General features: G+C 48.9%; 4 protein-coding genes across 5 annotated transcripts; 3 read left to right on the top strand and 1 right to left on the bottom strand.

The window, feature by feature from the left end:
• Positions 1–12,125: 12,125 nt before the first annotated feature.
• On the top strand, positions 12,126–19,310 carry LOC138799619 (transmembrane 4 L6 family member 4-like). Its single transcript, XM_069981103.1, has 5 exons — positions 12,126–12,424; positions 14,992–15,057; positions 16,435–16,598; positions 17,820–18,024; positions 18,993–19,310. The coding sequence occupies exons 1-4, from the start codon at positions 12,242–12,244 to the stop codon at positions 18,013–18,015; spliced, it is 609 nt and encodes a 202-aa protein (XP_069837204.1). The 5' UTR covers positions 12,126–12,241; the 3' UTR covers positions 18,016–18,024; positions 18,993–19,310.
• Positions 19,311–20,129: 819 nt separating this feature from the next.
• Positions 20,130–36,103, top strand: LOC138799530 (transmembrane protein 272-like). 2 transcript variants are annotated; one of them, XM_069980975.1, is made up of 5 exons: positions 20,130–21,316; positions 30,817–30,935; positions 31,256–31,306; positions 32,782–32,979; positions 35,756–36,103. In XM_069980975.1, exons 2-5 carry the CDS (start codon positions 30,860–30,862, stop codon positions 35,959–35,961), a joined length of 531 nt encoding a protein of 176 aa, XP_069837076.1. In that variant the 5' UTR covers positions 20,130–21,316; positions 30,817–30,859; the 3' UTR covers positions 35,962–36,103. The 2 variants fall into 2 exon arrangements, with proteins under 2 accessions (XP_069837076.1, XP_069836982.1); XM_069980881.1 differs by lacking the exon at positions 20,130–21,316 and adding an exon at positions 29,587–29,763.
• A 4,544-nt stretch (positions 36,104–40,647) lies between these two features.
• On the top strand, positions 40,648–44,159 carry LAMTOR4 (late endosomal/lysosomal adaptor, MAPK and MTOR activator 4). The gene is made up of 4 exons (XM_069980756.1): positions 40,648–40,701; positions 42,990–43,070; positions 43,163–43,277; positions 43,925–44,159. The coding sequence occupies exons 1-4, from the start codon at positions 40,699–40,701 to the stop codon at positions 44,020–44,022; spliced, it is 297 nt and encodes a 98-aa protein (XP_069836857.1). The 5' UTR covers positions 40,648–40,698; the 3' UTR covers positions 44,023–44,159.
• Positions 44,160–54,344: 10,185 nt separating this feature from the next.
• TRAPPC14 (trafficking protein particle complex subunit 14) lies at positions 54,345–67,378 on the bottom strand. The gene is made up of 11 exons (XM_069980624.1): positions 66,886–67,378; positions 65,378–65,473; positions 63,886–64,015; positions 61,436–61,522; positions 61,230–61,350; positions 59,853–60,000; positions 57,281–57,363; positions 57,035–57,204; positions 56,800–56,954; positions 55,815–56,011; positions 54,345–55,560 (listed from the first exon to the last, which is right to left on the bottom strand). Exons 1-11 carry the CDS (start codon positions 67,291–67,293, stop codon positions 55,407–55,409), a joined length of 1,749 nt encoding a protein of 582 aa, XP_069836725.1. The 5' UTR covers positions 67,294–67,378; the 3' UTR covers positions 54,345–55,406.
• Between the last annotated feature and the right edge of the window lie 3,862 nt (positions 67,379–71,240).

The raw sequence follows: 71,240 nt of genomic DNA, 5'->3' as shown, positions 1-71,240 counted from the left end.
TCCGAAACGAATGGCCATAGTAAGATCGCACCTCCAATCCCAAACAACCGAGGCACTTCCGTAGCACCGCTATGAACTGGTAGCGAGACAGAAACGTACCATCCTCGTGGACCAGCAACGGTCCCCGCTCCCCAACAGCCCCACCTCTAAACTGTCGCAAACACAGCACCGGGCAAACCCCCGATCCAGGAACTTCAAACAGTACCACTCGCCTACCCCTCCCTTCCTGATCCGTTTTGGAGCGACGTAGCCAAAACTCCACCCGGTCCCCATATAAATCCACATCCTCGGCCCGCAACCCTCCAGGCAATCGAACCGCAGGGGACACCAACTCCCCCAATCGGAGAGCCCCGAAAAAGGCCAGAGAAAAAGCCAAGCGGAACAGAGAAGCCTCAGTGTTTGAAACACAAACCTCCCCCAAAACACCCCCCAGCCGAGTCAACAGCCCAAACGACACGGGGCGCCGACCATCCTCCACTTTCCTGCCCTTCCGAAAGCCCTTAAGCGCCTGACGCACCAGGAAAGTCTTAGTGACCTCCTGCGACCCTCGCGCCTTGCACCCAAACGAAACCCCCGCCACCAGGCGATTAATCCGGGCAACTGACCACCCCTCCTCGCTACAGTGCCCCAGCAACGACAGGAAAGCTACTTCTTCACCTACATCCGGACCCATACTCAACCTCCACGATTCCCATTGTTCCCACGCCGCTTGGTACGCCACCCAGGTGCCAGGAGCCAGCGAATTCCTAATCAACTGCTGCGCTTCCCGAAAGGAAGATCCCAAAGGTCCACCGGACACCGTTCTCCCTCCGCCTCTGCCTCTGGAGCCAAATCCCGAAAACGCTGCCACTGCGAACGAGAAATGGCGTCAGCTATGCAATTCTGAACCCCCGGGACATGCACCGCCACCACCCAAGCATTCAGATCTAAGCACCTAAGGACCAAATACTGAACCAACCGCACCACTGGGGGCGAGGATGCCGATAAAGTATTGATCGCCGTCACCACTCCCAAATTATCGCAGTGGAAGCGCACCTTACGATTCCTGAACCTGTCCCCCCACATGGCCACAGCCACAATTATGGGGAACAGCTCGAGTAAGGCAAGATTTTTTACAAGCCCCGCCTCTCTCCAAGCCACTGGCCAGGACTCCGCACACCATCGCCCTTGCCAGAATATCCCGAATCCGACCCCCCCAGCAGCGTCGGTGAACAATTCAAAATCAGCTGCGTCCATCACTTGGCCCAGCATCAATGATCGCCCATTAAACGATTTCAAGAATGTAGACCAGACCTCCAAGTCGTCCCTCAACTCGGCCTTCAACCGCACAAAGTGATGGGGAGCCTTCACCCCCGCCGTGGCCTGGGCCAAGCGTCTACAAAAAATCCGCCCCATGGGCATGATCCTGCAGGCGAAGTTGAGCTTCCCCAACAACGACTGCAGATCCCGTAAGGTAACCTTTCGAGCCCCTTTAACCCGAGCCACAACCGACATAAGGTCGGCCAGCTTCTCCTCCGGCAGGCGGCATTCCATCCTACCCGTGTCCAAGACAATTCCCAAGAAACTCAGGGACGAAGTTGGTCCCTCTGTCTTATCATGAGCCAATGGAACGCCAAAGCGCTCCATCACCCGATGCAAGGAATGCAACAACATGGCGCATTGCCTCGACCCAGCCGGCCCCACACACAAAAAATCATCCAGGTAATGGATGACTGAGGTGCACCCTGTCGTGTCGCGCACCACCCACTCCAAGAATGTGCTAAACGCTTCGAAGTACGAGCACGACAGGGAGCACCCCATAGGCAGGCAACGGTCAACGTAATACTTCCCGTCCCAAAAACACCCCAACAAAGACAAACTGTCCGCATGCACAGGAAGCAGCCGAAAGGCTGATTCAATATCTGTCTTGGCCAACAGCGCGCCCGGCCCAAAGACCTTGACCTACCGCACCGCCTCATCGAAAGACGTGTAGTGCACCGAACACAGGTCCGGGTCAATACCGTCGTTCACCGAACCACCCCGCGGAAAAGACAGATGGTGAATGAGCCGAAACTTGTTCGGCTCCTTTTTAGGCACGACCCCCAGCGGCGAAACGTGCAGCCCCCCAACCGGCGGCGATAAAAAGGGGCCTGCCATCCTGCCCAAAGCGACTTCCTTAGCCAGCTTTTCCGCAACTACCGTGGGATGCTCCAAAGCCGATCGCAGGTTTTTTCGCCCCACGGCCTTCGCCGAAGGCACCGACGGAATAACAAACCCCTCCCGAAAACCCAACTCTAACAACCGCGCCGCCTCCCTGTCGGGGTACCTACTTAGAAAGGGAACCATCGCGTCCACCCGAACCGGCGTCACCCCTTTTTCCAGCAGCATCGCCCCCGGCCCGGGATCTACCCCCCCGAAAACACCGCGCGGCTCCATGTCCCCCCCCCCCCGCATACTGAACATTCATGACGGAACTTACATTTGGCTCCAAACTTACAGTTGCCGTCATTGTACTGGAAGCACAGCCCTCGTTGCATGGCCGCCGAGTGCCCCGGCTGACTGGGGCCCCCGGCGCCCGACTGAAAGGACTGCCCCCCAAACCCAGACCGAGCCTGAGCCGTGACCCGCAGCCACAGCCCAATATCCTTATGATCCCATCGGATACTGGGCCGCACCGCCTTCCTCTGCCTAAACTGCTCGTCGTACCGCAGCCAGGCCTGTCCCCCATACACGCGGTACGCCTCCCCGATTGCGTCCATATAGCAAAACAGCGCCGAGCAGTTATCCGGCGCCCGCTCCCCAATCACCCCTGCCAAAATCGCGAACGCCTGCAACCAATTGGCAAAAGTTCGCGGAATCAGCTTGTACCTCCTCTTCTCCTCCTTCTCAGTTTTCTCATCAATCTTTCTTGACTTGTCTAAATTAAACTTCTCAAGTGGAAGGAGCGAGAATATTTCCACATACTCGCCCTTCCAGATCTGCTCCTTCACCTCTGGCTTCAGGTGGGCACCCAAGGGACCCTCATAGCATACATATACTTCTGCCCTTGCAGCGTCATCAAGCCGCACCACCTCCCCATCACCCCCCGCAGAAGGCCCCTGCGTTTGCACCGACACGGACACCCCTGACCCGGACACCCCAGCCGCCTCAGACCCTGCAGCACCCCCAACCGGGCTCTCCACAGTTCTCTCCGTGCTTACCCAAGCCGATACCGGTGACGACACCACCGCTCTGGTCCCCCCACTGCCCTCTGCTGACACCCGATTCTCCAGCCCCTCTAACAAGTGCCGCAACCCCTGAACCAGGTCCCCAAAGCCCCCTCCTGCTCCCCCCGCACTCATAGGCACGCTCCCCCCAGACATGCCCCCCACAGTATATAAAGAGGGTGACTCACCTGGCTGCCTGGGCGCTGTGAACCCAGCAGCCGAAGGTCCCGCGTCCAGATGAGATCCGTCTGCGCTGCTCCCAGGAACCGGTGCCGCCAGCGGATCTCGCAACTCTCGGCGGGCTTCTACTTCCGGGTTAGCACCGGAACTGACGTCACCGCGGCGCCGGACGTCTCCCTCTGCCGGCCCACGTCCTCCGTCACGCGACACCATCGGGGAAACGAGTGCGGGGGCCAGCCCCCGGCTGCCCGCTCACACGCTGGAGAGACGACCCGGTCCCGGGTCTCCGCACTTCTGCCCTGGGGGAACGCCCGACAAGATGCCGGGCCGACTCACCGGCACGCCTCCTCGGCGAGTCAGCCGCTCCTGGTCCCGCCTCCAACGCCGTCTCAACTGTAGGAAGGGGAGGGGACTCCTCCCCCCGTTGCAGGCCACGCCTACCAGCGGGATTCCTCCCGGTCCGGGACCTACGGCTGCCAGCTGAATTCCCCGTGGTCCGGACCGGAGGGGCCCTAGAGGGGCTCCCTACCCGGCGTCTGGCCCGAGGGGTCTCATCGGGGCTAAGGCGCGCCGGAGGCCGGGACCTCCGCGGCCGGCGTAACTGTGAGGAAGGCCCTGCGGTGACCTCCTCAGACCCCTGCAGCACGTTCCGAAAATGATCGCGCAGCCACTGCGGCCCCCGCACATCAGCCGCCCTCCTCAACTCCTCCAGCATAGCCTCCACAGACTCCATGACAGGTAAGCCAGTAACACAGATTATTAGCTCCTTTCACTCCGGCAGTAAAACTGGCTATGCCCCCCCCCCTAACCCCTTTTCCCTTAAATACTAGCTCCCCCCGCCCCTAGCAACCTACCTAGCACCCAATCCCCTACCTGCCATACCCCCTAGCCCCCCAATCTCCTACCCTTATCCCCTTTCTTGCCCCCACCCCTCTCCGCCCCCACCCTTTCCCCCTACCCCTCCCCTCTCACCTTCTAATGTCAATCAACCCCCGCCCCCCTTAACTGAAATTCTACCTCCTTCTCTCTGTCCCCCCAAAGTCCAGTCATGCAGGCCTCCCCTAAGCTGCGCCTCTAGTCCGGCCTGTACTATATAGACCCCCTGTGTGCTGCTCCCAGTCGTATATACCCCGTGTGCTCCCCCCAGTTGTATATACCCCCCGTGTGCTGCCCCCAGTTGTATATACCCCGTGTGCTGCCCCCAGTTTTATATACCCCCTGTGTGCTCCTCCACTTGTATATAGCCTCCCTGTGAGCTCCCCCACTTGTATATAGCCCCCCTGTGTGCTCCCCCCTTATATAGCCCCCCTGTGAGCTCCCCCACTTGTATATAGCCCCCTGTGAGCTCCCCCACTTGTATATAGCCCCGTGTGCTCCCGTTTATATAGCCCCCCTGTGCGCTCCCCCCATTTATATAGCTCCCGTGCACTCCCCCACTTATATAGAGCCCCGTGTGCTCCCCTGTTTATATAGCCCCCTGTGCGCTCCCCCGCTTATATAGACCCCCACTGTGTGCTCCCCCCATTTATGAAGCCCCCCTGTGCGCTCCTCCATTTATATAGCCCCCCTGTGCGCTCCCCCCGTTTATATAGCCCCCCTGTGCGCTCCCCCCGTTTATATAGCCCCCTGTGCGCTCCCCCCATTTTTATATAGCCCCTGTGCGCTCCCCCCGTTTATATAGCCCCCTGTGCGCTCCCCCTGTTTATATAGCCCCCCTGTGCGCTCCCCCCGTTTATATAGCCCCCTGTGCGCTCCCCCCGTTTATATAGCCCCCCTGTGCGCTCCCCCCGTTTATATAGCCCCCCTGCGTGCTCCTCCTGTTTTTTATAGGCCCCCACTGTGTGCTCTACCTCCTATATAGTATATAACACACAAAAAAAAAAACATTCCTCATTGATTCCCACCGAGAAAAGAAACATTTCCCCATTGATTTCCGTGGAAAAAGACGTGGGATCTTCAGGACAGGACCTTGCTGTGCTATCCGTAGCCTGGAGAAAACTGCAGGAGCAGGTCTGCACTCTGGTGAGGTTTGAACAGTGAATGGATGGAGAAGACTGCCGATACTTTTGTCAGGTGGAGATTTTAGTCCTCATGGACCTTGTTCTTCATGACCTGTGTGAGGAGGAAAAGTTCAACCTAATTTTGCCCTGTAATACTTCATTTCTCCAGTGGTGGCGCTGTGCAGAAACCAGACACTTACTGCCAGGCCTCCCCACAGATTGTAGATGATCGCTGGTGATCTCACATTTTGGACGTTGTGCGATTATTAAAATAAAATCAGAGGGAACAGCCCTTTAAGGCTTCTATTCCTCGCCACCTGCCAATGTTTTACCCGGATAGTTGGGATAGGCTCAGACAGGGACAGTTATCATTTCCTCATCTTTTATTGGGGCCTTTCTACGTCTATCCAGTGTCTTATGTAACAATGGGATTGGACTATAAAGTAGATATGGATTACTTATTACATCAACGGGGGAACATTGTGGACTAAGGAAAGCAAACTCCCTATTGAGAGTTCAAAGGTTATGGGACTGTGTGACTCTCCCAGCTGAGACATAAAAGCTTCACTTGCCTTTTATTCATCATGTATCTCATCGTCCTCTTGTTTCTACTATTGGAGACAGAACTGCATCCATTTAGTGTTATGGAGGTTCTGAACATTCCCGGGCGCTGAGTTTGTGTGGAATTCCCATAGACATTGGATGGAGCAGTGGCAGCTATGGGACACTTGACCTTTGTCCTTGTAATGGGTGGGGGTCTCTACAGTTGGACCATCACCGATTAGCTAAATAAATTGTATCCTGTGGACAGGGAACAGGTTTTTCTCATCGGATAACCCCTTTAAAGGGTACGTGCAAAGTTGAACGGCCACCTGTTCTTCAGATCAATGTGAAGAGACCATGTTGAGTGGTTGGGTTGCCCATTTCTAAGGGTACTATTACACGGAACGATAATCGGCCGAATCTGCCCTATCCGTCTGATTATCGTTCTGTGTAATAAACACAACGATCAGCCAATGATCGTTGATATAGGTTCTGACCTATAATTGTCGGCCAGCGACCGCGCACCGCTACGTGTAATAGCGGTGCGCGGCCGGCGGCTGACGATTTGCAAAATAAATACATTACCATGGTCCAAGGCTCCTCTTCTCCACGGGTCCCACACGCTGCAGCTTCAGAGTGGCCTGTCTTAGCTGACAGGCTGCTCAGCCAATCACAGGCTGGGACCACCGCGGCCAGTGATTGGCTGAGCGGCCTGTCAGTTAAGACAGGCCGCTCTGAAGCTGCAGCGCGGGACCCGGGGAGAAGCGGACCGCAAGAGGAGCCCTGGACCCGGTATAGGTAATGTATGCCAGTTTAGCAAGGGCTGCAAGGACATTGGTAACGATGTCCATGCAGCCCTTGTTAAACGATTATCGGGCAGTGTAATAGGTCCAGTAAGCGAGCACCGATCAAGCAGATCGGCGCTCGTTTACTGTTATTATTGGGCCCCCATTGGCCCGTGTAATAGTATCCTAATTATGTGGACTTGGGCTTGTTGAGCATCGGACCATTGCCTCTTCACCCTGAGCCGCCAGCAGGTCACTCCATACCAATCCAAATAATGGGTGGGAGTTTCACTTCGCAAGAACCCTTCATGGCCTTAAATAGTTTGTGCTACATGGCATACTAGTACATCACAGTGATCCCACAGGCACTAAACAAGAGGATCATGGCCAAACTCTCACTTTAGAGGGGTTACGGCAGGTAAGTATATAGCATATAGCATGTCATCCGCAGCCCTGGTAGCATTAGCAATTAGTAGTTTAGGCTGGACAACTCCTTTAAAAACAATTTACATAATACTTTAAAGAAAACTCTACAGTCCCATGGATAACATTTCCCCAACATACCCAACAGGTTCTGAAGACCTTTTAAACTCCAAAAGTCCATCTATGGATACCTAAATGGATGACTAGATACCCGTATCTCTCCCATATATAAGAGGTTGTTCCACCAATAATCTGGTAGGTTCAATCATCCTCAAATATATCTGTCTTTGGCCTGCAAGGTTCACTAGATACTCATGGTGTCAACATAAGGTGGGTTGGCCAACCAAAAATCTTTTATATTTCATCTATGGCTGTCTACAAGGATGACTTGTGGATCACTGATTGCTCTACCAACTCTTTTAGACTCGATCATCCTTATAAGTTCCTCTACGTCTATCGATATGTATGATTAAATACCCATAGCTCCCATATATAAGAAGTTGTTCCACCAAAACTCTTGGACATTTCATCATTCTCAAATTGATCTGTCTCTGGTTACCTATGAGATTGCCTACATAACATGGCATCTACATAAGGCAGGTTGTCCCACCAACACTCTTTTAGACTTTATCATCCTCAAAAATCAATCTATGACTGCCCCCAAGGATGAATAATGGATCACCAGAACACTTTTTTAGACTCCATCATCCTCTATGGCTATCTCTACAGATGACTAGATACCCACAGATCCCACCCCGGAACCTCTTTTAGACTCCATCACCCTTAGAAGTTCCTCTACGTCTATCTATATGGATGACTGAATACCCATAGCTCCCATATATAAGAGTTTGTTCCACCAATAATCTAGTTGATTCCATCATCCTCAAATACATCTGTCTTTGGCTACTTACAGGGTTCATGGTGTCTGGTGGCAGGTTGTCCTATCAAAATCTTTAAGATTTCATCCATGGCTGCCTACCAGGATGACTGATGGATCACCGGAACACTCTTTTAGACTCCATCATCCTCAGAAGTTGCTCTACGTCTATCTATACGGAAGACTGAATACTCATAGCTCCCATATATTAGAGGTTGTTTATCATTTTCAAATTGATCTGTCTCTGGTTACCTACGAGATTGCCTACATAACATGGCATCTACATAAGGCAGGTTGTCCCACCAACACTCTTTTAGACTTTATCATCCTCCAAAATCCCTCTATGACTCCCCCCAAGGATGACTCATGGATCACCAGAACATTCTTTTAGACCCCATCACCCTCTATGGCTATCTCTACAGATGACTAGATACCCACAGATCCCATATATAAGAGGTTGTTCCACCAATACTCTAGTTGATTCCATCATCCTCAAATACATCTGTCTTTGGCTACTTACAGGGTTCACGGTGTCTGGTGGCAGGTTGTCCCATCAAAATCTTTTAGATTTCATCCATGACTGCCTACCAGGATGACTAATGGATCACCGGAACCCTCTTTTAGAGTCCCTCACTCTCAGAAGTTCATCTACGTCTACCTATATGGATGACTAGATACCCATAGTCATCTTGGATTTATATGGATGACTAGATACCCATAGTCATCTTGGATTTATATGGATGACTAGATACCCATTGCTTCCATATATAACAGGTTGCTCCACCAAAACTCTTGAAGATTTCATCATCCTCTCTGGCTACCTACGAGATCGCCTAAATAACATGGCATTTAAAGGTGTCCCGCCAACACTCTTTTAGACTTTATCATTCTTAAAAATCCATCTATGGCTGCCCCCAGAGATTATTAATGGACCACCGGATGACTACCCATGGTTCTCATAAATGACGCTTTGTTCTACCAACATTCTCTTAGACTCATTGACAAAAATCTTAGCTACTTATATGGTTGACTAGATGGTTGTTCCACTAAAATTCTTTTCGACCCAACTATGAGGCGTGCTGGAGTCGTGGACCCATCAGAGATGGGATTCAATGTTCTTTATCCATAAATCCTACAAGAAGGTGTGGATAGCTTCACGAAGGAACCTCCAGTTTGTTACCCCCAAAAATAATCTCCGATAGTAAAAGCTAAAGGGTGGATAGACAAATATTTCTGATTCATAATACTAAGGTATAAGAAAGAGATCATAGTCAGAGAGTCAGAGGACAGGGCAGGCAGCGTTGTTGGAAGATGATATCCAGGCAGAAGGTCGGGACTGGCAGAGGTCACTCAAGAAACTAGTCAGGTCTCTACCATCACATGGTGAGCAGTCAGCATACCATAGCATAAAATAGGAACCTTGTCCGAGCACTCTGAATGGAGAAAGTGGGGTAAGCCACTGGCAGGCTCCTCAGATGGTGGTTTATCTTCCTGAGAACAAAAGGATCAGGTGGTTAAAATCCAACATGCTTGATCTTTATTCCCCTGACATCATCTACGGGGGGACAACCACCACCGTTTATGTACTATTTATAACACTGGTGTCTTCTCAGGTGACAGAGGGGCCCATGGGGTCCGAAGTGTGACAGCAGCCCCTACACCCCCTATAGGAGAATCCTCCGTACAGTATCAGCTTCTATCACTGAGGATCCGGAATGCTACATAATACAGGGACACACCTAGAAGCTTTGACGTCTGACAAAAACATCTACAATAGACATTGATCCGGACAAATAGGCCGGGTACATGTCCCTGCACTAGGGAGGAAGAACCTAGAGCTACCTGAGATGGTATCACACATGACAGGCTTAGATACAGGGGCTCAGAGGGAAGTGTTACAGGATAGGCTTATATACAGGGGCTCAGAGGGAAGTGTTACAGGATAGGCTTAGATACAGGGGCTCAGAGGGAAGTGTTACAGGATAGGCTTAGATACAGGGGCTCAGAGGGAAGTGTTACAGGATAGGCTTAGATACAGGGGCTCAGAAGGCAGTATCACAGGATTGGCTTGGATACAGAGGTTCTGAGGGCAGTATCACAGGACAGTCTTAGATACAGAGGCTCAGAAGGCAGTATTACAGGATAGGCTTAGATACAGAGGCTCGGAGGGCAGTATCACAAGATAGGCTTAGATACAGAGATTCAGAGAGCAATATCTCACAAGATAGAAATAAATACAGAGGCTCGGAGGGCAGTATCACAGGAAGGCTTAGATACAGAGGTTCTGAGGACTGTATCACAGGATAGGCTTAGATACAGAGGCTCAGAAGGCAGTATTACAGGAAAGGCTTAGATACAGAGGCTCAGAAGGCAGTATTACAGGAAAGGCTTAGATACAGAGGCTCGGAGGCCAGTATCACAGGATAGGCTTAGATACAGAGGCTCAGAAGGCAGTATTACAGGAAAGGCTTAGATACAGAGGCTCAGAAGGCAGTATTACAGGAAAGGCTTAGATACAGAGGCTCAGAAGGCAGTATTACATGAAAGGCTTAGATACAGAGGCTCAGAGGGAAGTGTTACAGGATAGGCTTATATACAGGGGCTCAGAGGGAAGTGTTACAGGATAGGCTTAGATACAGGGGCTCAGAGGGAAGTGTTACAGGATAGGCTTAGATACAGGGGCTCAGAGGGAAGTGTTACAGGATAGGCTTAGATACAGGGGCTCAGAAGGCAGTATCACAGGATTGGCTTGGATACAGAGGTTCTGAGGGCAGTATCACAGGACAGTCTTAGATACAGAGGCTCAGAAGGCAGTATTACAGGATAGGCTTAGATACAGAGGCTCGGAGGGCAGTATCACAAGATAGGCTTAGATACAGAGATTCAGAGAGCAATATCTCACAAGATAGAAATAAATACAGAGGCTCGGAGGGCAGTATCACAGGAAGGCTTAGATACAGAGGTTCTGAGGACTGTATCACAGGATAGGCTTAGATACAGAGGCTCAGAAGGCAGTATTACAGGAAAGGCTTAGATACAGAGGCTCAGAAGGCAGTATTACAGGAAAGGCTTAGATACAGAGGCTCGGAGGCCAGTATCACAGGATAGGCTTAGATACAGAGGCTCAGAAGGCAGTATTACAGGAAAGGCTTAGATACAGAGGCTCAGAAGGCAGTATTACAGGAAAGGCTTAGATACAGAGGCTCAGAAGGCAGTATTACATGAAAGGCTTAGATACAGAGGCTCAGAAGGCAGTATTACATGAAAGGCTTAGATACAGAGGCTCGGAGGCCAGTATCACAGGATAGGCTTAGACACAGAGCCTCAGAAGGCAGTATTACAGGATAGGCTTAGATACAGAGGCTCGGAGGCCAGTATCACAGGATAGGCTTAGATACAGAGGCTCGGAGGCCAGTATCACAGGATAGGCTTAGATACAGAGGCTTAGAGGGCTATATCACAGGATAGGCTTAGATACAGAGGCTTAGAGGGCTATATCACAGGATAGTCTTAGATAAAGAGTCTCAGAATGCAGTATTACAGGATAGGCTTAGATACAGTTATTCGGAGAGCAATATCTCACAAGATAGGAATAAATACAGAGGCTCAGAAGGCAGTATCACAGGATAGTATTAGATACCAAGTCTCAGAAGGCAGTATCAAATGATAGGCTTAGATACAGAGTCTTACACAAGATGGTCCTAGACAAACTGACTGTAGACAGTACCACACACAAGTGGTGTATATGCACAACTCAGAGGATGGTATCACCCATGAAAGCCTTAGATACATAGCAGCAGACCGTATCCTACACAACTTATTGGGCAGACAGTATCACATAGGATGGACACAAGCTGAGTAAAGCGTATCCCACATTACAGATTTAGATACAGATCTCATTAAATAGTATATACCCATGCAGAAGTATATCTACAGCTTAGATACACAATCACAACAGGAGGAATCTATATTCAATTAAATGATCAAATTAGGAGGAACGATGTCTAGGTACTCCACGGGGGGATGCTGAGACTTGTAGTTCCTCTCCCTACGCAGTGTTTATATGTATATACAGTGTTGCTGGGAAAGTCGGGTTCAAACTCCACCGTTGTATATGGATGTGAGTCAATAAGGAAGCATCCAGCGGTAAAGGAGCGGACATACCGCCATACACCCTCACACAGCTCCCCCGCTCTCCGGGGTCTCCCCATACATTTAACCCTTGGATGACCATTTCCCCCTATAGCCATGTGCACAGGAGATTGCGCCAAGTTCATCGGGGTCTCCCTGTACCCATTCTGCGCCCTGAGTATTATATGTAACATATTACTGCTCTTCCCTGGCTGGAGCACGGAGGCGGTGAATGACCCCCAGGAGAAGCTAACCCCTGAGGTCCTGTACTTCGGAGGACTCCTCGGCAGTGGATTACTGGTAAGTGGAGAGGAATAAAGAACAGGGGATGGAGGAACATCTGCTTGCCTGTGTGAGCACCATATGGCAGTATTATCTGGGCACTATATAGTGGTATAATGTGGGTTCTTTAGGTAGACATTATTTAGATGCTGTATATCATTGGGTAACTATATGACAGTATTATGTGCGTTATGTATGAATAGTTTTTTCGGCAGTATTATGTGTGGTATGTATGAAGTTTTTTGGGCATTATATGGCAGTATTATGTGCGTTATGTATAAATAGTATTTACGGCACTATATGGCAGTATTATGTGCGTTATGTATGAATAGTTTTCTCGGCACTATATGGCGGTATTATAGGAAACTTTGGTTTATAGCAGTGCTTCTCAATTCTAGTCCTTATGGCCCCCAGCTGGTCATGTTATGAGGATATCCCATGCAAAGACACCTGTGATAACACCTGTTGGACTGAGTATAATTCTATCACCTGTGAAATACTAAGGAAATCCTCAAAACATGACCCATTGGCGGCCATGGCGACTGGAATGGAGAAGCACTGGTTTAGATAGTGTATATCATTAGGAGACTATATGGCAGTGTTATGTGGGCTATGCATGGGTTCCATTTGCTTTACTGTGTGACCATATGGCAGTATTATCTGGGTACTATATAGTTCAATAATATGGGTTCATTATTTGAATAGCGTATATCATTGGGGAACTATATGCCAGTATTATGTGGTCTATGCATGCATCCTTTTCCTGGCACTATATGGTGGTATTACCATATGTAGGGGCTTTAGGGAAGTTTGGTTTGGATAGTGTAGCCAGGGGCGTCAAACTCGGGTCCTCCAGCTCTTGCAAAACTACAATTTCCATCAAGCCTGGACAGCCGAAGCTCTAGCCATGTAGTTTTGTAACAGCTGGAGGGCCCGAGTTTGACGCCTGTAGTATATATGATAGGTGGACTATATGGCAGTTTTATATGTACCGTATATGCATTATTTTCTTGGCACACTATGGTGGTATTACACGAGTGCTTAAGGTTACACTCTGTTTGGAATATATATGGCAGTATTATGTGGCCTATACATGCATCATTTTCTATATATAATTGTGAGACTATTATTTTAGAACCATTTGGTGGTATTATGTGGGTGCTATCATTGGGGAACTATATAGCAGTGTTATGTGGGTAATACATGAAAAATTGTCTTGCCACTATAGGGTGGTATCATATGGGTACAGAAAAGAGGTCAGAAAAACATGGCAGCTTTCTTTTAGAAACAGCACCACCGCTCCTGTCCTCAATTTGGGTATGCTTTCGCAGCTTAGTTCTGCTGAAGGATGGAGCTGGAATGTAATACCACACACAGCCTGAGGACAGAGGTGGCGCTGTTTTAAAGTAGCTGTGTTTTTTCTGGATAACCCCTTTAAGAGGACATTATTTAGATGCTGTATATCATTGGGGAACTATATGGCAGAATTATCTGGTATATGGTGAGTGGGTGCTTTAGGAGAGTTTTACTTTGATGAGTATATTATCAGGGAACTATATGGTAGTACTATGTGAGCTGTGTATGGCAGAATTATCTGGGTACTAGTATTATATAGGTAGTATAGTATTATATAGATACTTTCTGGGAGTTTTATTTGGATCCTAGTAGTACCTATCATTTCAGCACTGCGTGGCAGTATTATTTGGCCTATGCATGGAAGAATTCTCTTAGCACTATATAGTGGTATTATGGGGGTTCTTTAAGAGGGCATGATTTGGGTGCTGTATATCATTAGAAAACTATATGGCAGTAGTATGTGGGCTATACATGCATAATAGTATATATAATTGGAAAATGATATGGTAATATTATATGGGTAATTTATGAGTTATGTTTTATTTGGACTTATTTATGCTATGACGGTATTATATGGGGTTTACAAGGGTCTTCTAATGTTCAGCCTTGAGGATACAACTGGGAGCGATTTATTCTCTACATTCACAAAGGGAAGGCCTACCAGTCTTCTTTATTGTAAGGGTAGGTTTACACTATGGACTCCGTGCAGATAAGTTGTAGCAGATTCAGTTGCTAGTACCCGCTCGTGGCCGCGTGCCTTTCTATGGCGGGGCCGATTTTGCTATCCGCCAAAAGAATAGACATGTCAGTTCTTTTGGCGGAAGGAAGAATCCGCCTAACCATAGAATGGTGTCTATGGCACGGGTGGATAGGCCCGCCGCCGTGAACGGGTACGAGTCACAGAATCCACCGGAACTTATCCGTGCGGATTCAGTAGTGTGAATCTACCCTAAGAGCAGAATCCCAGATGGTCAGGGGTAGATCTGAATACTATAAGGAGTAATTGATCTGGAGAATATACCATACTATCCATATACTTTCTCCTCATGTCCACACCCATACAGGGTATGAATATTTATAGCTATCAATATAATGTTAAGTTGTCTATATGATCAGCCTGTAGTCACTGGAGTTCTCTATTGTGAGTTATTTTAAGATAGGGGGCAGTATTTGCTGTCCACAAGGGGGCGCTCCAGCCTCACTAACACAATGTTTTTTTCTTCCCTTAGGTCCTTATTCCTGCAATATGCATACAGTACACCGGCCGCCGAGGGAAACTTAACAACCGAATTGGGGTACCATCATGGTGATGTGTAACTAGAGTTGTATAGGAAAACTAGAATCTATTTTTTAGTCCCCAAAGGGGACTTGTATGAGTTTGATTGTTCATAGGGATCAATGTAATAGAATCATGTTACACTGATCTATTAGAATGGCCCTCTATTGATACAGGCTGTAGCAACAGATCAGGCATGGCAGCCATAGAGGCCTATCACAGGCCCCAGGCTGCCATGACAACAGATAGTCTCCATATTAGTGGCGGGTGTGTGCTGCTGAAGGCAGATGGAAGTCACCATGAATGGGGCCGGCACCATACACCCTTAGGCTGGGTTCACACTGCGTTTTTGCATCCGTTTTTTTTACAATGGAAGTCAATGGAAAAACGGATCAATACGGATGCACACTAATGCATCTGTTTTTTTCAAAAAACGGATGAAAAAAAATGGATTGCAAAAAAGCAGTGTGAACCCAGCCTTAGCGTCATGACATACCAGTACATCATGGTGGTTTAATGGGTTAAAGAGAACCTGTCATCACATGACATGGTCCAAACAAGCGGTTTATTACATGGAGAACATGTAACTAGATCACTATGGTCTTGTGGTCCATAGTGATGTCACCGCTATGGCCAGGACTGGGCACTCTGGTCAGGGATATGTGTCTCATCCTTCCATATAGATACAGCTGCTATCATTTACTAGGAGCAGCTTCTCACACGCTAACAGGGCCCTGACCTGACAGGACCGGCGATATTCAGCAACCCAGCAGTGGCCAGTATTGTTACTGCAAGTGGAGCCCCCACTAATCTGATGGTCCCAGAAAGATTCCTTAAAGTAGTTATCCAGAGGCCACTTTCCCCCCCCCCCCCTCTGTTGTCTCCAGATTGGGTGGGGTTTCAAACTCAGTTCCATTGAAGTAAATGGAGCTGAATTGCAAACCACACCTGAACTGGAGACAAGAGAGGGGGGAAAGTGGCCATGTTTTTGTAGTGCCGGATAACCCTTTTAAGTTTCCAAACCAAACCAGCATTAACAGTGGTAACACCAAGGACTATAACAATAAGTGAAGCACTAGACCCCCCCCCCCCCCCCCCCCACACACACACACACACTTCTTTAAGGTTGGCTGCTTATATCTTACCTGATAAAATTTACGTCTAATGCTCAGCAGTATATGGAGGTCAGTGCAGCAGCACTAACAGGAGCAGAGATGTCACACAGTTTAGAGGTCAGAGAATTCATAAGTCATAAAACAGCAGACTGCACTGACAGGAGCTCCATATTGAGCGTCCTGCCTGATAGGTTCCTCCTGCCGTCTTCTTCACTGCAGATGATATATTCTTATGGTATAGAACAACAAGGAAGCTCACAGAGTCTCTCTTCTCTCCGCAGATGTTGGTCTCCATCATCTTGGCAGCAGTTGCTGTTTGTGGATCCATCTATGGATTTGTCACCTCCCTGCTTGGCCTCCTCCATGGTCCCCAGTGTTATTACAAGTTCATCAATGGAAACCAACGCTGGGTGTCACCCTTCAAATTAGACAGGCAATTTATAGAGTAAGTGTCCAAAGAGGGGGAAGATCCCTTTTAAAATCCAGGGAATTTTTTTTTTATTAAAGTATTGTATTGCATTGCCCTCCCCCCCTAAAAAAAAAAAAAGTTATACAAATCCCCAATATACACTTATTACAGGAAATGCTTATAAAGTGCTTTTTTCCCTGCACTTACAACTGCATCAAGGCTTCACTTCCTGGATAACATGGTGATGTCACTTCCTGGATAACATGGTGATGTCACTTCCTGGATAACAGGGTGATGTTACTTCCTGGATACCATGGTGATGTCACTTCCTGGATAACAGGAAGTCACTTATCCAGGAAGTCACTTATCCAGGAAGTGACATCACCATGTTATCCAGGAAGTGACATCACCATGTTACCCAGGAAGTGACATCACCATGTTATCCAGGAAGTGACATCACCGTTTTATCCAGGAAGTGACATCACCATGTTATCCAGGAAGTGACATCACCATGTTATCCAGGAAGTGACATCACCATGTTATCCAGGAAATGACATCACCATGTTATCCAGGAAGTGAAGCCTTGATGCAGTAGTAAGTCCAGGCAAAAAAGCACTTTATGTGCATTTCTCGTAATAAGTGTATATTGAGGATTTGTATAACTTTTGGGGGGCAATACAATACTTCAATAAAAATTTTCACTGGACTTCTCCTTTAGGCTGGGTTCACACTACGTATATTTCAATCAGTATTGTGAACCTCATATTGCAACCAAAACCAGGAGTGGATTGAAAACACAGAAAGGATCTGTTCACACAATGTTGAAATTGAGTGGATGGCCGCCATATAACAACAGTAAATAACGGCCATTATTTCAATATAACAGCCGTTGTTTTAAGATAACAGCAAATATTTGCCATTAAATGGCGGCCATCCACTCAATTACAACATTATGTGAACAGAGCCTTTCTGGGTTTTTAATCCACTCCTGGTTTTGGTTGCAATATGAGGACCACAATACTGACTGAAATATACGTAGTGTGAACCCAGCCTCAGGGTGCATTCACACGTACAAGATCCGCAGCAGATTTGATGCTGTGTTCCGTTATTTAGATCAAATCCGCTGTGATACGGTGTGTGTGAAGCTACCCTTAAAGTTATTGAATATGAACCCTCATGATTGGAATAAGCTAAAGGAGTCTGTGAACAGAGTAGTCTGTGTGCAGCTGTCCATGTGATGTTGTCCTCTCTCCTCAGCCTGGACCGCAGCTACCTGTTCCATAGAGAGGTCTGGAGCCGTTGTACTTTGCCAGTGGGTGTAGTTGAGTTCAATGTCATCTTCTTCGCCACCATCATGGTATCCAGCTCCATACAAATCGTGCTCTGCGCCATTCAGATGATAAACGGTTTATTAGGCTTCCTCTGCGGCACCTGCCAAAGGAGACTCTACTAGAGCGAGAATGTGAGTACATATATTATACTTATTATAATAAGTGTCTTATATACACGGTGACCACTAGATGGCGATAAGATCACAACACTTAAAGGTGTACTCTGGCAAAATCTTTTTCCTTCAAATCAAATGCTTTCAGAATTTATATAGATTTGTAATTTACTTATTTACGTATTTACTTATTTAAAAATCTCCAGTCTTCCAGTACTTATCAGCTGCTGTATGTCCTGCAGGAAGTGGTGTATTCCTTCCAGTGCTGCCACCTCAGTTCATGTGAGGAAATGTCCAGAGCAGTAGCAAATCCTCTCCTGATGTGGACAGTTTCTGACATGGACAGAGGTGGCAGCAGAGAGCACTGTCACACTGGAGAGAATACACCACTTCCTGCAGGACATACAGTAATTATCATAATACATCATATGTTATGGAATATATGAAATAAAAAAAAAACCTTTTGCATAACTCCAACAAGGATGAGATTAGGAGGGGAGATGGGCGATGCCTGCTATACACATTACCACCACCAGATGTCGCCACTTCTCTCTCCTATAAACAGCTATGGACACAGAGTAGTAAAACACAAATACTAAGTGATGTAAAGTGTAATATATGCATATACTGTATATGTATATAGGGACATTTCTCTTATACTAAGTAGAAGGTTTTGGTCATGTTGTGGCTGCTGGAGAATTACGAGGTGCAGTAATATGTCATCTCAGCGGAGGAGTAATGTGATAGGAGACTTGTGGTGCAGATCCTGTACGTTTGAACGCACCCTTAAGGGCCACAATGTTACGGTAACCTATAACTGCTCAGGGTTCACACTATTCTACTGATTTTATTACCCCCTGCAATACACACATTGGCCACTAGATGGTAATAAGACAGTGTTTGGCTCCCAATAATATATCCTATTATACAGGGATTGCACCTAAATTGTTATAGGTTATTAACCATTTATTTCTTCTCTACCGCAGTGCAGGAGACGTGTGTGCCCGACTCCTACCCCCATCATCCTGACTCCTGGACAGAAACGTTCTTTTTCTGCATTATGAATTTGTACAAAGTGTATGAGAGATAAACAGGAGAATAAGAACCTGACATGAAGACCTGACCTGTGGACTCATGGGGATACATGGGGAACGGGGAGTACCATCTCATATGTGTAGCCGGGGGGGCGCTGTCTGTTATTTTATAAGTACAGTCCACAGGTTCATCGTATATTGGCACGAGATGTGGGCAAATAAATTATATGCAAAAAGGGGTCCGTGGAGCCTCAGTTGCGAGTCTCAAAACACGGGAATAGCCAGATATCCCTCTCTCCAGAGAAGGAAGCCCACTGCCAAGGGGCGCCTCCTAGTGGGGAGAGCACCAAACCACCCTGATATGTAGTCCCTCAGGTGTTTGGGACCTAAATAGGGAAACACCAGGGTGGCTCCTGTAAGTCAAAGTCTAATGGTGCGTTTACACAGAGTGATTTATCTGACAGATCTTTGAAGCCAAAACAAGGAACAGACTATAAACAGGGATCAGGTCATAAAGGAAAGACTCTTTTCAAATCCTCTTTTCAAATCCATTCCTGGCTTTGGCTTCAAAAATCTGTCAGATAAATCTGTCTGTGTAAACGCAGCCTAACTCTGTGGCGGGTATAACGACATATGACAAGGGTTACCAAGGCTAGGCATCCATCCACAGACTGCAGTTTGGGGATGTATTTGCCCCTCATCAGTGTGGAGCAGGATTCTGGCTACCGGGGGCAATGAAAATAGACCAACAAAACACAACAATCACTGAACTCAGGGAGAACAGTGAAAAAATCCAATGGTCTATTTTCATTGCCCCAGTAGCCAGAATCCTGCTCCACACTGATGAGGGGCAAATACCCTGAAACTGCAGTCTGTGGATGGAAGCCTAGTCTTGGTAACTCTTGTCTTATGTCGTTATACTCGCCACAGAGTTAGACTTTGACTTACAGAGGCCACCCTGGTGTTTCCCTATTTAGGTCCCAAAGCTCGCAACAGAGTGAGGACCTGAGGGACTACGTATCAGGGTGGTTTGGTGCTCTCCCCACTAGGAGGCACCCCTTGGCAACGGGCGTCCTTCTCTGAGAGAGAGGGATATCTGGCTATTCCCGTGTTTTGAGACTCGTAACTGAGGCTCCACGGACCCCTTCTTTGCATATTCAAATTTTATATTTGCATCAGTGGAGACTCGTAAATAAGTACTCCATTGGATTTTTTCACTGTTCTCCCCGAGTTCAGTGATTGTTGTGTTTTTTTTGTTCAAATAAATTACATGTCCACCAATAATTCAGCTTGTAAATAAATGACTGATCCTAAGTCTCATCCTGTATTATGTAACAGAGAGAAAAGCCTGGGGCACTCACCAATGATTTCAAGCTTTGTATTCCTTTATTGCATGTAGTTCTTACTGTCAAATCTGGGCGCCTTTTTAACCAGGTAAGTGCTCTTTTTTCTCTCCAAGTGAGATTAGATGCAGTTTTGGGATAAACTTCAGCCTTCACTTCTGCAGCCACTGCCCTCTGAAATTGGTCTATGGCCCCACCTGGGGTAACCTGTGGAGAAAAAGATGATTGTTTCCCTCCTCTGAATATCTCACGCTCCTGGGTGTGTTGTACTATGGGCGGCTCGCTCAGCCAACATTCTAAACATTTCATTTTCTCTGAAACTAAATTCATTACCAGTTTGGACGTTATAGCGATCTACAATGCATCTGGAGCTAGAGGCTGATTGGATATGTTTTTAGAAAATACCACTAAGAAATTAAACACTGTTCACAAGGCAAAAAGCTCCACATCTAATTGGCTATCAGTCTTTACCACAAGGTAACAAAAAGTGTAAACAATGTGGCTACTGCAAAAACATACATAATAACAATACATAATACAATAACATGCACGATAAATCATGCATACAGTATATGGGTTTGGAAAGAGTTAAAGCCCCAGCAGACGGGAGTGACTGGCATAGACGGCTCTTGGTCAGAGATCTCCAAATTAAATGCAGTGGGACCGCTGGGACTGAACGAGCGAAACGACTATAACAACTGCCTATGAGAATGTTTTTTACCTGTGTTTTTCACTTTGTGTTGATTTACATTTTGGTGATGGTATTTAAACACACCCTTCCCTCAAGGTCAGGTGATTTTCCCGGCAGGAAGAAGCGCCGTAAGGGCGTGAAACGTCGTCCCGGGGGTGTACGCACCCGCTTAGTCCACTTGTCCTCCCTTCCGTAGGATATGAACTACATGCAATAAAGGAATACTAAGCTTGAAATCATCGGTGAGTGCCCCAGGCTTTACTCTTTGTTTGTTACATTTACACTCTACTGTTTATTGGGAGCACCCCGAGTATAAGCTACCTGAGTCTTTGTCCTCTATCCAACATCTGATATAGCGCAGTTCCGTCAGTGCTGACTGCACTCTCCAGACTTACATCCTGTATTATACTCCAGAGCTGCACTCACTATTCTGCTGGTAGGGTCACTGTGTACATACATTACTGATCCTGTATTATACCCCAGAGCTGCAGTCACTATTCTGCTGGTGGGGTCACTGTGTACATACATTACATTACTGATCCTGTACTGATCCTGAGTTACATTCTGTATTATACTCCAGAGCTGCACTTTCTGTGCCCTATGATATACCAGGCTGTTGTCTGCTCCTCCGGTGCCCCCCAAGCAGATGAGTTCTTACCACAGAGTGTTAGTCAGGAGGGCAGCAGGAGGATCCTGGCATCCTGTATACACATCACTGCTCCACGTGCTGGGGAAATAAATCAGGAAGCTGGCAGTCTGTGCAGGTAGAGTATAGAGCTGGGAAGCTGGCAGCAGTGCAGGTAGAGTATAGAGCTGGGAAGCTGGCAGCCTGTGCAGGTAGAGTATAAAGCTGGGCAGCGGGCAGTACATGGAAGAAGCAGGGACAGGGAGGCGCAGGGCAGTACATGGAAGAAGCAGGGACGGGGGGTGCAGGGCAGGGACGGGGGGGCGCAGGGCAGTACATAGAAAAAGCAGGGACAGGGGGGCGCAGGGCAGTACATGGAGGAAGCCGGGACGGGGGGGCGCAGGGCAGTACATGGAAGAAGCAGGGACAGGGGGGTGCAGGGCAGTACATGGAAGAAGCAGGGACAGGGGGGGCAGGGCATTACATGGAAGAAGCAGGGACAGGGGGCGCAGAGCAGTACATGGAAGAAGTACGGACAGGGAGCGCAGGGCAGTACATGGAAGAAGTAGGGACAGGGAGCGCAGGGCAGTACATGGAAGAAGCAGGGACAGGGGGGCGCAGGGCAGTGCATGGAAGAAGCAGGGACAGAGGGCGCAGGGCAGTACATGGAAGAAGCAGGGACGGGGGTGCGCAGGGCAGTACATGAAAGAAGCAGGGACATCGGGGCGCAGGGCACTATGTGGTATAATCTGCTCTGGGCTCTGAATTAGTTTTGGGGTTCAGTCTGGCCAGTGCTTATAATCAAAAGACCAAAGTAGTTGTATCTTCTCTTAAGAGCACTGTATGTATTATTTATATATGGTTTGGTTATATCATTTGGACTCTATATTAGGATATTGTTTATATATGTTATGATTATATTATTTGGATTCCATATGGTGGTATTATTTATATGTTATGATCATGCGATGCCCGGCCCCCCAGGGGCCACTCCGCTAATAGGTGTAGCTACTGGCAGGAACCGGGGCAGCTGCTGAGCAGAGGATTATCACGGTTTTGGCACGAGGGCAACACAGCTGAGAACCGGACTCCTGACCATGCGGAGCCTGGGCATGCGATTCTTCGTTGTTTCTAGTCGGGGCACCGATTAATACACCAATGCCAAGGTTCAGAAACAACGGTAGTTGTATATTTATTGTAACGGTGGTAACTAGTAGCAACAGTCTCTCCGGATGCAACCGGGAATAAGGCAGAGTAATGGGTGATGCTGCAATAGGCTGTAGGTGAGCGTGCCGGATAATAAGGGTAGTAGTAGTGGTACTGAGGAAGAGATGCTGGGTGGAATGGAACTGAGATGAATACTTGCTGTTGATGATTAGAGAAGATGATGAGAGGAATGACTGAAGAACGGTACCCAGATGAGGATCTTGAGACTGGAGACAGGAACACAGCCAGTGGACTGTAGCAGCAGAGCACACCGAGGCTCCTCTTCTGAAGGTGAAGAGGAGTCACACACACAACCTATCCCCTCTGTGATAGGGAATAGACTGAGGTACAGCAGGAAGTCACATGGTATCCCCCAGCCAAAGCCCGACGGCTATTGGGGGTACCATGGGTGTAATGACAAAACCTGAATGCAGTTGCAGTGGACCACGGCCTTCCCAAAACAAGACTAGTTATAATAAAGAGGTAGATACAAACTAGTGAACAGATAGCCTGTTCTGGGCCACTGCATACCTCCCCACTAAGAATGAGCCGACCTCGGCGAATAGAAATGGTGGCATCTTGATATCAAAACATGAATGGACTGGACGATTAGACAAAAGGAATGAATGGGAGTGTAAGTGTTGGTGTGTGTTTCCCACGCTCAAGGCACAGGTGACAAGAGGAACTATGAAGAGAGAAAACCCCTAGTGGCAGAACTTCACCTAGGGGTGCCTAACGTACTCTGGTTACAGGTAGTTAGCGCGTGGACCATCTGACATGGAAGTCAGGACTACTTAACTGCTGGCGGGCGACCCTCAATTCCAGTCAGTTTAGACAGTAGGTTTCCAATGACAATGAGTTACCCTACTGGAAAGAGAAACGTGAAGACCTGTGTACTGCCTTGGGTGTTGGTGTGAAGTGTCTTGGACACCTAAAAGAGAAAGAACAAATATAATAAAAGCAAACATACAGTTGAGGCCTCAATACATATCACTCAATCACACAACACAAGTACTCCATAGGCCAAACACACAAAAAGGTATCCAAGGTGCAATATGTATGGACAAGTGTAAATATGAAGGGTGACTATGTGCAACAACTACTGTGTTGGGACAAGACAGGGATAAACAAACAATGGAGACACAAGGAAGGGAAAAACACAGAAGACCACAAATACTGTGAGGTCCCGAGGAGAACTGGCTCAAATAATACAGTGACTTCTGGAGGCAAACTGGTTCCCATAACCTTTCCAGTTGAAAATACAATAATACAATATATGAAGAAAATACAATACTCTTTTGGAAATACACTCTTTGGAAAATATACTCTTCAGAAAATAGACTTTCTCTGAGGCTATACATATATACTGACTTCTTACTCAGAGGAGGAGGAAAAATATCTGACTTTGATACGATCTAAATGACTTTTCTGCTTACTCAGAGGAAGAAAATATATAGATATGACTCTAATATGAAAAATAACCTTTTTGACTACTGTAGTGCAATAATAGAGTGCAACAATAAACTTCTGACAATCACATAATCACATAATGAAAGTGCTTTAGGAAGAACTGGGTAAGTGTCTCTGGTAGAGTCTCTTTAGGCAATATAGATCATTGTCCATGTAAAAGCTCTGGGACAGGCACTAGAGAACAATGTAACAAGTTGAGTGTCCATCAGCACATAGCTGGATGATGAACAGAGAAGCTTGGACAGGAGGACCAGGTGCGAACCTTAAACGTTGCAGAGAACTTTTTCAAACCTAAAACGAAACAGTAATATGAACAGTCACAAAGGAAATAAACATAACAATGCAACTGGGGATAAACTCATGGTGTTAAGTCTCTGTAGAGGACTTATTGTGAGGAGGCAGGAAGATCCTCAGTAGGCTTCTTCTTTTTCTTTTGCCATGGGTATTAGAAGCTTGAAGAGCCTGGAGCAGAAGCCTCGCTGGATGCAGTGGTGACCACAATGCTAGCCGTCACCGTGGTGATAGGGGAAATGATGGGAGCCACGTGGTACGTCACTGAGGTGGTCGAGCAGGCGGCTTTAGCCACAGCAGTGGGAATAGTAGAAGGAGTGGAAGTAGCTGCAGTAGTGGTGGAATCCGCAGCTTTGGAGGCAGCCTTGAGGGAACCTAGGGGTTTGAAATCGTGTTAGTCCTCGTCCCAATCTTCTGAGGGGGTTGGCAGGAAGGGCCGTTGTACTACCTGCTTAGGCCTGGTAATAGCAGCCGCCCAGGGACCTTTCTGGGCTCCCACCAGGGTGTACTCCACGATTTCCCCGGGGGTGAGATTATTCAGATAGCCCGGATGGTACTCCCTCATGACAGCCCGGCGATTGACAAGTACCAGTAGGCCAGTGTAGGAGTCCATCACTAAGCCGTATCCCCAACGTTTGTCGAATTTAGTGACCGTGCCCCTCCATCTTTCCAGGGGGACTTCACTAGGTTTGGGCCGCTCTAATTTCCAAATGAAAAGTCGCTCAGAGGTAGCGTCAGACTCCACAAGGGGGGTGTAAGGGTGATCCCATAGAGGGGCATAGCTTGGGTACGGCACGGATGGGCACGCTTGCGGCGCTAGGGCGCCTTGGTGGAGCTAGCATCACTAGCAATATGAGTGGTAGGCGGCTGCTGGGCAGTAGTGGAGATAGAGGATGCGGTGGTAGCCATCGCAGGTGCGGTTTTAGTAACAGGCGGCAGCAGGGACAGCGCCTGTCGGATCTCCTCGGCTAACTTAAGGATGGCTGGCTCATCCCGAAACACCCACTGGGGTAAGGGAGGTGACTCAGGTCCCGGGAGCCACTATGGGCTCGTAAAGCAGGAGGCCTTGGAGTTTCTTCCCTTGCTAGGGACAGGGATAGGGGCCCACGAGAGCGTCACTACTCAAACTCAGATCGCAGTCTGGCAAAGTGGATCCTCCAGTAGAGAAGGCCAAGTCCGAGTCACTGTAGCGGCCTAGCTCTGGAGAGAGGCTGAGGTTCGGAGAAGATTTCTTGATTTGTTTGCTGAGATCCAGGCTGGAGGCCCGACTGGGGCCGGCAGTGTCTGATGCCGCGGATTCCCAGCTGGAGTCGTCATCAGACGGGAGTGGGACCAGCAGGCAGGCCGGATCCAGTTCGGGCAGGCTTGCAGGCCGCTTTGGTAGAAAAGGAGCGGGAGCCGCACACGCACCGTCCTCACAGGTCGCCATCTTGCTACTCTCCGGCGGAGTCTTGAGGACCTGGGAGAAGGCGGAGCGCAGAGGCTGAAGTTCCGGCCCAGTAGTCTGCCCAGCAACAGTGACGTCACTCGGCACGGGCAGCCAATCAGGAGCAGTCAATGCAAAGTCTATGGCGTCGGGCGATTCCCGCTCTCCGGGGTATGGCGCAGTTAGAAATTGAAGAAGACAGCGGCCATCTTTTGTACAGCCTAGGGCCCAAGGCACTTCAATTACACCCGTGATAACCTGGCAAAGTCTCTGAGGCTGCGGTACACTCTTGGGGGCACACAGCGTGATCTGTATCCTGTTTGTGACGCCAAAATACGATGCCCGGGCCCCTAGGGGCCACTCCGCTAATAGGTGCAGCTACTGGCAGGAACTGGGGCAGCTGCTGAGCAGAGGATTATCACGGTTTTGGCACGAGGGCAACACAGCTGAGAACCGGGCTCCAAACCATGCGGAGGCTGGGCATGCGATTCTTCGTTGTTCCTAGTCAGGGCACCGATTAATACACCAATGCCAAGGTTCAGTAACAACGGTAGTTGTATATTTATTGTAACGGTGGTATCTAATAGCAACAGTCTCTCCGGATGCAACCGCGAATAAGGCAAACTTGAATAAGGCAGAGTAATGGGTGATGCGCCAATAGGCTGTAGGTGAGCGTGCCGGATGATAAGGGTAGTAGTAGTGGTACTGAGGAAGAGATGCTGGGTGGAATGGAACTGAGATGAATACTTGCTGTTGATGATTAGAGAAGATGATGAGTGGAATGACTGAAGAACGGCACCCAGATGAGGATCTTGAGACTTGAGACAGGAACACAGCCAGTGGACTTTAGCAGCAGAGCACACCGAGGCTCCTCTTCTGAAGGTGAAGAGGAGTCACACACACAACCTATCCCCTCTGTGGTAGGGAATAGACTGAGGTACAGCAGGAAGTCACATGGTATCCCCCAGCCAAAGCTCGACGGCTATTGGGGGTACCATGGCAACAGGGCACAGTCACGTGATCACCAGCCTTTGCATTATCACCATTAGGCATATACAGTGAAATATACATGAGACATGGGTGTAATGACAAAACCTGAATACTGCAGGGGCTTACACAACACACAGTTGCAGTGGACCACGGCCTTCCCTGGACAAGACTAGTTATAATAAAGAGGTAGATACAAACTAGTGAACAGATAGCCTGTTCTGGGCCACTGCAATTATATTATTTGGACTCCATATGGCGGTATTATTTGCTTATGGTATGGGGATATAATATGGACTCTATATGGTGGTATTATTTAAATATATTATGATTATATTATTTGGACTCCATATGGCGGTATTATTTATATATGTTATGATTATATTATTTGGACTCCATATGGCAGTATTATTTGTGTATGGTATGGGGATATAATATGGACTCTATATGGTGGTATTATTTAAATATGTTATGATTATACACTCACCGGCCACTTTATTAGGTACACCATGCTAGTAACGGGTGGTCTTCTGCTGCTGTAGCCCATCTGCCTCAAAGTTGGAGGTACTGTGCGTTCAGAGATGCTCTTCTGCCTACCTTGGTTGTAACGGTTTGAGTCACTGTTGCCTTTCTATCAGCTTGAACCAGTCTGCCCATTCTCCTCTGACCTCTGGCATCAACAAGGCATTTCCGCCCACAGAACTGCCGCTCACTGGATGTTTTTTCTTTTTCGGACCATTCTCTGTAAACCCTAGAGATGGTTGTGCGTGAAAATCCCAGTAGATCAGCAGTTTCTGAAATACTCAGACCAGCCCTTCTGGCACCAACAACCATGCCACGTTCAAAGTCACTCAAATCACCTTTCTTCCCCATACTGATGCTCGGTTTGAACTGCAGGAGATTGTCTTGACCATGTCTACATGCCTAAATGCACTGAGTTGCCACCATGTGATTGGCTGATTAGAAATTAAGTGGTAACGTGCAGTTGGACAGGTGTACCTAATAAAGTGGCCGGTGAGTGTATTATTTGGACTCCATATGGCGGTATTATTTAAATATGTTATGATTATATTATTTGGACTCCATATGGCGGTATTATTTGTGTATGGTATGGGGATATACTATGGACTCTATATGGTGGTAATATTTAAATATGTTATGATTATATTATTTGGACTCCATATGGCGGTATTATTTGTGTATGGTATGGGGATATAATATGGACTCTATATGGTGGTAATATTTAAATATGTTATGATTATATTATTTGGACTCCATATGGCGGTATTATTTATATATCATATGGGGACTTTATTTGGACTTTATATGGTGGAATTATTCATGCATGTTTTGGTGATATAATTTTGATGGTGGTATTATGATGGTATTATTTATGTTTGAGAGCCGAAAGAGGTGCAGAAGTGTGAAACGGTTGTAGCTCTATCAGTAGGACGCACTTGCTGTTTGGTTTGTGATTCCCTGAAATAAAGCAGTGTTTTACCTGTTACTGGTGAGTGCCGCTATCGTTCTTTTCTTGGATATTGGTGGTATTATTTATGTATGGTTTGGGGATATGATATGAACTCCATATGGGGGTAATATTTATATATGTTATAATAATATAATTTGGACTCCATATAGCATATCGTTTATAGATGGTGTGGGGATAAATTGTAACTCAGTATGGGGGTATTATTTATGTATAGTATAGGGATATGATATGGACTTGGTATGGGGGCATTATCGGTATACTGTATACTGAGGCATATAATTTAGACTCCATATGGCGGTATTATTTATGTATGGTATAGGGATATGATATGGACTCCATATGGCGGTATTATTTATGTATGGTATAGGGATATGATATGGACTCCATATGGAGGTATTATTTACATATGGTATGGGGGATATAATTTAGACTCCATATGGCGGTATAATTTGGTTATTGTAAGTTTAGGCTTAGCAGCACATATATGCCATACATTCGTGTGCAGACTGTGATCAGAAGGGTAGTCACATAAGAAAGGCTTAGATACACAGCTCAGCAGGCAGTATCACCCATGATAAGTTTAGCTTTACTGGCTCAGCAAAGAGTATCACATGAGAGGCTAATGCTGCGTTTACACGTAACGATAATTGGCCCGATCGTACGATTAACTATGTCGGAGTAACAATTTTTTTTTTCATAATGATCAGCATTTAGACGGTACAATATATCGTACGGAAAATTCGTTTTGCGATCGCTTAAGCCTGGTTAAATCGGCGAACGACTGTTCACACGGAACGATCTGCGAATTTTTTGCAATCGATCAACGACGATTTGAGAACATGTTCAAAGATCAAAATGAACGATTTCTCGCTTGTCGTTCGATCGTTTGCTGCGTTTACACGTACGATTATCGTTCGAATTCGATCGTTATTGTGCGAATTCGCACAATAATCGTTCCGCATTAGATACCCGATTTCTGCATTTGCTTGATTTGATGGTGGGAGCAGCTGTGTATATATCAGTATCAGGCCGTATCTCTCTATCACTCGCCTTCCTGCCCCGTCACACACTTCTATAGAGGAAGTAGATATCAGATGATGGTGATCTTGTGGTTGTTGCTTTCGGCTTTAGTTTCTCGCAGTTATATCCAGTGTCCGCCATTCCTCCCTGCTCAATGCGGCTTCTGGCTCCGGTGAGTATAATGCGTCTTATGATCTACATGAGTATATTTATATTAGTAGTCTTAGAGGGTTCTGGGTCCAGGTCAGCGATAAACGGGCCAGGTTTTAGTTTTTGTCAGGAACTTTTGCTTTGTCCATTACAAATGGTTATTGTTACGGTTGTATATAGAGAAAAACCATATGGGGCCATTGGAGAGAAGGGGCCCAGTCCTAGGTGGTCCCATCTCCACTAATACCTGGACCCATGGCAAACAAAGGATGGGATTGTCCCAAGGAACCTTACTGATCATCCATGTGAATAGGATGGGGCACTTTATATAGAGGCCACTTCATGGGGTCAGTAGGATTGTCCACTGTGGAGGTGCCATCAGTTTCATTAGTCCTGGATGGGGTGGTGGGCACTGAAGAGAGTGGAGCGCCCCATCTACCACCATGTATTTCTGGCACCCACATGGAGATCTTGTAACATCTATGCACCCAATCCTTCTTCGCATACAGCACAGAGGGTGGACAGATGTCTGACGGGCAGGATCTTCTCAGGTTTGGAAAGTAGTGTTGAACAAACATGGCGAACGTTCAACATTTGACCCCCGACGCCTGGAGAAGTAGGATGTAGCCATGGATAACTCTATGGCATATGGTTATATTTATGTATTCCACCACGATTCCCTAGGGCTTCATCCAACGTCTCCAGACAGATATCAAGCGGTTGGCATGCTCATTCAACACTAATGGTCACCACTTTACCAGCCAAGATATCTCAGTTAGATGGTCTGTTACCACATTAACCTACAAGTTTGGTTTGGGTTTGTCCATAGGGTAATAAAAGGGAGCAGTAGATGGAGGGGGGGGGGGACAGACATTTCTGGAGCCACTTATAACAAAATCAATTTCCTCACCAAAATCACACACGGAAAGCTGACCGACCATTGCCAACATGGTGGATTCAATGACACTCATAAAATATGAAGTACACATACTTACTTTCTATGTCCAAAGTGACCAATACCCTACAGTGATGACACGTCTGTAACCTCTATGTACCGTGTCCCACCCTCACATAGGTTCTCTGAGTGTACGGCAGTAGGTCCTCGGTGAGTGGGTGACATGGACGGAGCGGAAAACCCCCGCACCCCGCTGCTGAGCCTCGTCCAGGAGTCCTTCCTGCCGAAGACAGTGTCAAGTGAGTGTATATAATGGTTCAAGGAAGACGACCATTGGGGTACATGGGGACAAGATGGCAGAGGTGTCCTCCTGGTATAACACTGGTCATACATATAAGATAGATGTTTGGCCGACAGCTACTTCTCCCAATCCCTCCTGCCCCCACATGCATGTTCAGCTTGGCTGAGTGTGTGTACTGTCAATGGAGAGAGGGGGGGTAAGAGTCGGGAGACTGTCCGGGGAACTACTTTGCAATTTCACAAGGTCCAGCTGCCATATAATGGTTCTGTATCATTATAGATGGCCTGATCTCATGACCCCTGTTCCTTCTTCTTACAGTTGCCCTGAAGTGCATCCTGGTTGCCGTTAACATTGCCAGTATCACTATCGGTGAGTCTTCCATGGTATAAACTCCCCTCCCAAAAAACAGCAAGTAGACCTCCACCATTATTGTTCAGTATTGTCTCTACTTTGGAAACCATCAACAAGCTGCTGCTGATGTATTACTGTGTATCACCCATACCTATGTACTGGAGTATATTGCTAGTATACCCCTCTGATGGGAGGCTGGAGTATAGCCCACTGTATAGGCATATAGAGAGATATATTGCTGGGGAAGCTCTGATGATGTCATTGCCCATATATGGCCAGCACTGTAGTGAGTCCTCTCCTCCTCCTCCTCCTCCTCCTCTTCCTCTGGCAGAGTCATGGTACAGCTGACAGTCACATGTGTGTGTTTTAGGTGGACATTAGTAATACCATAACTCTTCAGGGACGGAGGTCGAGATGGAGGAGGTCCCTGCCCTGTGAAGTGGCACTCACCAAGGTTCATGAAGGAGGTCCTTGCCCTGTGAAGTGGCACTCACCAAGGTTCATGGAGGGGGTCCTTGCCCTGTGAAGTGGCACTCACCAAGGTTCATGGAGGAGGTCCTTGCCCTGTGAAGTGGCACTCACCAAGGTTCATGGAGGAGGTCCTTGCCCTGTGAAGTGGCACTCACCAAGGTTCATGGAGGAGGTCCTTGCCCTGTGAATTAACACTTGCCAAGGTTCATGGATGAGGTCCTTGCCCTGTGAAGTGGCACTCGCCAAGGTTCATGGAGGAGGTCCTTGCCCTGTGAAGTGGCACTCACCAAGGTTCATGGAGGAGGTCCTTGCCCTGTGAAGTGGCACTCACCAAGGTTCATGGAGGAGGTCCTTGCCCTGTGAATTAACACTTGCCAAGGTTCATGGATGAGGTCCTTGCCCTGTGAAGTGGCACTCACCAAGGTTCATGGAGGAGGTCCTTGCCCTGTGAATTAACACTTGCCAAGGTTCATGAAGGAGGTCCTTGCCCTGTGAAGTGGCACTCACCAAGGTTCATGGAGGAGGTCCTTGCCCTGTGAAGTGGCACTCACCAAGGTTCATGGAGGAGGTCCTTGCCCTGTGAAGTGGCACTCACCAAGGTTCATGGAGGAGGTCCTTCTCCTGTGAAGTGGCACTCACCAAGGTTCATGGATTATTTATTCAGTAAGTGAAGCATTAATACAGCTGGAACCGGGGAGGTGAGAGGACGTCTTTTATTTCAGCCAACTCCTCCCCGGTCCCCCCCAGAAAGTGCCCCCATGCTGCAGCACCCCTTTAATCCCCATAGAAATCCTCTACCTCTATGGACAGTTCCTGGCATGGACAGAGGTGGCAGCAGCAAGCAGAGACTGGAAAGAATAAACCACCTGCTGCAGGGCAATATCCAGCTGATAAGTACTAGAAGACTTGAGCTATGTAAATAGAAGTAATTTATAAATCTATATAACTTTCTAGCCCCAGTTGATTTAAATGGTATTTCCCCCTTTAATACTGCTGTCTTCTTTCTCTCCATTTCCCCCCAGGAGTGATCTATATAAATGACTGCCCCGGGCAGTACCTCATCCCATACTATCTCATCATATCGGGGGTGGGGTGTCTCCTGTACCTCTCCATGACCTGCCTGCCCTGTGTAGATGAAGATCAGGCCACATGGGTAACTTTGGCCAATCTCTGTTCTCAGGGTGTAATGCTCCTCTTCCTCTTCGCCTTCTTCATTGCAGGTAAATATCACCGAGGCCGATGACATGGGAGACACGGACTATTAAGCAGAGGGAGTAAAATATTAACTTCTTCCTAAGATACCCTGGTCCTTCAGTTACAAGAATATACTTGACTGGCTTTCAGTGCAGCAGACTGGATAGCCAGGGAAGGGGTGGGTGATAATGCGGACAGTTCCTGGAGGATAGCCAGGGAAGGGGCGGGTGATAATGCAGGCAGTGCCTGGAGGATAGCCAGGGAAGGGGTGGGTGGTAATGCAGACAGTTCCTGGAGGATAGCCAAGGGAAAGGGGAGGTGATAATGCAGGCAGTTCCTGAAGGATAGCCGGGGGAGACACAGCTGATAATGCGGGCAGTTCCTGGAGGATAGATGGGGGAGGTACAGCTCATAATGCAGACAGTTTCTGGAGGATAGCCAGGGAAGGGGTGGGTGATAATGCGGACAGTTCCTGGAGGATAGCCAGGGGAGGCACAGCTAATAATGCAGGCAGTGCCTGAAAGATAGCCGGGGAGGGGTGGGTGATAATGCGGACAGTTCCTGAAGGATAGCCGGAGGGGGGGCACAGCAAATAATGCAGGCAGTGCCTGAAGGATAGCTGGGGGAGGGGTGAGTGATTATGCAGGCAGTACCTGAAGGATAGCTGGGGGAGGGGTGAGTGATTATGCAGGCAGTTCTTGAAGAATAGCCGGGGGAGGGGTGAGTGATTATGCAGGCAGCTCCTGGAGGATAGCCAGGGGAGGTACAGCTAATAATGCAGGCAGTTCCTGGAGGATAGCCAGGGGAGGGGGAGGTGATAATACAGGCAGTTCCTGGAGTATAGCCATGGGATGGCACAGCTAATAATGCAGGCAGTTCCAGGAAGATAGCCGGGGAAGGGGGAGGTGATAATGCAGGCAGTTCCTGAAGGATAGCCGGGGGAGACACAGCTGATAATGCGGGCAGTTCCTGGAGGATAGATGGGGGAGGTACAGCTCATAATGCAGACAGTTTCTGGAGGATAGCCAGGGAAGGGGTGGGTGATAATGCGGACAGTTCCTGGAGGATAGCCAGGGGAGGCACAGCTAATAATGCAGGCAGTGCCTGAAAGATAGCCGGGGAGGGGTGGGTGATAATGCGGACAGTTCCTGAAGGATAGCCAGGGGGGGGGGGGGGCACAGCAAATAATGCAGGCAGTGCCTGAAGGATAGCTGGGGGAGGGGTGAGTGATTATGCAGGCAGTGCCTGAAGGATAGCTGGGGGAGGGGTGAGTGATTATGCAGGCAGTTCTTGAAGAATAGCCGGGGGAGGGGTGAGTGATTATGCAGGCAGTTCCTGGAGGATAGCCAGGGGAGGTACAGCTAATAATGCAGGCAGTTCCTGGAGGATAGCCAGGGGAGGGGGAGGTGATAATACAGGCAGTTCCTGGAGTATAGCCATGGGATGGCACAGCTAATAATGCAGGCAGTTCCAGGAAGATAGCCGGGGAAGGGGGAGGTGATAATGCAGGCAGTTCCTGGAGGATAGCCGAGGGAGACACAGCTGATAATTCAGGCAGTTCCTGGAAGATAGCCAAGGGAAGGGGGAGGAGATAATGCAGACAGTTCCTGAAGGATAGCTGGGGGAGACACAGCTGATAATGCGGGCAGTTCCTGGAGGATAGCCGAGGGAGGCACAGCTAGTAATGCAGTCAGTTTCTGGAGGATGGCCGTGGTAAGGCACAGCTGATAATGCAGGCAGTTCCTGGAGGATATCCAGGGGAGGCACAGCTGATAATGCAGGCAGTTCCTGGAGGATAGCCGGGAGAGACACAGCTGATAATGTGGGCAGTTCCTGGAGGATAGCCAGGGGAGGCACAGCTAATAATGCAGGCAGTGCCTGAAAGATAGCCGGGGGAGGGGTGGGTGATAATGCGGACAGTTCCTGAAGGATAGCCGGGGGGGGGGGGGGGCACAGCAAATAATGCAGGCAGTGCCTGAAGTATAGCTGGGGGAGGGGTGAGTGATTATGCAGGCAGTTCCTGGAGGATAGCCGGGGGAGACACAGCTGATAATTCAGGCAGTTCCTGGAGGATAGCCAAGGGAAGGGGGAGGAGATAATGCAGACAGTTCCTGAAGGATAGCTGGGGGAGACACAGCTGATAATGCAGTCAGTTTCTGGAGGATAGCCGTGGTAAGGCACAGCTGATAATGCAGGCAGTTCCTGGAGGAAATCCAGGGGAGGTACAGCTGATAATGCAGGCAGTTCCTGGAGGATATCCAGGGGAGGTACAGCTGATAATGCAGGCAGTTCCTGGAGGATAGCCGGGAGAGGTACAGCTGATAATGTGGGCAGTTCCTGAAGGATAGCCGAGGGAGGCAAAGCTAATAATGCAGGCAGTTCCTGAAGGCTATCCAGGGGATGTACAGCTGATAATGCAGGCAGTTCCTGGAGGATATCCAGGGAAGGTAAAGCTGATAATACAGGCAGTTCCTGGAGGATAGCTGTGGAAGGTACAGCTAGTAATGCAGGCAGTTTCTGGAGAATAGGCGTGGGAAGGCACAGCTCATAATGCAGGCAGTTTCTGGAGGATAGCCCAGGAAGGGGGGGGGGGTGATAATGCAGCTGATAATTTGGGCAGTTCCTGGAGGATAGCCAAGGTAAAGGGGAGGTGATAATGCAGGCAATTCCTGGAGGATAGCCGGGGTAGGTACAGCTGATAATGCAGACAGTTCTTGGAGGATAGCTGGGGGAGGCACGGCTAATAATGCAGGAAGTCACAATAGGAGGTCACTATCACACTCACCTTTCTCCCCTCCGCAGGTAATGTATGGATATACTCTCTAAACCATGAATCCTGGGATGATCCATCAAGCTTGAAGCAATGTAACCGGGTGCTCTACCTGTACGCCTTCTGGACAATCACCTTGTGCCACCTCTGCTTCCTGGTCCTGCTGTGCACCTACCTCTGTTTACTGCTGGGTCTCTATCTTCTGAAAAGGTCCATATTTGGGGGTCGCAGTAACTGAACCCTCTGTATTGTACTGCTTGGACTGCATCATGGAGATGATGATAACATTTTCTTATATCTTTTCATTGAGATGATAACATTTGCAGTTCAGAGACAACTGGCCCTATAGCCAAAATCCAGCCTTAAAAATAAAAAAAATGTGATGCGAGATTGTTATAAGACGTCGTGTCCCATAAGACGGCACGTACATGCTCAGGCTCCTTGTTCTGTACTGCGGCTTGCACTGGTGGGCGCTCTCCTCTTCGGCCTCTGCAGTGATATGCCGCTCCCAGGAATAAACTCTGCCATAATATACTGTACTAGCCAGATAAGTAATGGAGTAGGAGAAGTAATGGATGTAGGAAGGGGGAGTAGGAGACATCAATCCCAGATCAGATACCAGAATAAATTCAGCCCCCCCCCCCCAATACCTCTAATATATTACTCCTTCAGTCCAAATCCTTAAAGTAATACAAATGGCTGACCCCAAATCAGACTCCAAATTTACATAATAACATAGTTAATAAGGATGAAAGAAGACAAGAGTCCATCAGGTTCAACCTAAAGAAATCCTACTGTGTTGATCCAGAGGAAGGCAAAAACCCCTATGAGGCAGATGACAATTGCCCCACCACAGGGAGAAAACTCCCTCCCGACTCCAATGGCGATCAGAATAATCCCTGGATCAACGTATCACCGGAAATCTAATGTCCATAACTTGTTATATTGTATTCATCAGGAAAAGCATCCAGGCCTCCCTTATGCTTATATAATGAATCGGCCATGACAACATCATGTGGCAGAGAGTTCCATTGTCGCACTGCTCTTACAGTAAAGAATATAGAGAGTTCCATAGTCTCACTGCTCTTACGGTAAAGAACCCGCGTTGATGCTGATGGTGAAACCTTCTTTCCTGTAGGGGATGGGGGATGCCCCCTGTCATGGTTACAGACCTAGGAGTAAGGAGACCACTACAAAGATCTCTGTACTGTCCATTCATATATTTGTACATTGTGATCAGATCGCCCCTAAGACGTCTTTTTTCTAGTGTAAATAACCCCAAGCTTGATAACCTGTCCTGGTACTGTAACCCTCCCATTCCCTTAATGACCTTTTTTGCCCTCCTCTGCACCTGCTCCAGTTCAGCTGTGTCCTTCTTATATACTGATGCCCGATGCTGTACACAGTATATACAATGTGTGGTCTGACCAGTGATTTATAAGGAGGCAAAACTATGTTCTCATCTTCAGCATCTCGGCCTCCATGCTCTCAAAACAAACAAAAAACCCTAAAACCCCAGATCAATTCAGACTTTGAACCAGATAAGGACCCCGAGATTAACCTCTTAAGGACGCGGCGACCCCGCTCTGAACCGCCGCGGTCCCAGGTGCCGCGTGTAGCCCAGGACCGCGGGTATTAGCGGGCATGGCCCGATCGCCGTGCCCGATAATCCAGTCATCAGATGCAGCTGTCAAAGATGACAGCTGCATCCGATTACCAGATGCAGCACTTCCCTGGTGTCTAGTGGGCTGGATCGCTCCTCTGGGAGCAAACCACACATCCTGCTCCGGCTGGGATCTCCGCCAAAATGGCGCTGATCCCGGCTCGGCACTTGGATGCTTTCGGCTGCAGCAGCCGAAAGCATCCGAGTGCCGATCTCATTGATCTTTGCTGTATAAGTATACAGCATAGATCTCAATGAGAGATCAGTATACTTATACTAGAAGTCCCCCAGGGGGAATAACCCTAACCCCAGGGGGAATAACCCTAACCCCAGGGGGGAATAACCCTAAACCCAGGGGGGAATAACCCTAACCCCAGGGGGGAATAACCCTAACCCCAGGGGGGGAATAACCCTAACCCCAGGGGGGGAATAACCCTAAACCCAGGGGGGAATAACCCTAACCCCAGGGGGGAATAACCCTAACCCCAGGGGGGGAATAACCCTAACCCCAGGGGGGGAATAACCCTAACCCCAGGGGGAAATAACCCTAACCCCAGGGGGGGAACAACCCTAACCCCAGGAGGGCTACTAGTATAAAAAAGAGTAAAAAGAGTAAAAAAAAAAAAAAAAAGTGTTGTTATTAGTAAAAAGCCCCCTCCGCTAATAAATGTCTGAATCACCCCCCTTCCCCAGGTTTTAAATAAAAGTAAATAAATAAATAAACATGTTTGCTATCACCCGAACTATTAATTCATCACATTCCTGATCTCGCACGGTAAACAGCGTAAGCGCCCCAAAAAAATCCCGAAGAGCAAAATTGCGCATTTTTGGTCGCATCAAATCTAGAAAAAATGTAATAAAAAGCGAACAAAAACTGACACCTCACACAGCCCCATAGAACAAAGGATAAAAGCGCTATAAGCCTGGGAATGGAGCGATTTTAAGGAACGTATATTTGTTAACAATGGTTTGAATTTTTTACAGGCCATCAGATAATATAAAAGTTATACATGTTACATATCGTTGTAATCTTAACGACTTGAGGAACATATATAACAAGTACGTTTTACCCTAGGGCGAATGGCGTAAAAACAAAAACCCCCTAAATAAAAAAAAAAGTTTTTTTTTTTGTTCAATTTCACCACACATTGAATTTTTTTCTGGTTTCGCAGTGTACTTTATGAAAAAATTCAGCCCGTCATTGCAAAGTACAATTAGTGACGCAAAAAATAAGGGCTAATGTGGGTTTCTAGGTGGAAAAATGCAAGTGCTATGGCCTTTTAAGCACAAGGAGGAAAAAACGAAAACGCAAAAACGAAAATTGGCTCCGTCCTTAAAGGGGTAGTGCGGCGCTAAGAAATTATTCACAGAATAACACACATTACAAAGTTATACAACTTTGTAATGTATGTTATGTCTGTGAATCGCCTGCTTCCCTGTGTCCCCCCACCCCCGCACGTGTACCCGGAAGTGTTGGTGCATTATACATTACCTGATCCGTGTCGCGCCCGTCCGCCATCTTGTGCCGCAACGTCATCTTCGGTCGGCCGGCTGAAGCTCTCCGATCTTCCCGAGTGCCGGCCACCCTCTGCCGCGTCATCAGATGCTCAGCCGCGATTGGCTGAGTATAACTGTGACGTTGCGGCACAAGATGGCGGACTGCCTGCGACACGGATCAGGTAATGTATAATGCACCAACACTTCCGGGTACACGGGCGAGGGTGGGGGGACACAGGGAAGGGGGCCATTCACAGACATAATATACATTACAAAGTTGTATAACTTTGTAATGTGTGTTATTCAGTGAATGATTTCTTAGCGCCGCACTACCCCTTTAAGAGGTTAAAGGAGAAGTCCGGCGAAAATTTTTATTAAAGTATTGTATTGCCCCCAAAAAGTTATACAAATCCCCAATATACACTTATTACGGGAAATGCTTATAAAGTGCTTTTTTCCCTGCACTTACTACTGCATCAAGGCTTCACTTCCTGGATAACATGGTGATGTCACTTCCTGGATAACATGGTGATGTCACTTCCTGGATAACATGGTGATGTCACTTCCTGGATAACATGATGATGTCACTTCCTGGATAACATGGTGATGTCACTTCCTGGATAACATGGTGATGTCACGACCCGACTCCCAGAGCTGTGCGGGCTGTGGCTGCTGGAGAGGATGATGGCAGGGGGACATTGAGGGACACAGGGCACTGGAGGGACACTGACCATCCCTCTGCCATCATCCTCTCCAGCAGCCACAGCCCGCACAGCTCTGGGAGTCGGGTAGTGACATCACCATGCTATCCAAGAAGTGACATCACCATGTTGTCCAGGAAGTGACATCACCATGTTATCTAGGAAGTGACATCACCATGTTATCCAGGAAGTGAAGCCTTGATGCAGTAGTAAGTGCAGGGAAAAAAGCACTTTATGTACATTTCCCGTAATAAGTGTATATTGGGGATTTGTATAACTTTTGGGGGGCAATACAGTACTTTAATAAAAATTTTCGCCGGACTTCTCCTTTAAGTCAGACCTCAAAGGAAAAGTCCAGTTACACATATTCTTTTGGTCAACGGGACTGGGAGAGGCTCAATAGAGGTACAGGGACGGGTGAGTCTGCCCTCTTTTATACATTTGGTGGGACTTCTTCCGAGACACCAGATCAGATCTCAAAATTAATAGGGGAGCTGTGGATATTATTGGAGCTGTGTTTGTCAGTGTTATGGGGGTCCCTGTAGCTGCATTATAAGCACTATGGTGGTCTCTGACACAATGGCACTATTGTTGTTACTAATAAAAACACATAAAGAAAACGAGCTGCTCACAGAACTTTTGGAACTGATACTGTTCCCATCCCAGAGTCAGACTCATGTGACATCTACGCAATATAAGTGACGCCCTGATAAAATCCCAATCTCATATGTCTTCACAATAGGAGCCATGATGGGTGCGCTACTTACATAAATCTCTATTCATCTCTGACTACACAAATATGGCCGACACCACACGCAGCGTGGACATCTACCCGTGCAGTATTGCTTAGCGTACACTCGGCCTCTAACGTACGGGAGAGTGGGCAGAACATACAGAGTGAACCAATCCGATCATTGACCTGTATTTGAACCAATGAGAAGGAAGATCTAAGTCATGTGAATCACGACTGAGCGCAAAAGGCAGGTGGGGCTTATCTGTGATTGACAGTGAATCCAGCCAGTCGTGTGATAGTCCTATAGTGACCAGCCTATAGGAAACGGAGGGGCGGAGCAGAGAGCTCAGGAGGAAGTGGTCGGGAGAAGTAGCTGCAGAAATGGTGGGTGATGATCTTGCTGTAATAATTACGTTTATTAGTGTCCATAGAGAATAGACAGCGCTCTATACACCCAGAGCGTCCTCTAAACCTCCGTTACTTTAAAGTGTCAGTCTTCACGGTAGTCTATGCATTATATCCATGAACCAGGAGGCCCAGGATGAGCAGTGCTCAGATATCACTGTAGTCTGTGTTATATTCATGAACCAGGAGGCTCAGGATGAGCAGTGCTCAGATATCACTGTAGTCTGTGTTATATTCATGAACCAGGAGGCCCAGGATGAGCAGTGCTCAGATATCACTATAGTCTGTGTTATATTCATGAACCAGGAGGCGCAGGATGAGCAGTGCTCATATATCACTATAGTCTGTGTTATATTCATGAACCAGGAGGCCCAGGATGAGCAGTGCTCAGATATCACTGTAGTCTGTGTTATATTCATGAACCAGGAGGCCCAGGATGAGCAGTGCTCAGATATCACTATAGTCTATGCATTATATTAATGAACCAGGAGGCCCAGGATGAGCAGTGCTCAGATATCACTATAGTCTATGCATTATATTCATGAACCTGGAGGGGCAGGATGAGCAGTGCTCAGATATCACTATAGTCTATGTTATATTCATGAACCAGGAGGCCCAGGATGAGCAGTGCTCAGATATCACTATAGTCTATGCATTATATCCATGAACCAGGAGGCCCAGGATGAGCAGTGCTCAGATATCACTATAGTCTATGCATTATATTCATGAACAAGGAGGCTCAGGATGAGCAGTGCTCAGATATCACTATAGTCTGTTATATTCATGAACCAGGAGGCCCAGGATGAGCAGTGCTCAGATATCACTATAGTCTGTGTGTTATATTCATGAACCAGGAGGCCCAGGATGAGCAGTGCTCAGATATCACTATATGTTATATTCATGAACCAGGAGGCCCAGGATGAGCAGTGCTCAGATATCACTATAGTCTATGCATTATATCCATGAACCAGGAGGCCCAGGATGAGCAGTGCTCAGATATCACTATAGTCTGTGTTATCCTGGGCCTCCTGGTTCATGAATATAACACAGACTATAGTGATATCTGAGCACTGCTCATCCTGGGCCTCCTGGTTCATGAATATAACAAAGACTATAGTGATATCTGAGCACTGCTCATCCTGGGCCTCCTGGTTCATGAATATAATGCATAGACTATAGTGATATCTGAGCACTGCTCATCCTAAGCCTCCTGGTTCATGAATATAACACATAGACTATAGTGATATCTGAGCACTGCTCATCCTGGGCCTCCTGGTTCATGAATATGAGCAGTGCTCAGATATCACTATAGTCTGTGTTATATTCATGAACCAGGAGGCTCAGGATGAGCAGTGCTCAGATATCACTATAGTCTATGTGTTATATTCATGAACCAGGAGGCTTAGGATGAGCAGTGCTCAGATATCACTATAGTCTTTATTATATTTATGAACCAGGAGGCCCAGGATGAGCAGTGCTGATATGTCACTGTAGTCTATGCATTATATTCATGAACCAGGAGGCACAGGATGAGCAGTGCTCAGATATCACTATAGTCTGTGTTATATTCATGAACCAGGAGGCCCAGGATGAGCAGTGCTCAGATATCACTATAGTCTATGCATTATATTCATGAACCAGGAGGCCCAGGATGAGCAGTGCTCAGATATGACTATAGTTTATGCATTATTTTCATGAACCAGGAGGCCCAGGATGAGCAGTGATCAGGATATAACTGTAGTCTATGCATTATATTCATGAACCAGGAGACTCAGGATGAGCAGTGCTCAGATATCACTATAGTCTATGCATTATATTCATGAACCAGGAGGCCCAAGATGAGCAGTGCTCAGATATCACTATAGTCTGTGTTATATTCATGAACCAGGAGGCCCAGGATGAGCAGTGCTCAGATATCACTATAGTCTGTGTTATATTCATGAACCAGGAGGCCCAGGATGAGCAGTGCTCAGATATGACTATAGTTTATGCATTATTTTCATGAACCAGGAGGCCCAGGATGAGCAGTGATCAGGATATAACTGTAGTCTATGCATTATATTCATGAACCAGGAGACTCAGGATGAGCAGTGCTCAGATATCACTATAGTCTATGCATTATATTCATGAACCAGGAGGCCCAGGATGAGTAGTGCTCAGATATCACTATAGTCTATGCATTATATTCATGAACAAGGAGGCTCAGGATGAGTAGTACTCTGATCTGGAGTTACATATGTCCTATGTTTGTTTTCTTTGTCTCTCAGACATCCACCCTGACTCAGGGCCTGGAGCGGATCCCCGATCAGTTGGGTTACCTGGTGATGAGTGAGGATGGAGTGCTGGCGGTAAGTAGGATCAGGATCTGACCAGGTCTGGATCATCGGACCTTGGATTTATAACAAGTCATCTGTATCTGGAATCATTACTGCCCCCTTAGAGCGCTGGTGACCTGGAGAACGACGAGCGATTGGCCGGTGTGATCCGAGAGATGGTGACCACAGCCTGCAGCTTCCACGGCCTGGGGGACCAGACACCTTTCAAGCGCATGAGCAGTGAGTATACACCGACTTAAAGGGGTACTCTGGCAAAAAAAGAAAATTCTTTCAAATCAACTGGTGTAAGAAAGTTGTATAGATTTGTAATTTACTTCTATTTAAAAATCTCCAATCTTCCAGTACTTATCAGCTGCTGTATGTCCTACAGGAAGTGGTGTATTCTCTCCAGTCTGGCACAGTGCTCTCTGCAGCCACCTCTGTCCATATCAGGAACTGTCCAGAGCAGGAAAGGTTTTCTATAGGGATTTGCTACTGTTCTGGAAAGTTCCTGACTAGAGATCGGCCAACTGTTCGGAGTTTTGGCTCGATCATGATGCCTGTGATCTATCTGGAATACCCTGGCCACATATTCCCGGGAGCGCAACTCTATTCCTGACATGGACAGAGGTGGCAGCAGAGAGCAGTGTGTCAGACTGGAGAGAATACACCACTTCCTGCAGAGCATACAACTACTAATAAGTACTGGAAGATGGGAGATTTTTAAATAGAAGTAACCTACAAATCTATACCAGTTAATTTGAAAGATTTTTTTTTATTTTTTTTTTGCTGGCTGCTACCAGAGAATCGTAGCTTACAGTCTATATAAATATAGTGAGCCGAGGTGTGAACATTATAACCAAATCCACGTCTTGTCCTCTCTGCAGTTGTTTTCGGGGAGCACTCTTACCTCGTCACCATCTCTGGACAGAAGATCTACGTGGTGAAGCGCCATAATGTAGTGCGGGAGCCAGTCAGCGTTTAGCAGCCACCCTGCCCTTTGCTAGGTCCACGTTTGTTGAACTTAATATGTCCGATTTGTGTACAGAAAGTAATTTCACGAGTTTGTCCGACAGATTACAGAGTCATCCTCCCCGGAGATAAATTCTAGACACCCCCCCCCCCCCCACCCATGGAAGTAAATTATGGGGGCTCGTCCGGGATGTAAGGCTCCTCCCCTCCTGAAAATATATTCAAGGTATTTTGGAGCAACATAAGTGGATAACTCGTTGGTGGAAGCAGATTTTGGGGATGTGTCCAGGACATTGCAGAGTCCTCCCTCCCTGGAGATATTTTCTCTTTTCTTTTCTTCTTTATTTTTTTGGGGGGGGGGGTGTGTTTGTGTAAGCATTTTTTTTTTCCTGAGGACATTAGCGGATACCGCCTCCCCGGAAGTGATTGTGGGATTTTGTCCTGGATATAGTAGGAGTCGTCCTCTCCAAAGTTTTCTGTGTATGCTGCTTTATATATAAAGTTTATTAAAAATTCACAAAAGGTTTATGGAATGATTTATCATATTTTATTGCTTGCCAACCTGTCTGTTCAAAAAAAAAAATTATCTGAGATTCTTTAAAGGGAACCCGTCACCATGAAACCTCTATCTAAGCTGTCGGCATCATGGTATAGAGCAGGAGGAGCTGAGCGGATTGATCTATATCTTTATGGGGAAAGATTCAATATAACCTGTAATCTATTGGAGAGTGGAGTTTTTGCTGTCAGCAGGGGACACAGAGGGAGCGCGGAGAAGTAAGCATCGGACGTTTAGGTCTAGTGCACCAGCAGCGGTATATTAAACACAGAACACTGGACAATCCCCCAGCTAGTTACACCTAGGGGGCACTATATCTGTATGATGGTACAGGAGGCATTATTACTAGAGATGAGCGAGCCTCAAGCATGCTCAATCCGAACCCGAACGTTCGGTATTTGATTAGCGGTGGCTGCTGAAGTTGGATAAAGCCCTAAGGCTATGTGGAAAACATGGATATAGTCATTGGCTGTATCCATGTTTTCCAGACAACCTTAGAGCTTTATCCAAGTTCAGCAGCCCCCGCTAATCAAATGCCGAACGTTCGGGTTTGGATCGACTCAACCGTTTGCTCATCTCTAATTATTACTATAGGGGGCACTATGTCTATATGATGGTACAGGGGGCATTATTACTATAGGGGGCACTATATCTATATGATGGTACAGGGGGCATTATTACTATAGGGGGCACTATATCTATATGATGGTACAGGAGGCATTATTACTATGGGGGCACTACATCCGTATAATGGTACAGAAGGCGTTATTACTATAGGGGACACTATATCGAACTGTACAGGAAGCATTATTACTATACGGGGCACTATATCTCAACGGTACAGGAGGCATTATTACTATAGGGGACACTATATCCGTATAACGGTACAGGAGGCATTATTACTATAGGGGACACTATATCCGTATAATGGTACGGGAGGCATTATTACTATTGGGGACACTATATCTGTATAATGGTACGGGAGGCATTATTACTATAGGAGTATGCAATACTCATGTTTCCCAGTGGGCAATGCACCTAGCACTTCACTGCATTGAGCGCTTTCATTAGCAGCCGGCAGTGTTGTCATTTGGCTGTTCTCCCTGAGTTCAGCAATCTGTTTCTCTTATTATTACTATAGGGGACACTATATCCGTATAATGGTACGGGAGGCATTATTACTATAGGGAACACTATATCTCTAACGGTACAGGAGGCGTAATTACTATACGGGGCACTATATCTCAACGGTACAGGAGGCATTACTATAGGGGACACTATATCCGTATAATGGTACGGGAGGCATTATTACTATACAGGGCTCCAGATGGCGACCAAAATGGTCGCCAATGCGACTAATATTTTGCAAATGGCGCCCAGATTTATTAATCTGGGCGCCATTTGCGACTGGCCCCGGCGGCGGCGCGATGTCTCTTTAAGTCCGGTCCCCGGCTGATGCGCGGCTGCCGGGGGTGTCCCGTCCTATCCCCGGCAGCGCGGCGCATCAGTGAGCTGCCTGGGGCCCTGACTTCCGGCACAGGAAGTGCGCGTCAGAGACGCTTCCTGTGTCAGAAGTCACAGCCCCGGCGTACAGAGAGCTCACTGATGCGCCGCGCTGCCGGGGATAGGACGGGACACCCCCGGCAGCCGCGTATCAGCCGGGGACAGCGCCTGAAGAAGAAGAGGATCGCCGGGGGAGCGGGTTGTCAGGTGAGTTTGTGTGTTTGTTTTTTTTAAATACTGCTTAGCATAGAGGAGGAGGGGGGGGGGGGAGGGGGGGGCATCTATAATGGGGGGAAGAGAAGGGGGGGGCATCTATAATGGGGAGAAGAGAAGGGGGGGGCATCTATAATGGGGGGAAGAGAAGGGGGGGGCATCTATAATGGGGGGAAGAGAAGGGGGGGCATCTATAATGGGGGGAAGAGAAGGGGGGGGCATCTATAATGGGGGGAGAAGAGGGGCCATGTTCAAGGGGGGAGAGGGGGCTATCTATAAGGGGAGGGGGTATCTATAAAGGGGGGAGAAGAGGGGGCATCTATAATGGGGGGGGGAGAGGGGGCATCTATAATGGGGGGGAGAGGGGGCATCTATAATGGGGGGGAGAAGGGGGCATCTATAATGGGGGGGAGAAGGGGGCATCTATAATGGGGGGGGAGAGGGGGCATCTATAATGGGGGGGAGAAGGGGGCATCTATAATGGGGGGGAGAAGGGGGCATCTATAATGGGGGGGAGGAGGGGGTCATCTATAAGGGGAGGGGGCCATCTATAAGTGTAGGGCAAACTGGCTGCAGACACTGGGAGATAGATATATGCACAATTATTATTATCAGGGCCCCTCAGGTGTCTGTATTGTAGGGGGTCACTTGCATTAGTCACTAGGTGAGAGATATATCTATCTATATACTCATCTTGTGGGGGGGGGGTCACTATGGCTGCAGTCATAAGTCTAGCTCAGTATGTATAGACTGTTGCAAGCTTTTAAAGGGAACCTGTCACCCCCGATGCCGGGGTGACAGGCTCCCAACCCCCCGTTAGAGCCCCCTATACTCACCTCATCACGCCGGATCCCGCTTCTGAAGATGGTCGGGTCCCGGAGATCTCAGCCGCTGCAGCCCGGCGCGCACACTGAGAGATGAGTCCAACACTCATAGAGAATGACGGAGCGCTGGACTCTCCTGTCATTCTCTGAGCGTTGGACTCATCTCTCAGCGCACGCCGGGCTGCAGCGGCTGAGATCTCCGTGACCCGACCATCTTCAGAAGCGGGACCCGGCGCAATGAGGTGAGTATAGGGGGCTCTAACGGGGGGTTGGGAGCCTGTCACCCTGGCACGGGGGTCAACAGGTTCCCTTTAAGTTCAAGTTCAGAAGAGTAAGCCTCATTAAAAGGCTAGCCAAGTGAAGCTGAAGTACTGAGTCAGACTGTATATGGTTGTCAGACTGTATATGGTTGTCAGGTTGCAAGTTTCCATGTTGAACATTTTCAAACTAAGAAAAGAGAGAATCTAAAGGAGGAGGATGCTGCCGTGGCCTCTGCACACAGTAAGTCCCATTTAACATAACATTAATTTTACATGGTTTAAAATGTTGGCGACCAAATATTCTATTTGGCGCCTAAATTTTTCAGGTTAGGAGCCAATGGCTCCTAGGTAAATTTTTTAGTCTGGAGGCCTGCTATAGGGAACACTATATCCGTATAATGGTACGGGAGGCATTATTACTATTGGGGACACTATATCCGTATAATGGTACGGGAGGCATTATTACTATAGGGGACACTATATCCGTATAACGGTACAGGAGGCGTTATTACTGTAACTAATAATTTAGTATTGCACCGTGTGGCCCATTTACCTGGCTGAGTTTGAAACCCCTGGAATGGACAGTCTAAGCATGTATCAGATTTATAACATGTGCCTTATGCAGTCTTACATGTCTTTCCGCCTTGTTTGCACTTTCTGTTAGGTGGCTTTTTAAGCCCACCCTATTATTGAGCAAGTGGAAAAGGGGTCTAAAGCACGCTGGCAAAAGTAAAAAAATAAATAAAAATTGACACAAATTGCACCAGACTTCTGGCACAGTTTTTTTTTCCCCTCTCCATTGACATGTTGAATCTATAAAGTAGTAGTAGTAAACTCTGGGGGCTCGTCCGGGACAGATCAGATTCATCTTTAGTAGAACTAAATTTTGGGGGCTCGTCCGGGACAGAACTGAATTCCTCCTCTCCCAAGATTGTTTTCCGTTTTTCTCGCTTTCTATATAAATTTCATTAAAATGCCAAACGTTGATAAATCCAGCATTATTTCTGCCCTGTTTTTGTTACAATGTATCAGCTAGAGCGCAGACCTTTAGCGCATAGAGAATTGTCTACATTGTACAGATCTTTAAAGGGGTTATCCAGCGCTACAAAAACATGGCCACTTTCCCCCTACTGTTGTCTCCAGATTGGGTGGGGTTTTGAAACTCAGTTCCATTGAAGTAAATGGAGCTTAATTGCAAACTGCACCTGAACTGGAGACAACAGTAGGGGGAAAAGTGGCCATGTTTTTGTAGCGCTGGATAACCCCTTTAACAAGTGGGCGGCTGTATGTTTCAGGTGTGACAAATGTGTGCAGCTTCTAGGTTGCTGCAGATTTAAAGGGCCAGTACCCATAAAGCTCTTGGCTTATAATACTGCTGTCCTGTTATAGAAGTAGCTAATATCCATCAAACACATAAACATAAGTTACTGGAGTCCCTCAGTGCTATACTAACCCATTGGAGGCAAGTAACTTATCGTGTACTGTAGGGATTAGGAGTCTTCCGCCCTCCAGCTGTTTCAAAACTACAACTCCTATCATATCTGGGCAGCCAAAGCTTTAGCTGCCCAGGCATGATGGGAATTGTAGTTATGCAACAGCTGAAGGTTCCCCATCTCTGGTGTACCATCTTGCTCTCCTGCTTCTGATAGTTTCCTAACATGTGGGGTGATCCTATGAGGCACGTTTTTGTATAGGTTCCAGTCACTTGCACTGGAGTGTGAGATTTCAAACAAAGTTGCAGCATGGCGCACTGTAAAAAATGCAAATACTTCTACAAAATCAGACCAGCAGACGCTTTACATGAAGTTGTATGGAATTCTGTATTTTGTTTGTTCAGAATAAATTATAAAACATAAAGTGCTGCCGTGAGGCCACAAATAAAATATACAACATCAAATAAAAACTTCCAGTGTGTACCATTAGGGGGGGTTAATGGAAAGCGCTCAAGTATTGGCAGGAATTTAGGGGGTGATAAGTGCAGTTTAGGGGGAGTGATCGCCCTGACATATTGGCGAGCATATAATGTAACACGTGCGGTTGGGTGCGATCACCCTCTTACCCCCACCAGTATGGACACAACTAGACACAAATCGCCTGATGCCTGTTAGTCCTCAGTAGTTTTCACATATAACATGTCAAAAGGCTTTAAAAGGGGAACACCACCCGAACGCTGAAAATACAACATTAGGGATCTGTAAACTCCTCCCACTTCCCATCCAAGTGAACTAAACATATCTGAGATCAGACATATAGGAGAGTCCTGCAGACAGTGCTGCACTGGTTATAAGGCAGTACCGGGGTGGGGCCTTGTTCTTACATCACTTCCTGTTGTCAGGAGGATAGCAGGAAGAGGCGGAGACTTCCAATCTCAGATGTAGGGTCCTGAATTACTCAAAAGTTGGGACGGGTTAGAGATAAAGTTCTGTAAGTGGTGTTCCCCTTTAAGGTTTATTCCAGTGGCCCTGACCTTTAACCCACATCCCATTACTGAACGTTTCCATGTTATGCGCACATGTATGTCTGCTTTTCTCATCACAATGTATTTGGTCCATTGTATGTGGTAGTCAGTGCAGAAGGGAGCAGTGATCCCTTTACTCAACAATATCTAAGGAGGGGACCAGCGATCCCTCCACCTGCAATATCCAGAGTAGGGAGTGTATCAGTATCCAATAGAAGAAGCAGTGATCCTTTCTCCCATAGTATTAGAGGAAGCGGTGATCCCTTTTGGCCACATTATCTAGTGGAAGAAACAGCGATCCCTCCACTTACAGGATCCAATAAGAGCAGTGATCCCTCCACTTACAGGATCCAATAATAAGAGCAATGATCCCTCCACTTACAGGATCCAATAATAAGAGCAGTGATCCCTCCACTTACAGGATCCAATAATAAGAGCAGTGATCCCTCCACTTACAGGATCCAATAATAAAAGCAGTGATCCCTCCACTTACAGGATCCAATAATAAGAGCAGTGATCCCTCGACTTACAGGATCCAATGAGAGCAGTGACCCCTATGCTTCTATGATCCAATAATAAGAGCAATGATCCCTCCCCTTACAGGATCCAATAATAGCAGTGATCCCTCCCCTTACAGGATCCAATAGTAAGAGAAGTGATCCCTCCCATTACAGGATCCAATAATAGGAGCAGTAATCCATCCACTTACTGGATCCAATAATAGGAGCAGTGATTCCTCCACTTACAGGATCAAATAGTATAAGCAGTGATCCCTCCCATTACAGGATCTAATAATAAGAGCAGTGATCCCTCCACTTACAAGATCCACTAGTAAGAGCAGTGATCCCTCCACTTACAGGATCCAATAATAAGAGCAGTGATCCCTCCACTTACAGGATCCAATAATAAGAGCAGTGCTCCCTCCACTTACAGGATCCAATAATAAGAGCAGTGATCCCTCCACTTACAGGATCTAATAATAAGAGCAGTGATCCCTCCACCCAGAGTGTCCTGTGGACTGAGCGGCAATTCTTCCCCATTATTGGATGGACACAGCATAAGTCCAGTGTAAGTACCAAATCCTCAAACTGTAGAATCAGAGTAGGGAGCATCGGTCCCTCCACCCTCACTACCCATTAGAGGAAGCAGCAGCTGTATGGTTAAATACTGGCATTGTTCTTTAACAATGTGCTCTTGGCACTGGAGGAAGCTCACGTACCATCTATGTCTATGGTCTGACCCATACTGAAGGGGGGGCTCCACCTTTCAACAGTAAGGATCAGTTTTCGCTCTTTTACCAATGTCCCTTTAAACAGAGAAGCAATTGTTACTGGTTAGGGCCCCATGCACACCTCAGGAAAATCTATTTCATACAATTCGATGAAATACTGACCGTTTCCTGAAGCCTCCTGATCAGTGTTTCCTGACCGTTTCCTGAAGCCTCCTGATCAGTATTTCCTGACCGTTAAAACATGTGCCTGGGGCCTAAAACCTAAAGCAAGAGGATAATACTTCCACACATGGGCCACTCCTGCCCCAGCTCACTATTATGGGGGCTCCAATTAAAATCTGTTACAAGTGGGTTCAATACAAGTGTATCTGACCCAGAACTGACTTTTCATCATCAGGTGGAATGTCCCTTTAAATACTGGTGCCAAGATGATGAATCTGCCATTAGCTGCATGACTAAGCTTGGAGTGATCCCTACCTACTGTATCTATGTACCAGATATATTAGACCAGTGTGCTGACCCCAACAGCCATTACAATGTTACATCACTAAACGAGGCAAGGCTGGCACAGCATCCAGCAGGTGGAGCAGCACTGCATGACATCCAGCAGGTGGAGCAGCACAGCATCCAGCAGGTGGAGCAGCACTGCATGGCATCCAGCAGGTGGAGCAGCACAGCATCCAGCAGGTGGAACAGCACAGCATCCAGCAGGTGGAACAGCACAGTGCAGCATGACATCCAGCAGGTGGAACAGCACAGTGCAGCATGGCATCCAGCAGGTGGAGCAGTACTGCACAGTATCCAGCAGGTGGAGCAGCACAGCATCCAGCAGATGGAACAGCACAGTGCAGCATGACATCCAGCAGGTGGAGCAGCACAATGCAGCATGGCATCCAGCAGGTGGAGCAGTACTGCACAGTATCCAGCAGGTGGAGCAGCACAGCATCCAGCAGGTGGAGCAGCACTGCATGGCATCCAGCAGGTGGAGCAGCACAATGCAGCATGGCATCCAGCAGGTGGAGCAGTACTGCACAGTATCCAGCAGGTGGAGCAGCAGAGTGCAGCATGACATCCAGCAGGTGGAGCAGCACAGTGCAGCATGACATCCAGCAAGTGGAGCAGCACAGTGCAGCACAGCATCCAGCAGGTGGAGCAGCAGAGTGCAGCATGACATCCAGCAGGTGGAGCAGCACAGTGCAGCATGACATCCAGCAGGTGGAGCAGCACAGTGCAGCATGACATCCAGCAAGTGGAGCAGCACAATGGAGCACAGCATCCAGCAGGTGGAGCAGCAGAGTGCAGCATGACATCCAGCAGGTGGAGCAGCAGAGTGCAGCATGACATCCAGCAGGTGGAGCAGCACAGTGCAGCATGGCATCCAGCAGGTGGAGCAGCACAGTGCAGCATGACATCCAGCAGGTGGAGCAGCACAGTGCAGCATGACATCCAGCAGGTGGAGCAGCACAGTGCAGCATGGCATCCAGCAGGTGGAGCAGCACAGTGCAGCATGACATCCAGCAGGTGGAGCAGCACTTCACATTATCTAGCAGGTGGAGCAGTATAGCATCCCGGCACATTCATCCTGGTCCACAATCTTACACATTTGGCATTTGGTCCTGGCGCTTGTACCTAAATTCATTTTAAACACATTTAACTTTTTTCCCTAAAAATAAAATCTGACCTGTAATTCTAAAACTGAAGAAAAAGTATCCCTGTCATAAGTAAGTGCACCCCTATCACCTTGCTCCAGAGTATCGCATGGTCCTATGGTTTGCTGCTGACAGACCCTATACAGTGAGGTCCCTACCATATATAGGGGGGGCCGCCCATCCCCCCCATGAGTCCTGACAGGCACTGATCCCACTGTGTATAATGACAGACCCTATACAGTGAGGTCCCCCTAGGAGTCCTGATGGGCTCTGATCTCACTGTGTATACTGACAGACCCTATACAGCGAGGTCCCCCTATCTCCCCCATGAGTCCTGACGGGCTCTGATCTCACTGTGTATACTGACAGACCCTATACAGTAAATGATAAATCCCGGCACTCGCTATTGTCAATGCTTCTTCAATTTATTATAACATAATATACGAACGCTGCACGCGTTACGACCCTCCGGTCTTTCTCAACAGCATGCTGTTGAGAAAGACCGGAGGGTCGTAACGCGTGCAGCGTTCGTATATTATGTTATAATAAATTGAAGAAGCATTGACAATAGCGAGTGCCGGGATTTATCATTTATTGGTCTATCATTGTGGCCACGAGCACCGCACCACTACAAGTGCTGGAGTGCCGGTTGATATATACAGAGACCCTATACAGTGAGGTCCCCCCATCCCCTCCATGAGTCCTGACGGGCTCTGAACTCACTGTGTATACTGTCAGACCCTATACAGTGAGGTCCCCCCATCCCCTCCATGAGTCCTGACGGGCTCTGATCCCACTGTGTATACTGTCAGACCCTATACAGTGAGGTCCCCCCATCCCCTCCATGAGTCCTGACGGGCTCTGATCCCACTGTGTGTACTGACAGACCCTATACAGTGAGGTCCCCCTAGGAGTCCTGACGGGCTCTGATCTCACTGTGTATACTGACAGACCCTATACAGCGAGGTCCCCCTATCTCCCCCATGAGTCCTGACGGGCTCTGATCTCACTGTGTATACTGACAGACCCTATACAGTGAGGTCCCCCCATCCCCTCCATGAGTCCTGACGGGCTCTGATCCCACTGTGTGTACTGACAGACCCTATACAGTGAGGTCCCCCTAGGAGTCCTGACGGGCTCTGATCTCACTGTGTATACTGACAGACCCTATACAGCGAGGTCCCCCTATCTCCCCCATGAGTCCTGACGGGCTCTGATCTCACTGTGTATACTGACAGACCCTATACAGTAAATGATAAATCCCGGCACTCGCTATTGTCAATGCTTCTTCAATTTATTATAACATAATATACGAACGCTGCACGCGTTACGACCCTCCGGTCTTTCTCAACAGCATGCTGTTGAGAAAGACCGGAGGGTCGTAACGCGTGCAGCGTTCGTATATTATGTTATAATAAATTGAAGAAGCATTGACAATAGCGAGTGCCGGGATTTATCATTTATTGGTCTATCATTGTGGCCACGAGCACCGCACCACTACAAGTGCTGGAGTGCCGGTTGATATATACAGAGACCCTATACAGTGAGGTCCCCCCATCCCCTCCATGAGTCCTGACGGGCTCTGAACTCACTGTGTATACTGTCAGACCCTATACAGTGAGGTCCCCCCATCCCCTCCATGAGTCCTGACGGGCTCTGATCCCACTGTGTATACTGTCAGACCCTATACAGTGAGGTCCCCCCATCCCCTCCATGAGTCCTGACGGGCTCTGATCCCACTGTGTGTACTGACAGACCCTATACAGTGAGGTCCCCCTAGGAGTCCTGACGGGCTCTGATCTCACTGTGTATACTGACAGACCCTTTACAGTGAGGTCCCCCCATCCCCTCCATGAGTCCTGACGGGCTCTGATCTCACTGTGTATACTGACAGACCCTATACAGTGAGGTCCCCCCATCCCCTCCATGAGTCCTGACGGGCTCTGATCTCACTGTGTATACTGACAGTAAAGTGTAAACTCGCTTATACATGGTTGACCGGCATCTGCAGCCAGAACTTCCACCATAGGGATTGTGATGAAGCCGAGGGTGATCCTGGGCGAGTGCAGAAGTCCGGCGTCTGAAATGTATAAATAAAAATAAAAGGCAAAAAATGTAAACATAAAAAAATCCTGAATGTCTGGAAGAGATGGCGGGTAAGGAGCGGAGTACAGTACGTTCTGCCATCACTTCCTAGCATCACAAGGAGGGTATTAAACCCCAGTAGTACCTTAATCCCGCCCCATTCTTTGGACCCACCCACATGGGCAGGACTTAATCACACTTCCTGTCCACATGGGCAGGGCTTACTCCACATTCCCCACCCACATGGACAAGGCTTATTCCAAGTTCCTCCCCCTATGGGCGGGGTTTACTGCCAGTCCCCTCCCACATCCCTCCCATAAGCTGTGTTGTCTCCAGCTCCCCTTCCCGCATAGGCTGCATTTGGCCCAGATACCCAGGTAGCACAGCTGCGTTCAGCATCTTCACAGGCTGTAACCCCCGTCCAGCAGAGACTGTCTGGCTCTGGTCCCTTGTTAAGCCAAGCTTAGATTGGCCCTATAATCCCCCTATCCAGGATTTGGCTGAATCTCCCTTCAAGCACAGGCTGCTCGATCCACACATCCCAGACTTTGTTGGTTCCCCCGTCCACAATGAAGTGGGGCGCGTCTTCTTCTTGACAACGTTGGGGGACAGCGGGGGTCACTGGACCGGATTCACAACCAGGACTTTGCACTGGCGCTTTGCAATTTTATCCAGAGACAGTGCGGCCCGCTCAGGGGGCAAATAAAGTGGTCGACCCAAGGGGGATCCTACAGGCGGGGTGATAGCGCGTCGCTCCATCACACTTCCGGTCCTGCAGAGGGGACACAAACAGTAAGACACAAAGGCTGCCACCATGATGACCCACGACACCTTCATTTACAGCTCCTCCTCTAAATATATGTAACCAAGGTCATGGTTTACTCATACAGTCATTGATATGAGGGGTGGGGAAGCTGCGGCCCTCCAGCTGTTGCAGAACTACAATTCCCATCATGCCTTGCTGAATATAGTGTGTGTTGAGGAGCAGCTGTATGTATACCCCTCAGAGGTGTTAGTATCTCTTACCTGATGAGCTGCCCACGAGGAGGCTGCTGGTGAGAGAAGGACTGCGACCTCCCTAGAGCGCCCCCTTGCTGCTGTCTCTCTAGGTCCCTCAGGGCAGGGCTGCTGGGACTACTCCTGCGTGAGACAGGACGGGCATCCGGAGGGGCCTGAGATACACTGGCTGTAAACTGCAGCTTCAGCTTCATGTGCTGGCTGAGCTATAGAGAGAGGAGAGTTATAGGTGACACCAGAAGACAACAGCTTATCCTATACAAGTCTCAGTGTCCTGCACCCCAAGTGTCAGCATGTCATTGTCCTGTACCCCAAGTGTCAGCATATCATTGTCCTGTACCCAAGTGTCATTATCCTGTATCCCAAGTGTCAGCGTGTCATTGTCCTGTACCCAAGTGTCATTATCCTGTATCCCAAGTGTCAGCGTGTCATTTTACTGTACCCCAAGTGTTAGCGTGTCATTATCCTGTACCCCAAGTGTAACTGTGTTGTTATACTGTACCCCAAGTGTCATTATCCTGTACCCCAAGTGTCAGTGTCATTCTCCTGTACCCCAAGTGTCATTATCCTGTATCCCAAGTGTCAGCGTGTCATTTTACTGTACCCCAAGTGTCATTATCCTGTACCCCAAGTGTCATTATGCTGTACCCCAGGTATCAGCATGTCATTATCCTGTACCCCATGTATCAGCATGTCATTATCCTGCACCCCATGTATCAGCATGTCATTATCCTGTACCCCAAGTGTCATTTTACTGTACCCCAAGTGTAAGTGTGTCATTCTCCTGTACCCCAAGTGTCATTTTACTGTACCCCAAGTGTAAGTGTGTCATTATCCTGTACCCCAAGTGTAAGTGTGTCATACTGTACCCCAAGTGTCAGTGTCTCATTATCCTGTACCCCAAGTGTCATTATACTGTACCCCAAGTGTCAGTGTGTCATTATCCTGTACCCCAAGTGTAAGTGTGTCATTATCCTGTACCCCAGGACCTTACCTCAAACAGCCCGGCCTTTAGCGCCATGAATGTGACCCCGATGGTGACGGAGCTTCCTTTGCGGCAGAACCCCAGACTATTAATAGGCGTGTAGCACACCACAGCCTCCTGTGCTGCCTGTGTGACCCGCCGCTCCTCCTCTGACAGACATCGACCTGTGAGGAGAACAGGACACGTTACACCAGACTCCCCTCCCCCAGCACTACCTGCACTCCATGCTGTGAATAACACTCACCACCTGCCGCCATGTTGGTGTCTGGGGTCCAGACCAGTCGGACAGCCAAGAAGTCCTGCAGGTCATTCAGCAGAGTGTAAGTAACACGGAATGGTGTATGCGTCTGTACCGGGGAGTCACAGCGGGCCGTCATCACAAACCGTGGCCGTTCCAGACGAATACTTGGGAGTCTGAAAGAGGAATAAGCAATAAGGATATAGGGGATACTGCTGGCGCCACCTACAGGCTCCCAAGGGACGGACTTACTTGTAATGGGTGTATATTCCAGATGTAAATGGCAGCTTTGGGGTGGACCAGTGAATTATAGCGATTAAAGGAACCTCAAGACCCTAAGAAACAGAAAAATGATGATGAGGAGGAGGAGTAGTGCCCACCCAGATACAATGTAAAGAGCCACTCTGCTTTATACTGCAGCTCTGCTCAGATCAGCTACCTCTACACATCAGCAGGACACATGTCTACCTTCCTGATAGTTCTTTACATTGTATCAGTCTGACGTCCATACTATTTAAAACTGTCAAGACTGGATACAAATTTAGCTGAATATTCCTATTCACTGACAGATATCGGAGATCTCAAAAATGGTGAAGTATGAAAGCTGCTTGAAGCCTTCCTGAAGCCTCCTGATTCCCGACAGTATAAACTGACATGGAGGTGTGAGGGGGCCTAAGGCTACATTCACATGTCCATAGTGCATCAGTAGTGCTCCTCGCTTTACAGAGCACTACATTAAAGGGGTATTCCCCCAAGAGCTAAAAAAATAAAACTACATCTCCCATGATGCAATGCTTATGTCTGATTGGTCCATGATGTAGCACAGCTGATATCCCCAAGATATAGCAGAGTTGAGTGCGCTGCATAGCAGAGTTATGTGAGTTGTGAGGTTAGGAAGGGGAGCTGTAGAGGCGGTTGTACCGCTGCAGGGGGGGTGTTGCGGTGCCGTGGGTGAGTCGCGGTGGGGGGCATTGGGAAACGGTCTTTGCCGGGTGCCGTGGGTGGGTGGCGTGGGCGGGAGGTTGTGGTGTCAGTGCCGCGGGCTAGTCACGGGGAGTGTAAGATGGTCCGCGGGTGAGTCCCAGGTGCGGATGCCACACGCCACAGCGAGTATTGGGGGGCGGTGTTTGCGGGGCTGATGCCGCCAGCAAGTCACGGGGGTGGGGGGATGGGGGGTGACTGCGGGTGAGTCTTTCCCGCTGCAGCTCCGATCTCCCACTGCAGCACCGGACACAGATCACTGGAACAGGAGCGCTCACCCGTGGCACACACACGGTGCTCACAAGACCCGCCTGGTGAGCGCCGGGTGTGTGTGCCGCGGGTGAGCGCTCCTGTGCTGTGACACTTCTCCCTCCACACACACAGCCGACGGCGCCCTGACCTGTGCTGTAATGCCAATGCTGACAGGCAGCAGGGGCAAAGCACAGGACCGGGCTGGCACGGAAGCTAGAGCAGGCACAGTCGGCTGTGTGTGTGGAGGGGGAAGTGTCACAGCGGGCCGGGGGATCATAGAAGCGGGCATCTTTGGATCTGGGCAGGCCGGGGAAACACAGGAGCGGGCATGGTTAGATCTGGGGGGGGAGGTACCTGGCCGGGGGATCATAGGAGCGGGCATGATTAGATCTGGGGGGGGGAGGTACCTGGCCGGGGGATCATAGGAGCGGGCATGGTTAGATCTGGGGGGGGAGGTACCTGGCCGGGGGATCATAGGAGCAGGCATGATTAGATCTGGGGGGGGGGGAGGTACCTGGCCGGGGGATCATAGGAGCGGGCATGGTTAGATCTGGGGGGGAGGTACCTGGCCGGGGGATCATAGGAGCGGGCATGGTTAGATCTGGGGGGCAGGTAGCGGGTCGGCGGATCATAGGAGCGGGGAAGCTGAGGGAGACTGTAGCTATCCTCCCTCTTTTCAGTGGGCTGGGTTAACTCAGCCCATTGAAGAGATGGAGGACACGTGATGCCGTCTCGGAGGGTGCGGGCCAGGAGCAGGGAGTGTGTCGGGTTGGACTGAGAGCTGATGATTCTATGCCTTTGGTGGGGGTAAATGCATCTAGATAACAGCAAAACTGCTGCTGGAAAGATGGAAAGCTACAGGTGGGCAGCATATTAATGCAAAAATAAAATTTTGGGGGGAATACCCCTTTAAAGTGTCACTGTCGTTTTTTTGTTTTTGTTTTTTTGCAGAAATCAATAGTCCAGGCGATTTTAAGAAACTTTGTAATTGGGGTTATTAGGCAAATCTGCCATTATCTGCAATCAAAAAGACTTTCCCCAGGTCCCCCCTCCCTCCTCTCTCTCATCCACTGCTTATTATCAGGAAATCTCAACTCTTTTACATCAGTTGGGCCCTGTGTAATCTATGGAGAGGGGAGGGGGGGGGAGGAGGGAGATTAGTGGCCAGCAGAGAACAAAGGATTACACAGCGGGACCTGTGTGAAAGCAGATATTAAGAGGTCAGTGCTGACTTCAGAGGAGATAGCCCGGTGATGTAGCTGTTAATTAACTGTTTGTTGTCCTGTTTTGGTGCCTCATCTCCCTCCACCCCTCCCCTCTCCATAGAAAACCAAGAAGACAAGGGGGAGAGCTTCAAACTGCTTTTTCATGATAAAAATGCATTTTTCGCCTAATTACAATTACAAAGTTTCTTTAAATCGCCTGTACTAAAAAAAAATTAAACGACAGGTACACTTTAAAGATAGCGACCTGTAAGGATGTGAGAACGGGCCATTAAAATGTTTTGGTCCTTTCCCTATGATCCTATTCACTACAGATGTGTAGTATAGAGGATTGAAAAAGTGTCATGCTTGATACATATTGGGCTCACCTCTTTGGCATCCTCCGGGGGGCGCTCTCCTGTCTGCAGCTGGAATAGGAAGTTGTGCTCCTCCAGGGAGCAGAGCATGCTGGGTAACTGGGATGAGCAGCTGTGAAGGCGTAGGAAGGAGGCCATACTGATGTCTCCTGACTGGTGACTGGACGGAGAGAAGAGGGCATATGACACGAGGGTCTGAGCTTAGGTCAGGGAGAGAAAGTTGAGGGGTGACTGCTATTAAAGGGAAAAACCATGTCCGCTTTCTTCCAGAAACAGCACCACCCCTGTTTTCAGGGCTCTATTACACGAGATTATCGTGCAAAAAATCGTTCTATTGTTCAAATGTAAAAAATAATCGTTCTGTGTAATTGCAGGCAACGATCGAAAAATCGTTTGTATGTCTTGATTTAGATCTGAACCTAACATTATCGCTAATCGTTCCCTGTAATTCCACAATCGTTAGCTCAAGTTCCGCATTTATTCACTAATCGTTCAGTGTAATTTCACATTGTTCATTGTTTTGCTGGGATCAGAAGGAATAAACAATCATAGCAACGATAGAAACTAACGACCATCGTTCTGCGTAATATGGTGAACGATTTTAGGTTAACGATTAACAATCTCGTTTGCGGTTGTTTATCGTTAGTCATTAAAAATCGCTCCGTATATTAGGACCCTAAGTCTGGGTGTGGTTTTGCAACTCAGTTCCATTAAAGTGAGTAATGCTGCATTTACATGAAGCGATAATTCGCCCAATCAATCGTTTATCAATTTTGAAGCAACAATTTTGTTTTTATAATGATCAGCGTTTAGACAAATAAATCGTTAGAAAATTCGTTATTGCGATCGTTTTTAAGATCGCTTAAGCCCATCTCACACATAGGGTGAATCTTTGAAAGACTGTTTAGACGAAGCGATCTGCGAATTTTTAGCGAACGACGATTTGAGAACATGTTGAAAGTTCAAAATAAACGTTCTTTTTGCTCGTCGCTTGATTGTTCGAGCCGATTATCGCTCAAATGCGATCATTTCGTGTAAACGCACCATTAGTGCAACTGCAAAACCCACTCAAACTGGAGACAAGAGTGGCGCTGTTTGTGGAAGAAAGAGACCATGTTTTTCGAATCTTAGAAACCCCCTTTAAAGGGACAGCAGAAAAGGGCAAAAGGAGTATCACTGCTGAGATAGCAGCATATACAATTTTATAGCACAGCATCCATGTAATACTATGATGCCGGGGCCCTCCTGTAGGGAACATGCAAACAGCCTCCGTATCTCAGTATCCAATCACCTCTATGTCACATAGGGCTCTAGGAGGCTGAGATACGATGGGCTGTTTGCCGGCGTCCTCTTCCATCCACCACAGAGGGTGTCATCTCATCCACTTACCAGACATTGTCCACAAGGAGCACAGAGCCGTCGGGCATGACAGGCAGGTAACTGGCATTGAAGTTGGGGAGGATCCGGACATCCCGAATACAGAGTTCATCCTGAGAGGAAGTGTTCAGCACTGAGAAGGGAGAGAGATGGGGTGAGGGCAGATGTACCACCACGTCACCCACCTTTACTGTCCCCCCTCGTCGCCGGGGTCTCACCTTTCAGAGCTGTGAGGTGTTTCCCGGACACGTTGATCTGACGGCACCTGAGGGTGGGAGGTGGGAGCACGGTGAGGAGGGTACTCACTGCGAGAGAGAAGAGAGGTCAGTCAGGCGGAAGGCAGGGGGCGCTAATGTTAATACAGGAAACTAAGGGGTGGGGGGGGGATGAGATACAGAAAGGCACATGAAAGGAGGAAGGATGAGATACTGAGGGAGGAAGAGAGGACATAAGAAAAAGACAGCTCAGCAGTGCATGGAGGAAGAACAGACATGGAACAGAAGAAGGAGAGGAAGAGGAAGTAAGGGAGGGGGGTGAATCAGGCAGGAAAGAAGGAAGAGGAGCAACCAGATATGGAAAGACCACATGATAGAAGTCTACCAGCATGGAGAGGAAGGGTCTTATACCAATGTACTGTACCCCCACTAATGGACTAGATGAGAGGTGGGGTAAAGGGGGAGGTGTGTCACAGGGATGTACATATATATTTATAAACCTTTATCAAACATGGTGTAAAGTGAGCAGGACAATTAAGGTACCTAACGAAATGGGTGGAAGCAGGGGTTCTCCCGAACAGAGAACACTATCTAGTTCACTTCTTGGAGCTTAAACATTTATGGCCAATCCTTGAAGGAGGGTTCCTACCCAAATCTAAACTCCTTCCCCTCCACACGTCAGCTCAAGTCTGATCAGCGGTTCTGAAACTGACTCAATATAATGAAGTAATGTTAGAGACACCACTATGGTATCACCCCCACCTACCCCATTTTTCTGGATCACTAGAACCACATTTCTGGATACAGCATGATTGACCTAGAAGCTCTATGTACAGATATCTACAATTGCGCCACGCATTTAGAGACCAGTTTCCGGGACCTCATCTCCCCTTTTCCAATTACCCACTAATAGGTGTGTTTAAATCTCAAGGCCCTCGTGGGCTCATCTCAGCTCTGTATGCATTTATGATTCAGGCTAGACTGGCATGCAGTCCTCTGAAGGTGGAGGAGTGATGGAGACAGGCTTTGGGTGCTATGGAGGTCTGACCTCCTTTCGTCCCATCTCTCAGTTTCGCCAGCTGCTAACAATCGCATGACACAATTGTATATAACGCACCAATGTTACCTTACGCCAACACGTATGTTTAGAATGGGGCTCTACCCTACAACAGAATGCCACAGGTGCAGGCACCCAGATTTTTGGCATATGATGTGGGCATGCCTGGCGATCTCCAGTTTTTGGTCAGCAGTTACAAATCAACTATCTCAAATGATAGGGATTCCGGTTCCATGCTCCCCGAAAATTTGTCTTTTAGGCCTATTAGATGAAGAGAGCTGGCCACATTATCATAGAATATTTCTCAGGGAGTCCTTATTTATGGCGCGCAAGGCGGTGGCGGTGCGATAGATGGACGTCAGACAATGGAAAAAACTGACTAATACTGTCCTTTCGTTTGAATATGTTGTATTTAAGCACAGAGGATGCCCAGGGAAGTTTAATAAAGTATGGGGATGGTGGTGTACTTCTCCGCTAACTAACTTCCAACCAAGCCGCTATGTGAGGCTAAATGATGATGATAGAACCTGAGCCCTGGAGGGGCATTACCCCTCTCTCATGGTCATTTATGATGATGTCATTCCTACATGAGATGATATTAATGTCTGCACTTTTCTTTCATTGTATTCTTTTGACTGGTGGTTCCAGTTATTTATACCGATAGACGCCATGCTTTGTTATTTCACAGATAATGTACCAGTTGTGTGATTACTTACTTTCCTTTCCGAACTATTCTTTGTCAAAAGATAAGACGTATTGCTGTATGGAAAGGGTATTGTCTGTATTATGTATCTCCTTCAATAAACTCAGTTTAAAAATAAAAACATGGTGTAAAGTGAAACTGGCTCAGTTGCCCCTAGCAACCAATCAGATTCCACCTTTCATTCCTCACAGACTCTTTGGAAAATGAAAGGTGGAATCTGATTGGTTGCTAGGGGCGACTGAGCCAGTTTCACCTTACGCCATGTTTGATAAATCTCCCCCCCCCTTGTGTCTTTTATATTCTGCTCTGTAATGTAATGAGATGTTCTGCGGAAACCAAATGAGGAAGTGAAGAAGCCGACGGGAAACACGTCCGCAGGGACAGATAAGAACCGCAGCCCCCTCCCCCTATACTAGAGGTGGCTAATGTGTGTACCATGGGGGGCTGCTGCAGCTGGGATGTGTAACAGCAGGAGGGCACCTATCACCTAACTGCTGCAAAACCTCTTTGAAAACAAATAGAGGAGGTTTACATTAGTGACTGACAGGACTCTTCTCCTGAACCCCATCAGATCACTGGGTCACCTGACTGCCCATGTCTACACCTGACTCTACCCCTCCCCCTATACCGGGGGTCTCTTACAGCTCTTCCACCCCGTAAGTACTATAGGACTGGCAGAAGTGCATGACTCACCTTGAGCCTTGAAGGTTGCCTGCTCCTCCTTGAAGATCTGACCTGGAGTGGAGTTGAGCAGCAGAGAGCGATATCCGAGGGTCCTCACCCGAGACTGCTCCGAGTCCCTCTTCCAGACAGTGACCACTATCTGCGGGAGAGGAGCAGGTTAGTGTATAATCACTATACAATCCAGCAGGAGAGGAATCTCTGCTGACCCCTGAGACCACTGGGGGAGCGCCTGCTGACCAATGAGACCACTGGGGGAGCGCCTGCTGACCAATGAGACCACTGGGGGAGCGCCTGCTGACCAATGAGACCACTGGGGGAGCACCTGCTGACCAATGAGACCACTGGGGGAGCACCTGCTGATCAATGAGACCACTTGGGGAGCTCCTGCTGACCAATGAGACCACTGGGGGAGCGCCTGCTGACCAATGAGACCACTGGGGGAGCGCCTGCTGACCAATGAGACCACTGGGGGAGCGCCTGCTGACCAATGAGACCACTGGGGGAGCGCCTGCTGACCAATGAGACCACTGGGGGAGCGCCTGCTGACCAATGAGGCCACTGGGGGAGCGCCTGCTGACCAATGAGACCACTGGGGGAGCGCCTGCTGACCAATGAGGCCACTGGGGGAGCGCCTGCTGACCAATGAGGCCACTGGGGGAGCGCCTGCTGACCAATGAGACCACTGGGGGAGCGCCTGCTGACCAATGAGACCACTGGGGGAGCGCCTGCTGACCAATGAGGCCACTGGGGGAGCGCCTGCTGACCAATGAGACCACTGGGGGAGCGCCTGCTGACCAATGAGACCACTGGGGGAGCGCCTGCTGACCAATGAGACCACTGGGGGAGCGCCTGCTGACCAATGAGACCACTGGGGGAGCGCCTGCTGATCAATGAGACCACTGGGGGAGCGCCTGCTGACCAATGAGACCACTGGGGGAGCGCCTGCTGACCAATGAGACCACTGGGGGAGCGCCTGCTGACCAATGAGACCACTGGGGGAGCGCCTGCTGACCAATGAGGCCACTGGGGGAGCGCCTGCTGACCAATGAGGCCACTGGGGGAGCGCCTGCTGACCAATGAGACCACTGGGGGAGCGCCTGCTGACCAATGAGACCACTGGGGGAGCGCCTGCTGACCAATGAGACCACTGGGGGAGCTCCTGCTGACCAATGAGGCCACTGGGGGAGCGCCTGCTGACCAATGAGACCACTGGGGGAGCGCCTGCTGACCAATGAGGCCACTGGGGGAGCGCCTGCTGACCAATGAGACCACTGGGGGAGCGCCTGCTGACCAATGAGGCCACTGGGGGAGCGCCTGCTGACCAATGAGGCCACTGGGGGAGCGCCTGCTGACCAATGAGACCACTGGGGAAGCACTCTTTAAAGCATGGTGGACACAGAGACCCCTTACACCAATCAAAGAAAGGATGTGGTGTATATTATGGGGGAAGAGCTGCAGAATAATAAGCCAGCAGGTGGATTTGGGATCCCCGGGCACTTACCTTGGCTTTAACTGTGGTGGGTGGCAGGCGATCCAGAGAGACGGAGAGGGGGAAGATGACCTCATCACAGGAGACCACGGGGTCAGTGACTGGCGTCTGAAAGAGACAGGGAAGTAATAAGCGGGCGGCAGAGAGGGAGAGGACTCACAGACCAGACACTGATGGATACGGACGGGCAGGAGGTGTCAGGTTGACAGGCAGGAGGTGTTGGGGTGACAGGCAGGAGGTTATGGGGTGACAGGTAGGGGTGTGAAAGGCAGGAGGTGTCAGAGTGACAGTCAGGGGGGTGTCGGGGTGACAGGGGGTGTCGGGGTGACAGGCAGGAGGTGTCGGGGTGACAGGCAGGGGTGTGACAGGCAGGAGGTGTCGGGGTGACAGGCAGGGGGTGTCGGGGTGACAGGCAGGGGGGTGTCGGGGTGACAGGCAGGGGGGTGTCGGGGTGACAGGTGTCGGGGTGAAAGGCAGGAGGTGTCGGGGTGACAGGCAGGGGTGTGACAGGCAGGAGGTGTCGGAGTGACAGGCAGGGGATGTCGGAGTGACAGGCAGGAGGTGTGGGGGTGACAGGCAGGAGGTGTGGGTGTGACAGGCAGGAAGTGTGGGGGTGACAGGCAGGAGGTGTGGGGGTGACAGGCAGGAGGTGTGGGGGTGACAGGCAGGAGGTGTGGGGGTGACAGGCAGGGGTGTTACAGGCAGGAGGTGTCGGGGTGACAGGCAGGGGCGTCCCGGGGTGACAGGCGCCGGGGTGACAGGCAGGAGGTGTCGGGGTGACAGGCAGGAAGTGTCGGAGTGACAGGCAGAAGGTGTTGGGGTGACAGGCAGGAGGTGTGGGGGTGACAGGTAGGAGGTGTGGGGGTGACAGGCAGAGGGTGTCGGGGTGGGCAGGGGGTGTCGGGGTGACAGGCAGGAGGTGACAGGCAGGAGGTGTCGGGGTGACAGGCAGGGTGTGACAGGCAGGAGGTGTGGGGGTGACAGACAGGAGGTGTCAGGGTGACAGACAGGAGGTGTCAGGGTGACAGAAAGGAGGTGACAGGCAGGAGGTGTCAGGGTGACAGATAGGAGGTGTCGGTGTGACAGGCAGGAGGTGTCGGGGTGACAGGCAGGGGGTGTCGGGGTGACAGGCAGGGGGTGTCGGGGTGACAGGCAGGAGGTGTCGGGGTGACAGGCAGGGGGGTGTCGGGGTGACAGGCAGGGGGTGACAGGCAGGAGTTCACAGGCAGGAGGTGTCGGGGTGACAGGCAGGAGGTGTCGGGGTGACAGGCAGGAGGTGACAGGCAGGAGGTGTCGGGGTGACAGGCAGGAGGTGTCGGGGTGACAGGCAGGAGGTGACAGGCAGGAGGTGTCGGGGTGACAGGCAGGAGGTGTCGGGGTGACAGGCAGGAGGTGTCGGGGTGACAGGCAGGAGGTGTCGGGGTGACAGGCAGGAGGTGTCGGGGTGACAGGCAGGAGGTGTCGGGGTGACAGGCAGGAGGTGTCGGGGTGACAGGCAGGGTGTCGGTGACCGGTCTTACCCCCAGGGCGCCCCCCTGCGGTGGCGGCTGCTGCTGCTGGCTGAGGATGGCTCTGCACCCCCGGTAGGCGCCCCCGGTCTCCCCGCCGCTCTCGTCCTCCTCCTCGGGCTCCTCCTCCCCGGGGCACACACTGGCCAGGGCGGAGAGAGAGGCGGCCAGCGGCGCCCAGGAACAGCTCTCGGTCCCCGGGCTCTCCTGAGAAGTGTCACCGCGGCAGAAGGCCTCTGACCCCGCCCTGTCCTGTCCGGCCTCCCCGGCACTCCGAAGCCGCAATACCAGCAGGAAGCGCAGCGTCTCTCCCAGGTAGAGGTGATTGCGGCGGGGGAGGGAGCGGTACCGGCCCGGGAGGTCCGCCGGTAACACGGGACATGCCGGGAAGATCATCGAGTAATCGCACTGCGACTCCATGATGAGATCCCGGCAGGGGAGAGCAAGCGAGCGCCGAGAGATGGCGCCCAACCCCGCAGCAGTACGCAGGGCCGGAGCGCTGAGACTGGAGCGTTGCCTAGCAACAGGCGCGACCAGCCGCCAACCGAGTCTGGAGCCTAGCAACAGTAGGAGCAGGCCTAGTAACGGATGCTGAGGGAGACTGGTAACCTAGCAACGGGGTTCAAAGGCTGTATCATAGCAACGGGGGGGATAGCTAAATGTGAGGAGCAGAGTATGGTACCCACCAGTATACAGTCATCTGCGGGGCTGTATCTAAGCCTGACTGTACAGGCCCAGTATCTAAGCCTATCATGTGTGATACTTGTTCCCTAAATAGTGTTTCTAAGCCTCCCATATGATACTGTCTGGTTCAGTCAGTGTATCTAAGCCTCCCATGTGATACTGTCTGGTTTAGTCAGTGTATCTAAGCCTCCCATGTGATACTGTCTGGTTGAGTCAGTGTATCTAAGCCTCCCATGTGATACTGTCTGGTTGAGTCAGTGTATCTAAGCCTCTCAAGAAAGACACTGTCTGTGGAGCTTCTGTATCTTAGGCTGATGTGTGTGATACTGTTTGCTGAGTCAGCGTATCTAAGCTTATTGTCAGTGAGTTGAAGTATCTAAGTCTATCATGTGTGATACTGTCTGCTGAACTGGTGTATCTAAGATTATCTTGTTTGATACTGTCTGATAAACTGCTTAATCTAAGCCCGTAATGTGCGATACTGTCTGCTGATGTGTTGTATCTAAGCCTTTCCTGTGTGGTACAGACTGTGCAGGCATTGTATCTAAACCTATAGTGTGATATGTCCTACTGACCCTCTGTATCTAAGCCTATCCTGTGTGGTACAGACTGTGCAGGCTTTGTATCTAAACCTATAGTGTTATATGGTCTGCTGACCCTCTGTATCTAAGCCTATTATGTGTGATACTGAATGCCCAGGTTCAGTATCTAAATCTATAATGTGTGATACAGTCTGCTGATTTGTTGTATCTAAACTTATGTGAGATACGGGAGACCAGGCTAACCTGATACAAGGGGCAGAGGCTGAGCATACACAGACCCCCATTATACCCTGATACAAAGGGCAGAGGCCGGGCATACAGAGACCCCCATTATACCCTGATACAAGGGGCAGAGGCCGGGTATACAGAGACCCCCATTATACCCTGATAGAGGGGGCAGAGGCCGAGCATACAGAGACCCCCATTATACCCTGATACAAGGGGCAGAGGCCGGGTATACAGAGACCCCCATTATACCCTGATACAAGGGGGAGAGGCCGGACATACAGAGACCCCCATTATACCCTGATACAAGGGGCAGAGGCCGGGTATACAGAGACCCCCATTATACCCTGATACAAGGGGCAGAGGCCGGGTATACAGAGACCCCCATTATACCCTGATACAAGGGGCAGAGGCCGGGTATATAGAGACCCCCATTATACCCTGATACAAGGGGCAGAGGCCGGGTATATAGAGACCCCAATTATACCCTGATACAAGGGGCAGAGGCCGGGTATACAGAGACCCCCATTATACCCTGATACAAGGGGCAGAGGCCGAGCATACAGAGACCCCCATTATACCCTGATACAAGGGGCAGAGGCCGGGTATACAGAGACCCCCATTATACCCTGATACAAGGGGCAGAGGCCGGGTATATAGAGACCCCCATTATACCCTGATACAAGGGGGAGAGGCCGGGCATACAGAGACCCCAATTATACCCTGATACAAGGGGCAGAGGCCGGACATACAGAGACCCCCATTATACCCTGATACAAGGGGCAGAGGCTGAGCATACAGAGACCCCCATTATACCCTGATACAAGGGGCAGAGGCCGGACATACAGAGACCCCAATTATACCCTGATACAAGGGGCAGAGGCCGGGTATACAGAGACCTCCATTATACCCTGATAGAGGGGGCAGAGGCCGGGTATACAGAGACCCCCATTATACCCTGATACAAGGGGCAGAGGCCGGGTATACAGAGACCCCCATTATACCCTGATACAAGGGGCAGAGGCCGGACATACAGAGACCCCCATTATACCCTGATACAAGGGGCAGAGGCCGGGTATACAGAGACCCCCATTATACCCTGATAGAGGGGGCAGAGGCCGGGTATACAGAGACCCCCATTATACCCTGATAGAGGGGGCAGAGGCCGGGTATACAGAGACCCCCATTATACCCTGATAGAGGGGGCAGAGGCCGGACATACAGAGACCCCCATTATACCCTGATACAAGGGGCAGAGGCCGGGCATACAGAGACCCCCATTATACCCTGATACAAGGGGCAGAGGCGGGTTATACAGAGACCCCCATTATACCCTGATACAAGGGGCAGAGGCCGGGTATACAGAGACCCCCATTATACCCTGATACAAGGGGCAGAGGCCGTGCATACAGAGACCCCCATTATACCCTGATACAAGGGGCAGAGGCCGGACATACAGAGACCCCCATTATACCCTGATAGAGGGGGCAGAGCCCGGGTATACAGAGACCCCCATTATACCCTGATACAAGGGGCAGAGGCCGGGCATACAGAGACCCCCATTATACCAGTCAGTGAGGGAGACCCCCATTATGCCAGTCAGTGAGGGAGACCCCCATTATGCCAGTCAGTGAGGGAGACCCCCATTATGCCAGTCAGTGAGGGAGACCCCCATTATGCCAGTCAGTGAGGGAGACCCCCATTATGCCAGTCAGTGAGGGAGACCCCCATTATGCCAGTCAGTGAGGGAGACCCCCATTCCTATTAGATTTGTAATTTCTGCTAAAATCATCCTACTTAAAGGTATTATCCAGGATCAGAAAACATGGCTGATTACTTTCAGGTTGTGTGCGGTATTGCAGCTGAGTAAATCGAGCCAGGCTGTAATACCTCACACAACCTGAGGGCAGGGGTGGCGCTGTTTTTAGGAGAAATCGGACATTTAAGAAAAAAATCTTGGCTAAGCGCTTATTTTTAGCCTGGGTTATTGCTGACACAGGGGTAGTCACCAACCATGATAGAAGCACAAGCAAAATGCACAGTGTGAACCCAGGCTAAGGCTGCTCTGCAGTGTGCCGTGCAGCTGAGCTTAGCAGAGGCAGCAGAGTGGAGTTTAGGAAATGGAAATGCAAGTACAGAGCTGAGTATGGTGGATGTAGCAGAGCTGAGTATGGTGGATGTAGCAGAGATGAGTATGGTGGATGGATCAAAAATTAGTATGGTGGATGGATCAAAAATGAGTATGGTGGATGCAGCAGAGCTGAGTATGGTGGATGCAGCAGAGTGGAGTTTAGGAAATGGAAATGCAAGTACAGAGCTGAGTATGGTGGATGTAGCAGAGCTGAGTATGGTGGATGGATCAAAAATGAGTATGGTGGATGCAGCGGAGATGAGTATGGTGGATGCAGCAGAGCTGAGTATAGTGGATGTAGCAGAGCTGAGTATGGTGGATGTAGCAGAGCTGAATATGGCGGATGTAGCAGAGCTGAGTATGGTGGATGTAGCAGAGCTGAGTATGGCGGATGCAGCAGAGATGAGTATGGCGGATGTAGCAGAGCTGAATATAGTGGATGTAGCAGAGCTGAATATGGTGGATGCAGCAGAGCTGAGTATGGTGGATGCAGCAGAGCTGAGTATGGTGGATGCAGCAGAGCTGAGTATAGTGGACGCAGCAGAGCTGAGTATAGTGGATGCAGCAGAGCTGAGTATGGTGGATGCAGCAGAGCTGAGTATAGTGGATGTAGCAGAGCTGAATATGGCGGATGTAGCAGAGCTGAATATGGCGGATGTAGCAGAGCTGAGTATGGTGGATGTAGCAGAGCTGAGTATGGCGGATGTAGCAGAGCTGAGTATGGCGGATGCAGCAGAGATGAGTATGGTGGATGCAGCAGAGCTGAGTATGGTGGATGGAGCAGA

This window comes from Dendropsophus ebraccatus, chromosome 1, assembly GCF_027789765.1.
Source record: "Dendropsophus ebraccatus isolate aDenEbr1 chromosome 1, aDenEbr1.pat, whole genome shotgun sequence".
Classification (NCBI taxonomy): domain Eukaryota; kingdom Metazoa; phylum Chordata; class Amphibia; order Anura; family Hylidae; genus Dendropsophus; species Dendropsophus ebraccatus.
The sequence above is the reverse complement of the archived record's forward strand: the minus strand, read 5'-3'. Positions and strand labels throughout refer to the sequence as shown.

Excerpts from the sequence above, each read along its gene's own strand:
- LOC138799619 (XM_069981103.1), top strand. The coding sequence starts at position 12,242 with ATGTGCACAGGAGATTGCGCCAAGTTCATCGGGGTCTCCCTGTACCCA. Across the intron at positions 12,425-14,991 it reads TCCTCGGCAGTGGATTACTG|GTCCTTATTCCTGCAATATG; the intron begins GTAAGTGGAGAG and ends TTCTTCCCTTAG. Across the intron at positions 16,599-17,819 it reads TTAGACAGGCAATTTATAGA|CCTGGACCGCAGCTACCTGT; the intron begins GTAAGTGTCCAA and ends CTCTCTCCTCAG.
- TRAPPC14 (XM_069980624.1), bottom strand. The coding sequence starts at position 67,293 with ATGGAGTCGCAGTGCGATTACTCGATGATCTTCCCGGCATGTCCCGTG. Across the intron at positions 64,016-65,377 it reads CCACCACAGTTAAAGCCAAG|ATAGTGGTCACTGTCTGGAA; the intron begins GTAAGTGCCCGG and ends CCTCTCCCGCAG. Across the intron at positions 56,955-57,034 it reads CACCAACATGGCGGCAGGTG|GTCGATGTCTGTCAGAGGAG; the intron begins GTGAGTGTTATT and ends TTCTCCTCACAG.
- LOC138799530 (XM_069980975.1), top strand. The coding sequence starts at position 30,860 with ATGGACGGAGCGGAAAACCCCCGCACCCCGCTGCTGAGCCTCGTCCAG. Across the intron at positions 30,936-31,255 it reads CCTGCCGAAGACAGTGTCAA|TTGCCCTGAAGTGCATCCTG; the intron begins GTGAGTGTATAT and ends TTCTTCTTACAG. Across the intron at positions 32,980-35,755 it reads CTTCGCCTTCTTCATTGCAG|GTAATGTATGGATATACTCT; the intron begins GTAAATATCACC and ends TCCCCTCCGCAG.
- LAMTOR4 (XM_069980756.1), top strand. Across the intron at positions 43,071-43,162 it reads GTGAGGATGGAGTGCTGGCG|AGCGCTGGTGACCTGGAGAA; the intron begins GTAAGTAGGATC and ends CTGCCCCCTTAG. Across the intron at positions 43,278-43,924 it reads ACCTTTCAAGCGCATGAGCA|TTGTTTTCGGGGAGCACTCT; the intron begins GTGAGTATACAC and ends TCCTCTCTGCAG.